A 72,089-nucleotide genomic window follows, 5' to 3' on the forward strand; every position below is an offset into this window, starting at 1 on the left:
GTTGAACTTATCTATCAGTAGTGCACATTGATCACAGGGGGATATTCATGTTCCTTGTGTCATGAGCTTCATGAGGACCCTGTGAGTATGGAGGGACTGTATTGCTATATCCACTTTACAGGGACACTACTGGGGCTCAGGTTATAGAAGGATACTAACTAAACTTCAGAGTCAGAACTCAAACCCATACACCCAGTTCCTTGTTCAAGACACACATGTGTACCCCTGACATGTGTGCCCACATTCAGATCACAGGCAAACAAAGACAAGCCTTCACCCACAGAAGTACACACAGACACACAAACCCCCAGACTAGAGGCTTTAGCAATTTATTTTATGTGGATCTTCCAAAACCCCATGTCTCTCAGGCTGTCAGACTGCATAAGCTGCTGGAGAAGGAAGGGGAAAAAAATCAAAGAATCTCCTTGACAGCTCCCATTAAGTGAAATATGAGGTGAAACAGAACGAAATAAAATTGGGAATGAGATGACAGGGTTTTTCTATCTGACGGAAACCGTTTGAAAGCCGTTGGCCTGATTGTTGCCCATTCATCACCCGCTGAAGCTGGTGCAGACCCTCTCTGAGGCTCCCTTCCTCACACTCACCAGGGAGATGATCTTTTTGGAAAGGAAATGCCCCTGCCAAGTCAACTCAGAAAAGCAGTGTGTGTCGTGGATCAAGGGGAGGGGCCCTGGGGACATTAGTTTCCCATCTCCTCACACTGAGTTTCTGGTCCCAGGTCTTTCCAGTTCTTACTTCCTACACAGTTTCCACATTCTCAGAGCAGCCCTGCCTGCCCAGCTTGTTCTTCCATTCTCAGCAAGTTCCTCCATTCTAGAACATTCAATACTTGACAGTACCCCACTTCCTTGGGTCTTGCATTTCCAAATCATCCCATATTCCAGACTCATTTTTCCTGTGGGGGACCAGTCCTCCATCCTCAGAATCTAATACGTAGTTCAAGGGACACTAGCACAGGTGTCCCATGTCACTCTCCCTATTTTCTGCCTTCCTTGAGCCCAGTCCTGGTTTAAGGGGACTTTTGTGGATTTCCTGGTCACTTCAGCCTCTCTCTCTCAAACCAGTCTCCTCTCTTTCCCATCATTCTCCACCCCTAGGTGAGTGAGAAACTTCGAGTTTGCAAGATTTAGGTGTGAGGAGCTGAGATCGTTGAGAATTAAGACAGGCCCAAGCAAATCAGCTCATGCCTCACAGAGGTTTCTTCAAGTTCTCTTTTGAAGCTTTATTTCAATCTGAGTCTCTGCCTTATCCACCCCTGACCACTATAGTAGGGACAGAAGACATTTTTACTTCCCAGTTAGCACTAGATACTGAAATAAACTTTCTGACCTTCAACTTCCCTCTCTAATCTGTGCTTCTCATATCAATTCAAATCATCCTTCCTAGGTGCCATTATTATTCTACTAATTATTAACTAAATCTGCACTCATTCATAATGCTCTCTCCTTTGGACCCTTCTCCATGTGTCATAAAGCATCCACTCTCTCCCCAGTGTAACTCTTCGGCACATGACATTGGAGGGATTACCTGTTAATCTCATCTCTGGTGCACTTGCACTGAACCTTGGGCAAGTATTCAAGCCTCTGTATTCTCTTCTAAATTAGGTGGGCAATAGTTCTTGACTTGGTGGGGTGTGATGAAGCTTGACTGAGAGAACAGTTGTGTGCTGTGCACATGGTGCCCACGAGGAGGTCTGTCTTCTTCTCACCCTCTGGGGCTCTGTTCTTCTGTGCCAGCCCTGACCAAGTCAGTCAACTTCCTGCCTCCAACACATGGCTTGCTCTTCCCTGGCTTCATAAAGAACCCTCTCAAAGTAGCTCAGGATGAAAATAAGGCTTATAAGAAGGATATGCAAGTATCTCCCCAGTCATGGAGTGTAAGACATGGTTGGGGGGCTGGAAGCCCAGCCTTGGAGACCCCTCTCTCCATCTGTCTGACCTATGTGGTGTGTTGCCTGCTGTCTCTACATCTGCTCTGCCACTCTCATACTCTGCCTGCAGACCTCCCTTCTTGGCACAGTGTGTATGCCAAGAGCTAGCCTTCAGCCCATAGCCCTAGTCTCCTGCAGAGCTGGTGCCTAAAACCAACTAACACTAATCCTGGTGTCTCAACTTCAAACCTGTAGCAGACTCTGATTGACCCTAGGTTCCTGGTCTTCCTCCATTCTCTCTCGCCTCTCCTTCCATCCTTTGAAGATTTATCCACTGTCACTCTCTTCTTGTTCTGTACTATCTCCCTGGGTGACCACATCCATTCCCTGGCTTCAGGGACCACACTGATGATTCCCAAATTTACAAACCATTCCAGCCCTCTTTATTGAACTCAAGATCCATAAATCCAGTGGCCTATTTGTTTTCTCCAGTTTTGGTCTCACAGACACTTCCAATTTTATATATAATTTCATATGTGCAAAATAGAGTTCAGGTCCTTTCCATTGGCCTCCACGCCTACTCCCACCCTGGCCTCTCTTCCTGTGAGTCACATATCACTGTTATCCAGGAGTGAGCTCTCTGTCATTGCCCTTGACACTCTCCCTCCTTCGTCCCCTATGTCTAGTCCATCATCAAACTTATACAGTTTAAAAAAAAATTTCTGAAATATCTCTTGAATTAGTCCTCTTCTCTTTTCCCCAATACCTTTCTAGTTAAAGCAACCATCATCTCCTGACTAGTTTATACCCTAGCTTCTTAATTAGCCTCCTTAGAGTCCCTTTGACCCTATATTCAATATTCTGGCTGTTCTCTATATTAGACCAGAAGAAGTTTTTAAAAAGAAACTGCAAACTTGATCAAGCCACTCCATTGACTAAAATCCCTGAATGGATCCCCCTTGAATTTACAATAGAATCTTAAATCCTTGACATTCTGCCTTTTCTGGCTGCCATTCTATCAACCTCACCTTTTTGATCTCTCTTTGCTCTTCCTATTTCTGTCACAATGGCTTTAACCAAGGTCATTCCAGAAAAAAATCAGCAGATAAAACCCCCAGGGCCAGAGCTTATGAAGGTGTGCTGCTAAATCAGGAGTGCTGGTGACTTGGACCGGCTTTCTTCCTTCCTTGCCTCTCGTTGGCCTCGTTTTTAATTTCTCCAAAGTAGTAAGCTCCCTGCAAAGTTGTGCCTCTAGAAAAGTAGAAAACTGGGGCTGGGGAGATAGCTCAGTTGGTAGAGTGCTTGCTTTGTAGGCACAAGGCCCTGAGTTCGATCCCCAGCACTCAAAAAAAAAAAAAAAGAAAAGTAGAAAACTACACCCTCTCATCCCGCCATTTTCAAATCCCACTCATCCTTCTGCTCTCAGCTAAATACCACTTCTTCAAGGGAAGAATTTCTCGAACCCCCAACTTTCTTAGGTCAATTACATCAAGCACTCTCAGCATCCTGCCCCGCAAGTGTCATCCAGAGCACTCAATTATCGCAGTTGAACTTTATCATTTTATTACAATTCAATTAATGTCATTCTCTGAATGTAGAATGTGGTTCTATTATTTCTTCTTTGCTGTATCCTCACTGCCTAGTAATATGGTCTGTATAACTCAGAGTTCAATAAAAATGAGTTGCATGCATGAATGGCCCAGCTTGGGTTGGATCCCTGCCTGGCCTTATCACCTGAAATCATGGAGATTGGAGACTAAAGGAAGGGAAATTAAGTCTACCAACTCACCAGAGGCAACAGTTATTGACGAGGGTTGTATATCACCCTACAAAGAGAACTCCGTGCATGTTGCCTGCTTGGGTGAGGGTCTTACATTTATGAGTCTGAGTCTCTTTCTATGTATTCAACATGCATAAAACAGCCAATATGAGAATAAAGAAAACATGATGAATATCACACTAGAAGAACCTGTTACTCTTTATCTCTACCAGTACAAGGAGGGTTCATTCACTCATTCAACAGATATTTATTGAGCACCTATTATATCCATGCATGCAGTAGAAATCTACAACAGGCAGGACCCACACAGTGTGTTCTTGGTGTTGTCCTGCTCTCATGTCAATTCTGGGTCTATCAGGATTTCCTAATTTGTCAACCTGAGAGTTAAGAATATCTTCTTGTGGGTATAAACCCATTTTCTTCTTGATTCTAAGGACCACCTGCCTTAGTCCAATAACACTGCAATAAATGAAGTCCTGCTGTACCTTAAAGCCCCTGTCTTTGGAGAAGCAGAGGCAAAGGAGAAGCTGCATCAAATCTCAGCCTGAAACCTCTTCATAAGCCATTGCCCAGGGATTCTCTAGAAGTCTGGATGGAGGGCATTTTCACTAGGGCCACCAAATGTGAATGTTCTTAGAGCGAAGGCAGGCAGGAAGGGAGGGAGACAGGGAAGCATCTTTCTTCCTGGCCCAGACCTCTCTCTAATTGTGATTCCCATAATAAGCCTTCCCGTGGAGTGAAGGTGCTCAGGACTCACAGCTTTTCTTTTCTACAGTGATGTCTCATTTGTCTTCCCTGTCTGAGGCGAACATCTGTTGAACCAAATCGATAACAATAGGGGAGCTGTTGTTGACATGGTGTAGGGTGTATCATCTATCCAGATGCTCAGGAGCTTAGTCCTGGGGATATTCCCTGGATGATGGGGAAGAAAGAGCCAAGTGGCCAGGTTGGGTGATGGGTTGGATGAAATTCTTAGTTCCTCGGCCCATTAGCTCTTGCCGCTCCCCTCTGTGCTTGTCACTTTCCATTTGTTTTCCCTTTGTCTTCAGTCAATTCACATTACTCTGCCTCCCCATCCAGGCGTGATGCTACCTGGTCCCATTCCAATTCCAGACCTGCCGGCATATTCATCTTGACAATACACCTGTGGTTTTACTCATTCTTATTTCCACCACGAATCCAAACCTTCCCATCTGTGCAACGTATAAGCTTAGATCAAAAGAAGATCTGGGGGCTAGGCACACTGATTCACACTTCCATTGACCACTGGCCAGGGTCAGCAGTGTTTGATATGCAAGTGAGGGAGACCATAAAATTGGTGCTATGTACCTTGAGAGTTGTACCTTTTGAGACTACGTGACTCCTTGGTTCCTCGTGTGTGTGTGTGTGTGTGTGTGTGTGTGTGTGTGTGTGTACATACAGGTGCATGCATTTGTGTATGTGCTCTTATTTGGAGATATTTTCCAAGTTCTTACCTTGTGCCATAAGTCTGTTCAGAACTGACAGGAACCTGGCATCTGCCTCTTTGTAGTTTTTCTCTTGGAAAGTGTTTCTCAGTGTGGTGCCTGTCTACCAGGGAATCTCCTGGGGTGGGGTAGGAGAGAGCTCCCGTGGACCCAGTGAACGTGAGTGTCTAGGGTTGGGGTTCAAGTATCTGATTTTAACAAGGTCCCCAAGTCATTCTGGTGCAACCCAAGTTTGACACCCACTTTTGCTGCAGCAGGAGTTGGAGCAGTCTCCGGGCTCAGCATTCTTGACGTTTTGGACTAGATAGCTCTATTGTGGAGGCTGCTGTGTGTATTGTAGGATGTTTGGCAGCATCCCTCTACCCACTAGTGGAGCAGCTCTTCCAGCAGCTGTAATAATCCTGTTCCAGGACACTGTCAAGTGTCCCCTGCAGGGCCAAATCACACCAAGTTGAGGACTGATCCAGATGACCGAACAGAGGAGCTACTGTCAGACAGCAAGATTCAAATCCAGGCTCTGCCACTGACCAGCTGAGAAACCCTGGGCATGTATCTGTGCTTCCATGAGCCTCAGTTTCCTCATCTGTAATTTGAGGAAAACAATAATGCTGAGTTTGTAGGAGTGCTGGGCTGACCCAGACAGTGTTCAGCAAAGACTCTCGGAGAGGACAGAGCTTGGGACAGTTGGATGATGGGGGCAGGTCAAGGGGCAGAAAACCTTTCCCTGCTGGGGTTGGGTGAATTGAAGAGCTAACCAAAGAATGAAGGCAGCTGTAGACTTGGGGACCAACAGTGGTGGCCAGAGTGGGGAGACAAAGCTAAAAAAGCCTCTGCGTCCCCAGGCACCACCTTTGCTCTCCCTTCCCACTGACTGTGGGAATGTCCATGAACATCTCCCTGCCTGCGTGTGCTCTGTGGCCTCAGCTTCTGTGACTGGCTTGGTGGCCTGCTGTGTGCTTCCCAAGTTACTAATAGCCCTGCTGGCATCTGGTGCCTGCCTGTGTGTCTTCCTCCCATCTTCCCCTGCTCAGCTGGAGCCATGCAGCTGTGGACCCCAGGGTTTCTGCAGCCCCTGCCCCTGCCAGCCTGCAGTCCATCAGGCACAGGAAGGCTACATTGTTACAAGATATTTTTAGCTCACCTCCTGCTCCTGAGCTGCCCTGATCTCCAGATGTCTATTTTTAGCATCCAGCAGAGGCTGGGCAGCTTTTCCATGCTCAATGGGAAGGTGGTGATTGGCTCCCAACTGGCAGGTCGCTTTGCCAACCAGCCAAGTTGGCACAGCTTCAGGCAGAATAATTACAATAGTAAATTCCAGATTTCACAGCTTTAGCTTTTCCGGGCTGTGGAGATCACCATTCAGGAGAGTTTATTTTTTTCTGCATTAGATTTGAAAACCCTTCAATACCATAATGCTCCAAGTCTAAGTAATGGAAAAAGAGGTTAGGTGCCCAGGAAATATTGGCTAGTCAAGGACAAAGAAGAGGAAAGGAAGACCCAAACAAACAGGGCCCAGAGAACCCAGAGGAGAAAGAGGGAACTAAAAGCTGAGACAACCTGAAGCAGAGGCAGATAGGGACAGGTTAGGTCATGGGTATGTGGGGACACTGGCTCAGATGAAAAGAGAACAGAGGAATAGAAAAGTAGAGAGATGAGAAGAAACTATACAGATCTAACAGCTGACACTTAAGGATATTTCCAGAGTGCCGGACAGGCCCCAATCTCTTTATGTACATTGTTTCTTTAAGTTTTTATACCCACAAGACCTGGATTGTCATTACAATTTTTAAATGGGAAAGGGAATGATTAACTTGCCCAGGATTACACTGGGCTTGTGTGGTGGAGCCTGGATTCAGTCCTGTCTGACCTCAGAGTCTGCACGCAATGGTGTGTTCCATGGTTGGAATAGCCAAATACAGAAAGCAGCAGAAGCAGGAGGGAGGATGGGGTGGTGGGGGGCTGGGGAGATGCACAACACAGCGCAGTCTGGTGGGCCATTTGAGGCTAATACCTTGTCTCTTTCCTTGGGAAGGACAGCTCAGAAATGGGCACCATTGATCGTGGTGTCAGTGCTGAATTATAGCACTTCCCCGAAATGTGTGTCATGCTGATAGGGTCCCTGTGCCACCTCAGAGGTTGCCTGACATGCTTCACGCCAGCAACCAGAGTGAGCACAGCTGAGCTGGTTTCAGTGTTTGGAAATACCATCTCACACCATGTCATTACACTAATTGAACAGGCCAACTTTTTTGACGAAGACGCTGGGGGCAGCAGAGCAGGCGATAATAGCTTTGGATTTGCCCAATGTCATTCACTTCCTGACCCAATCCTGCCCACTGCTCTTCTCTGGAACTACTAGATTCGCCAGCCCCCGCCCAGGGCACAGATGATAAATGCTATGCAGGGGGAGGACTTATTCTTGCTAATGATCTCCACCACAGAAAACCTCAGCCCCTGACGGAGACCCCCAGCTCATCTTTCTATGTGTGTTGAGGCTTCAGCCAACAGAGGCAACAAGAAAGCCTTTTCCAGCAACAAGGGCCTGCCTTTGTCGACAGCAATCATAAGTCATCCCTTCTGCTCCTGGCTCCTGCCCCTCCCATGCCCATGTAGCCATCCATCTCTGTAAATCTCCTGAGCAGCTGGAGATTTACACAGGAGTAGTGGCTTTGCCGTCTGTGGGTCCCTGATTACCTCTGACATCTTCAGGAAGGGGACTGTGGGATTCTATCATATTATATGGCATACCTACTCAGAAGATCTTAATGGACAGGTTGTTGCTCACCATGTTATGTCTGAGGGTAGGAAGAGAATGGAGACCAGACTCTCCTCCAGTCCAGGAATGCGTTGGGGTGGAGGAGTATGGGGCTCATTCTTGAGATCTGATGGGCTGGCAAAAATGTTGTCATTTATTGCTGTCTCAGGACCTTTTGCCTACTCTTTCTTTTTTGAAAGGGGCAGATAGATGCCTTCTATCTGTCTTTAGGGAGGTGACAGGGTACATGGGGAGACAGGATGTATGAATGCATTGGTATAGCCAACGAGTGGTTGGAATATGAAGTCACTTTCATACCAGTTGGGAAATAGTTTTAAGTGGTTGAGACCATAAGCCATCATTTGATGTTGCCCAGAGATGGCCATGATGGTGGATAATGAGGTCTGGGAACAGCAGGGAGCAGATATGGGGAAACCCCCAGGAGCTGCTGAGCTAACTGAAATGATGGTGGTAAGGTTTGCCACCTTCACCTTCTCCTCCAGAGGGGCCTGGTGTTGATGGGGTCTTGGAACACATGCAGGGTAGACAGGTTGGTGGCAGCATTGTCAGGGGTACTGAGAATAGGCCGTTGAATTTAGGCCATGTGGGAAGAGCTGGCATCAGGTGTACACCCAGCCATGGTGTGACTTAGGCACAAAGCTTCTGACCCTGGAGACCTCCTGGACTAGCAAGTGAATAGGAGACTTACAGAAGGGTTTGATACAGTTCCCCATGTCAGAGAGGCCATCATTTAGCTGATGACAGCTGCATCAAACAAAAGATCACATTGACGTTTTTAAAAAATCAACAAAGGAACAGGATGCTATTGGAATCGTTTGATGAATGACTTGCAGCCCAACTCGTATCACCTGGTAAGCAGCTTTAGTTAGGGCACAAAAAGAAACATTTTAAAAGTTCCTCATATTGACCTAGTGTCAATTAATATTATATTCTTAAATATTTTGAATGTTACCCTTGCCTCCATACATGCACCCCCGAGACTAGGAATAGTTTCAGGGTCAAAATAGCAGACAGAAGCCCAGTGCCCTCATCCAGTGGTAAAGGTCAACAGGCAGCAATATGACTGTAGAGTGGACAGGGATTATTGACGGTCTCTCTGAAGCCAGCCTTCCTGGGAAGGGGAGTTTCCAGTTTGACCTGGAAAGTCAGCAAGGACATTCTAGGGCAGAACACTGTGGGTGCGGGGCTCAGGGGAATAGGTGCTCAGCCCAGGACACCTGCCCTGCTCGCAGAGGGCAGAGCTCAAACGAGGGGACCCCAGGGGCCTGCCAGTGACTGCACCAAATGCTTGACCCCCAATGGCACTTTGAAACCTGGGAAAGAAAAGCTGCCTTTAAATCTTGAAAGCCTGGAACAATTAGAATGGTTACTGCCACGGTGAAGCAGGAAATGGGAAGAAGGAGATAGTGGGAGAGTCTTAATTAATCGTTTCTTGTGGCTTATTCTCGCTTTGATCACGAGGCTGATATTTCCGCAGTCTATTACAAACTTCATTAAGTTTATTTGCCTGCCAGGCGCCTGCCCTTTCTCCCGTCCTGTCCTGCCAAAGATAAATGACTCCAGTGGCTCAGCTGGTCCCCTCTGAGCCTCCCCTCCACGCGTGGGCTGCTGGAGGACACCTGAAGGGAAGCTGCAGCACAGCAGACCCAGTGAGACCAAGTCGGCTCTCGCCACCACGTTGCACCACGGTGTCCACTACTAGGCTCCCAATCAGAACTGAATTTGAAGTGCTCATACACATCCGTGCAGCTTTTCCAAACTTGGAAGTGAACCAGACAATGTGGACACGTGGCTGTGTCCAGACCAGTGCACTGGATGGAATGAGCGATTTATCATGAGAATTGTGGAATCTCTGCCTCAGAGGCATTGGAAAGGTCACATCCTCCAGGCACCCATCCGAAACCTGCAGAGTCCCTTCTGCACAAATGATTGCCAAGACTACGCTTGAACTCCTCTGGTGACAGGGAGCTCATTATTCCAGAGGCAGCTCATTTCATCCTCAGACAGCTTTGAATCTGAAATCTGTTCCCTCTAACTTCAAACTTATGATCCACATGCTCTCAATTGAGTCAAGTTAAAAAAGAGAAAAAGTAATTTATCTTCCACAAACCACACCACATATGTGAAGAGAGAAACTTTATTGTTGTAGTTTTCACTTAAGTCTGGCTACCATCTTCAAGTTCTTCACCAATTCTTGACAAGATATACTTTGTATCTTCTTAAATATGTCATTTCCAGAGTTGATGAACTATCCCAAATATGGCCAGACCAGTGGAAGGCAGAGCAGGAGAATCACCTCCTTTGTTTTACATATTATGCTTCAACTAATGCAGTCAAAATCACATCTGCTTTTGTATCAGTCACATTGCTCTATTAATGAGCCTTCTGAGATTTAAACATGGGCCAATAATAATAGTCCATAAAGTATGGTAGTTTATCAGAGCTAATTTAAATAGCTTGATGGAATGGGTCATGATAGTATTGTATATGATGGATAGATATATAGCAGATAAACAAGCTCCTGAAAGCCCTGCCAATTTAACTGGGGGATTGTGGCTTAAAAACTGATAGTTATTTTTTCAATGGTTTTAAATGGTATTAATTAATCCATTAGTTGATTATGTTTAAGAGAATAATTTTAAGAATTATCTGAATATGTTTAAACCAGCATTAACAGGTAATTTGTTTACCATGAAGACAATCATCCAAATAATAAGCTATTAAATGCACATTAACATATAATAATTGCATAAAGAATAACTAAGCAATTAATTAACATTTAATGTAATTCATAGTAAATTAGATAGCAAGACTTATTAAATGTCAATTAGCCATATTAGCAACTGACACCTAAGTGATTCAACATGCTAATGTTAATTAATTTCTTATTTCTTACAAGCTTAATAACTTAACAAAACATATTTACATATTTAAAGATTCTTAAAGTCACCAGACTGCCAGATACAAGAGTGGCTGTCTGTACGGTGGTTTGGGAAAAGAGATTAGGGGAAATTGATTACTCTTTTATACAGGGCCTCTTCTTAGCCTCTTTTCTTACTGAAAAGAAGATTTTAGAGGGAAGAGTCTGCGAAGAGTACATTGAGAGGCACAGCACCCCGAGGGAATGCAGAGTGAGTCAGAGAAGGAATGCCACCTTTAAAAGGTGCTCAGGGGGTAGTTTACTGCTGTGGGCAACCAGTCACTTCTGGGGACCCTCTGAGAAATGAGGGACCATGTGAAATGAGAGGCTACTGGGTGACAAGAAAGCAGTTGCTTTTGTGAACTTCTGTTTAGGAGATGGCTCCTTTATTTAGTTATTTTTCTTTCAGTGCTGGGGGTTGAACCCAGGACCTTGCATATGCTAGGCAAGTGCTCTGCTACTGAGCTACACCCCAGCCCAGGCTCTGACTGGATTAACTGAACTGACCCACTGCTGTTGTGCTAAGTTCAATGTGGACATTTTTTTGAGGGGGGGCAGATGGGGTAGCCATCAGTTTGGACATAGAATGTTTAAAGGCTGAGCCGCCAGGAAGATAAGGATGTGACTGAGCAACAGGAACACTCAGAACCAGGTCCCTGATGCTATTGCGACTCTTTATCTCTTTACTCTCATCGGTTCCACACTGGCTTTCTCTGAATGTCAGAAACATGACCTTGAAGGCCAACTTTTACTCTTTAGGCTCCAAGAAAAGATGGCTCTGAAATGCTCTGGGTCCCTGTCTGAAAGCCCAGGGAAAGGAGCTGCCAGGATGATCAGGCTGCTTTCCTTCTGCTCCAGATGCTCACAGCCCATGAGAGAGCAGCAGGCAATGAGGGAGCAGGGCAGTGAGAACAGATGTTCTCAGGGTGGTCACAAGGGCTCTCCAGACCTGGCAGGGACCCCAGTGAGTTCCATAAAGTCATGAGAGGGGTCTGAGCTGAATCTCTCAGGAGCTGGCAGAGAGAAAGGTGAGAGTGTGGTCTTTAGCCACCCTCAGTGAGTTCTGTGCTGGTAGCTCCTGGTGTCTTAGGGCAGGCGGCCTGTACCATCCATCTCCTTGGCCCAACTGACCATGAGAGTGTTGGATAGGTCACAGCAAGACCATCCCCTTGGACACTGTCCATACAGAGACATGGAGTCAAAAGCTTTAATTAATATTTTTATAAGTCTTGGCATTAAAAATGTTGCCTTCCAGAATAAGAAAACTGTTTAGTGAGAGGATCAGTTTGGAATCTACAAATATTATACTCTGTTGGTCTTGTCATTCTTAACCCTACATAAGTTGTGTGGGCCAGTTTCTTGGCTAATATGTTGAATTCTCATTATAATCCCTATGACATAGGTATTTTTTTCCCAATTAACAGACTAAGGACACTGAACCTCTAAAAAATTGCTTATAGTTTTAATCCAATCTGTGATTGGTAGAACCTGTCTTCAAAACCAGATCCAACAGACCCCAAAGCCCATATTCACTCATTCATTCATTCATTCATTCATTCAAAAGCACTATGTGCTAGGCCCTGTGCTGTACCCAAGAGACAAACAAACACGACACCCTCCCTGCTTTCCCAGGGTCACCGAATAGCTGCAACAGTGAGAGAAAAGTGCTAGGACACAGATAGACACAGGGCCATGCAGAAAAATGGGAGGGGTGCCAGTCAAGGGTGGGGGTCACTGAGGGGTGATACTACACCAGTTCCCATCTGAAGAGGGAGCAGATTTCAAGTTGGCGAAGGGTCTGCAGCATATGTAGCAGGCAAAGGGAAGAGCCCATACCAGGGTGTGGAAGGGAAAATGAATCAGTGATCTGATGGGAGAGTAGAGGGGTAGGGAGCAAGAGAGGAACTAGTGAGAGGGGAGAAAGTGAGGGTAAGCCGGGACTCCATTCTCAAGGACCTTGACGGTCTTTGGGAGGGGCTGCACCCCACCGTATGCCATCTTCCCAGGCCCTCATGCTTCTTGACTCAGTTCTGGATCTGGACAGAGGGCCCTGGATGGTTGGCAGTGCTATGGAAGTTGACACATGAGCAGAATTCTTCTGAATTTGTGAGTCCTCTTTTTCATGCAGGGCAAAGGTCTTCAAGATGCCCATCCATTGCTGCTGCCCTCTTTGACCAAATACCATTATAGGGGAATTATAGGAAAACAAGGACATGCTGCACAACAACAACCACAAATGTCAGGGTGAGTCTTGGCTCCACTCTTTGCAAACTAAGATGCTGGGCAAATTTCTTAGGCTGTCCTTATCTGCAGAGGACTTGGCAGGGCTACTGTAAGGATTAGAGTAGATGTATATGAAGTGCCTGACCTATGGCAATAAACCCAACCTCTCCGAAATTCAGAAATCACAATACATCAACACCAGTAATTGCCTATAGGCTTAACGGGAAAGCTATGCAATTGCATCTTCAAATATTTGAGTGTAATAATTGTTTGCCTATTAAGCCTTCTCCTCTCCAGGCTAAGTAGTGCCTTTCCTTCCAATTGTTCTTCATACGATATGTTTTCTAGGGCCTTATGATGCCAAATGTTCTCTTTTAAAAAATTCCTAGGTGGGGGCTGAAAGCACCGCCCGGCCTCGCGCTGCCGGTTCCGTGTTCTCTGCGCGCCTGTCTTCCTTTTGCCGGGCAGCTATGGTGGCTGTGAAGACGCTGAACCCCAAGGCTGAGGTGGCCCACGCGCAGGCAGCACTGCCGATGAGCATCAGCGCGGCCTGCAGGCTGCAGGATGTGCTGCGGACCAACCTGGGGCCCAAGGGCTCCATGAAGATGCTGGTGTCAGGCGCCAGGGACATCAAGCTCACCAAGGACCGCAAGGTGCTGCTGCATGATATGCAAATTCAGCACCCAACAGCCTCCTCGATAGCAAAAGTAGCAACAGCCCAGGATGACATCACTGGTGATGGCACTACTTCCAACGTCCTCATCATTGGAGAGCTGCTCAAACAGGCAGATCTCTACATTTCTGAGGGTCTTCATCCTAGAATAATCACTGAAGGTTTTGAAGCTGCAAAGGAAAAGGCCCTTCAGTTTTTGGAACAAATCAAAGTAAGTAGAGAGATGGACAGGGAGACCCTTATAGATGTGGCCAGAACATCTCTCCCAATGAAAATTCATGCTGAACTTGCAGACGTCCTGACAGAGGCTGTAGTGACTCCATTTTGGCCATAAAATAGAAGATGAGCCTATTGACCTATTCATGGTTGAGATCATGGAGTTGAAACATAAATCAGAAACAGACACAAGCTTAATCAGAGGGTTCGTTTTGGACCATGGGGCCCACCACCCTAACATGAAGAAGAGAGTGGAGAATGTTTACATTCTCAATGTGTCCTGGAGTATGAGAAAACAGAAGTGAATTCTAGCTTTTTTTTACAAGAGTGCAGAAGAGAGAGAGAAACTAGTAAAAGCTGAAAGAAAATTTATTGAAGATAGAGTGAAAAAAAATAGTAGAACTAAAAAAGAAAGTCTGTGATGATTCAGATAAAGGCTTTGTCATTATTAATCAGAAGGGAATTGACCCCTTTTCTTTGGAGGCACTTGCAAAAGAAGGCATGGTAGCCCTGTGCAGAGCAAAATGGAGAAATATGGAGAGGCTGACTCTTGCTTGTGGTGGGGTAGCTCTGACTTCTCTTGATGACCTAGATCCTGACTGCTTGGGACATGCAGGACTTGTCTATGAGTAGACATTGGGAGAAGAGACGTTCACCTTTATTGAGAAGTGTAACAATCCCCATTCCGTCACATTATTAGTCAAAGGACCAAATAAACACACACTCAATCAAATCAAAGATGCAATACGAGATGGCCTGAGGGCAATCAAAAATGCCATTGATGATGGCTGTGTGGTTCCAGGAGCTGGTGCAGTGGAAGTGGCCATGGCAGAAGCCCTGATTAAATATAAGCCCAGTACAGAGGGCAGGGCCCAACTTGGAGTCTAGGCGTTTGCTGATGCATTACTCATTCCAAGGTCTTGCTCAGAACTCTGGTTTTGACCTTCAAGAAACATTAGTTAAGATTCAAGCAGAACATTCAGAATCAGGTCAGCTTGTAGGCGTGGACTTGAACACAGGTGATTCGAGGGTTGCTGCAGAAGTGGGCGTAAGGGATAACTATTGTGTGAAGAAACAGCTTCTTCACTCCTGCACTGTGAGTGCCACCAACATTCTCCTAGTTGGTGAGATCATGCGAGCTGGAATGTCCTCTCTAAAAGGCTGAATTTAAGCCTCCCTGTGCCATCTGAATCTTGAAGACTATGGAATGACCCTGAGGGATATAGCTGTGGATTTTTGTTCAAGGCTCAAATGATTGTTCAAGGAATTTTCTTCTCACATATGAAAAAAAAAAAAAGATTAGGCATATATTAAAATTATGGTATGAAATTATAGTTACAGTATTTTTTAAATTGCACTGAGTGTACATGCATAAAGCAGGCCCTTTTTACCCAGTGAGCAGGATGTTTTGTTTTACTTAGTGACATAAAATTACATGTTAGATAAGCACGTTATCTGCCTTATTAAATATTCCTTGAAACACACACACACACACACATACTCAAACACACAAATTCCTAGATGGAAGTTATTCTTACCAAAAGTGTCTTGGCTGGAACAAGATCAGAAGTCTGGATGTCATCTGAGCATATAGGGACAGTCAGGTCATCACAGCCCTTGCTCTGGTTCATTATCCTGTCAAAGCTGCTCAACTGCCATCACCTTCTTCCACCTCCCCCCACATTTTTTTATTGTTGTACATAATTGTGGGATTTGTTGTTACATATTCATACATGTACACAATATAACAACATAATTTGACCAATATCACTCCCCAGCACTTTCCTCTTTCCCTTCCCTCCTCCCTCCAACTGGTTCCTTTCCTCTCCTCTAACTGTTCTCCTTTTGATTTTCATGAGATCTCCCCCACCTCTCTTTTCCTTTTTCCTCTCTAGCTTCCACATAGGAGAGAAAACACACAGCCCTTGACCTTCTGAGTTTGTCAGCTGCCATCACCTTCTGAGCAGCTGCAGCACACTGGAGGCACCTATGGAGTCAGTGACCAACACTAGTCTTCTCCTCCAGGTAAAATAAACCAACTAAGTGGTCAGGTCTTGAGGAGAGGCTCACTTGGCACAGGTCTTGAGACAATTCAACACCAAAGAATGTTATTGGGATTTTATGCAAGTGCAGATCCAGCATGATGTGGTGGAAAGAGAATCAACCTTGGAACCAGTTGGATCTGGGTTCAGTTGTCAACCTAGAAATCTACTAGCAAACAAACTCATAGGCAATTTAGTTAACATCTCTGAGTCTTAATTTTTCATCTATAAAATAAATGTAATAGGATTGCTGTAATAATTAAACAGATTATAAACACAAACTGCTGCATATGTAGGCATTCAAGAAGTCTGTCTTTCCCTGTACTTGGTCCAAGATTCCTGGAATACAAAGATGAGGCTTAGTTCCCTACTAGAAAACTTACAGTATAAGAAAGGAAGTGGACCTAGTTTTACTAAAATATACTATAGGTGGTGACAGAAGTAAGCACTGGGAGCTGTGAGCTTGTCATCTATCAGGTTCACAGCAAGAATTTGACAACTGGACAATTATTTCAGCTATCAGGACAGGTATCCCAAAGCTTGTAATTATACAACTGACTTAGAAGAAATCTTTTTTTTTTTTTTTTTTTTTTTTTGGTGCTGGCAATCGAACCCAGGGTGTTGTGCTTGCAAGGCAAGCACTCTACCAACTGAGCTATCTCCCCAACCCAACTTAGAAGAAATCTGAAAGCAGTGCTTAACATCTATGTAGTTACAATGACCTAGGTGTTTAACCATTGTTCTTTCCTGTCAGGATATTTTTAGAGTCTTTATTCCATCACACAGGATATTAGCTTTTGTATTTGACTTTGGGTCACCTGCAGGTCCACTGTGTCATTCAAGTTATTGACAAACATGTTGACCAGGATAATGCAGGAAAGAGACTTGTGGCAGCCTACTCAAGACATCCCTTCAGGATGTTTCTTTGTGCCTAGGATTTCTAAGGATCAAAGCAGCTGCTGGAAAAACACTCTGGATGTTTCCAGAAGCCCCTTCAGGAGTATCAGCCTAGGTGGGGCCAGATAACTGGAACTTCTAAGCAACAATAAGCACTTAATCAGTTGGACCATGGGTCAGAAGGGCTGGACAAGTAGCCTCCTATCTCCATCAGTTTGCAGAGCACTTTCTACTCTCTTTTATGATCCACTTGCCATGCTACTTTCAAGGGGATTCATAATCAAACTGACTCTATCATTCCCCTGCTTAAACCCTTCTGGGCTGGGCTGCTTGAAATAGGACTCCAAGCTCCTTAATTTAATACACGTGGCCCTCCATGGTTGAATGCCTGCATGTTTCCTCACACTCCATTCTTTATAATTTAGGCTCTAGACACCCTTAATTGGTCGTGTTTACCCATCTACATCTCAATATTCCGCTGCTATGCTTTTGCTCAAGTCATTCCTTCTTCTGATGCCATTCTCTCTTCCCATCTCCTTCGCGTAGTCTGTTCTTACACTTTTAGATCAGGGTCATCGCCTTTGCCTACATTGCATCAAAGACTGGGTTAGAGGCCCCCTGGGTGCTCGAGACTCCTGTGCATATCTACTATTGCTGCACTTAGCACATCCATGCTCATCATCTGCCCACTGGCCTCAAAGCATCTTTTAGTCAAGGACCACATTCCGGTCATCTGAGAATTTCCAGCTCTGTCTTAGGACTGGTAATGGTAACTGTGCACTAAATGACTATTGTGTGTGTGTGTTTTCTCTGAGCATTCCTATTAAATTTTAATGATTTCCCTGAAAGTTAGAATAGAGGCAGTTTTGGTGTGGAAATTGAGACCTAGAGTTGAGTGACTTGTGCCAGCTCTCAGCTGGGAGTAGAGTCTAAATCTAAGTCCCAGCCCATAGTTCCCACCTTTAGATAATACTACCTTCCATGACCTGTTTTTTTAACATCCAGAGCTGCCTGTACCTTTGGCCCTAGCTCACCTGGGAATGCTCAGTCAGTATTTTGGAGAGAAGAGGTGAACTGCACTGGGATGTGTGTGACAGGTCAGTGAGTTTATTTCTGGCAAGGGTTTTTTCACTGAGTGAAGGACTCTGGAGGTACGGTCCTCCATTGGAATGAATCTTTACTGGTAAGATTCCAGACACTCTGGCAACTGGTATAGGAAGTACTATCTAGAAATGGATGTTTTCATGACTGTAAAATCTCATAGTATAGAGATTTTTTTCTCCAGCTACCTATGTGGCCAATTCAGCCTTAGAGAAATTCTAAGTAGTCCTGAGGATCTAGCCACATTCTAGGTCTAAGGGTTAGAAAACATATTGGGGGATGGGCGGGGAGGAAAATGGGTGAGCTGGGGAGGGGAGAACCCTGGAAAAATGATCTTTTAGAGTAGAAGTCAAAGGTTACACCTATCTTCTAATAGGTTTGCCAAAAATATGGGCTACTGACAAAAACCTCACACCTGTCTAATCTAGGTTGCATGCAGACCTTTTAAGGATCTGAGCATAAATAAACAGGCCCCCTATGAAACAATGATGCCAAAAGTCTCTCATACAGACAGAATACTTATGAGGTGGTCCCTTGGATCTTCAAGGCAGGCTTTAAGCTCAGTTCTTTCCCATGGCAGAACTTTTTATTATAGCCTGGGGCTGCTTCCAGTTTTGTCACTGGAAGGGCTTTAGTCCTGTTTGACCCATAGTTGGGATGTTAACAAAGAACAGGAACTACCCTGGGGCGGCTAGCTATCACCTTCATGTAGAAAATCAGGGTTCAGAGCCCATGGACCCCAGACCAGAGTGTGCAAACACTCAACCCTATTTGGAGGGCATCTGGCAAAATGGAGTCTGAAAATGAGGTGAAAAGAGCACAGGACAGGGCCTTTATTGATCATTCAAAACCAAGGGAATTATATGGGACATTACCCTTGTATTTGCAGGTTGGCAAAGGCACCACAGAGACTCGACTGGAAGATTAAGACAGATTGCTTGAGAATGGCTTCCCCTGTGGTCCCCGCCCCACGCCCTCACAAACCTCAATGACTTCCTGAGAAGCGAGTCACCTTCATGACATAATTCAAGTGTTAATCTCTGTATCATGTATGCTGAATTTCTCCCAGCAGGAGGCATTTCTGGTGATTTAGAAGTCATGCTGGTGAAACACAGAGGTGGCTGGAGAGGGTGAGCTCACCGGTACTCAGCTTTCAGCTTGTTCCCCACTTTCTCTGCTGACTGCCACAGACTATGCCCTGTCTACCCTCATTTCTCTCCCAATTAAGCTCAGCCCTTTGTGGTGACTGCCTTACTCTTGCCCATTCCACTCCTCACCATCACCTCCTGAAAATATGGACATTGCAAGGGTCTCCTGGTCAGGACCTTGGAGAGCTCTGAACCCATCCAGCCTCCTTGGAAATGCAACCACTTCTAGGAGTGGCATTCTTGCTTGATGGGGCCTCCTAGGTCTGGAAATTTCCTTACCCTTCACTCCGAACTCCTGTCTTTGGACATGACCCAGGGGACCCAGGAAATAATGTGATTTTATAATTAAGAAACTTCCATCCTGTTTGGGGTTTTTATTTCCTCTCCTCTCCTATTTGCTCTATACTATTCACCTGCCTCAGTTTCTTGGGTAAGTGTGCTGACCTGCTTCTCGTGGACCTTAATTCTTTGGTTGGGTATGCAATGCATTCATTATTGTTTTGGAAGGAGTGGGATAGTATAGAAGGTAGAAAGCACGTTCATGACTTGAGATGAGAAAACAGTTCACAGGGACAACAGGGACAAGATAAATGACTGATGGACTGATTTCTTTTTAAGGATTCCTTCTGTCCTACCTATGGGCAGAGAGTGTTCACACAATCTAAATGCAAAATGTGTGGCACCTCTTAAGTTGGGAAAGCATGCATAGAGATGGAAAGATGTTAGGGAGGGGGAGGAGAAATTAGAAGCATGAGTAACCAGTTTCTAGGGCTGGAACTGGTCAGCTTGCAAATGCCTGTAGGCTGCAGGATGAATGAAAAAGAACTGTGGGAGGACAAGGGGTAGTGTGGGTCTGAGCCCATGGAACCTGATTACTGGTGTTGCCTGATGTTTAGTAACCAAGCACTTTATATATGCTCTACACATACCATCTCCCTTACTCCTCACAAAGACAATTTGAGAAAGATATCATTATGCCCATTTTACTGATAATAGGAGGGAGTGAGAGGTGATTTTAAGATGCATCAGCCTAGTGACAATAAGTCTTTCACCTTTGTATACATTGCATTTACAAAACACTTTCATATCTTCTTTTTTCATACAACAACTCTGTGAATCAAGAAGCAATAGCCATTTCCATTTTACAGGATAAATTATGCATTTCTGGAATGCACACTTTACTGACTACAGAGGAGTACTTCTCCACTCAGGAGTCTGTGATTTAGGTATTTTCTCCACAGAACAGGTGGGGTAAATCCCAATGAACACAGATTCATTGAACACAATGTCTGAGACCTCAGACCACTGCTGGGGCATCATATCCCCCAAGACAGGTCAGAAAATCGAAGTTAAATATTAAAATTGAGTCCTGGGAATATAGCTCAGTTTGTAGAGTGCTTGCCTGTCAAGCACAAGGCCCTGGGTTCAATCCCCAGAACCGTAAAATCTCTCCCTCTCTCTCTCTCTCTCTCTCTCTCTATCTATCTATCTATATATATATACACACACATATTTCTATAAAATACATATATACACATTTTATATTATATATTTTATATACATATATACATTTTATATATGTATACTAAAAGTAAATATATATACTAAAATTGAGACTCAGAAAATTGATGTCTCATATTTTTCTGATCCATCTCAACTATGGCTTCCTGTAATGCTTGCCACAACCCTTGATTGATATAGCATATAAGCTCAGAAAGATAAAGAGATTCACCAAAGATACACAGAGTAAATAGTATGAGACCTGAATGCAGGTCTTTTAGACCTTGGTGCAGGCCACTGGGCCATGTTGTTTCCTGAACAGCCAGAGGCCATATAATGGCCACAGTTGAATATCCTGAAAATAATGATTTTTGCTCTGGTGGGGCCAGCTTTAGTTATTGTGCTCATCCTTTTATTCCTTTTTCCTTTTCCCCTCTGCAACTGCCTCCATGGATATCCAGGGTTCTTGTGATGCCGGGTTTTCCTTGAGCCCTTTCTAAGCTGCCCTAGCAGGCCTGCCTCTCAGGCCACTCAGAGGATGCACAGATGCTGGCAACTGTGATCCAGGGCATAGCTGACTGGCAGTCACAGTCAATCCTGCAATTGAGTCTGGGTCTTAAAAAGGGGTGCACTTCTGCCTAGCCTGCCTCTCCCTCCACTGTTATTAGGTCTGGGGACTGGAACTTTCAAGACCATCAGATGCATACCATCTACAGCCAGAAATTTCTAAAGGATTTGTATTTTGTTTTGTGTTTGTTTCTGCTTATCATTACTGGGTTTTAAGACTCCAGATGTCTTTGGGGGCTCAACCCTTGATTGCAAGTAGGAGCAAAGTAAATGAGGCAGACGTTAGGGGAAGACAGGTGGCAATTAAGGATTTAAGATGAGTAAATGGGAAGACAGACATCTTACCCTCTTGCCAGGACTAAATTAAACATCTGCCTTGCCTAATAGTCCCTGTAGCATCCTAGAGAAGATTGAGAGGGGTGGGATGGAGGGTGTTTTGTTAATAGTAGAACTTTATTTATTTATTTATTTTTTACCATCAACATTTATTGTTAAGTGCTCCTAAACAGACCAGTCCTGGGTCAAGGACTTGTGCCTCCAAGAGGAATAGCCTGGGGGCCTGGGGTGGCTGCCTTAATGTGTTCCAGTGGCCCTGGGGTCTTCAGGTTTTCCCAAGACTTTCCAGGTCCAGATGTCCTTATGGGGTTTGGGCTGTGTCCAACTCAGAAGAGCTGCCTTCAGGGTGCAGCAGTACTTATGGGGACACATCGAGAGGCCATGTGCTTCCTCAGACCCTGCTAAGTCCATTATTGTCAGCATGTCACTGGAGGGAAACTGAGGCAAGAAGGTGGAACCCAGAGGAAAAAGTGACAGTGAGTCTGACAGTGAGATGGGCAGGACCAGCACTGTTCAGGCCCTGAGCCAGAAGGGGATAAAAGGGAAGCTTCCAGGTCTTTCTCCCTCCTGGGTGTCTGGAAGAATGAGCAGAGAGGAGGGGACTTTGGTCTGTCAGGGGTGAGTCCTGAGTAGCTCCTTCCCGGAAGAGGGCTGCACAGCAGGCAGGTTAGAGAGGGTGCCTGGACTGTCCTACAGGTTGACCCTTGGTCCCTGCCCTGGAGGGGACAAAGAGGAGGTGCCAGATGCCTCATCCCTGTTGGGTCTTCACTGAGCCTTCTTGATCACCCTCTGATTCTTCAGCATAATATAGGTGATGAATAATCCCACACACAGGAGCAGCAAGAGGCCTGCGGCCAGGGGTATGGCCGCACACTTGAGGCAGGAAGAACTTGTGGATGACATGCTCACTGTCTATGAATGGCAAGAAGATTACCCAGGCAGTATAGTAGGTGAAGATGATCAGGTTAACAGCGACGAGGCCGAGTCCCACCACCTGGTCTGTCCCTGTGGCCATTTCCCCCAAGCTCCTCCACCTGCACAGCTGGCCACATCCGGTTCCGGATCCAGCCCCGGATCGGGCCCCTTCCCCAATAGTAGAACTTTTGAAATAGATTTGCTAGCTAAATCTCAGGCTTTCTAGGAAGGTAAGCATGACACCTACAAATTTTGATATTTGTGTTCTTGCTTTTCAACATTTTTTACCGACCTTGACAAGTTGTTTAACCATTCAGTGATCTATTTCCTTATCTGTAAAATGGGCATAATAATGATATCAACCCATTAAGTTCACACATTAATTGTGTGAATTAAGTGAAAACTGAAAAGTTCTTAGAGCAGTGCTTGGAATATATTAAGCATACAATGATATTTTAACCATATTTATTACTATTTGAACATCTTTATTTAATTAACTGGGACTTTTAGAATAATGGTAAATAATACTGATGACCTCAGGCACCCTTCCATTGTTTCTGAAACTCATGGAGCTATGTCTAAGAAATTATCACCAAGTATGATGTTGGAGATTAGTGTGAGACCAAAATTCATTTATTACGTAAGCATTTTTCTCTACATAATTTTCTAAGACTTTTTAAAAAATACAAACACAGTCAAAAATAGATCTTGAATTTTACCTGATTTCTGGGTATCAAGAAAATCAGTTTCTCTCCTTTGATCTTTCAATGATTTGTTCACAGTGTAAATTATATGAATACATTTTCCAGTATTAAACTCTCTTTACATTTCTGAAATAAGCTTTACTTAATCATAGTGTATTTAAATATATAATATGGTTTCAATTTTTGTTGGTTTGTATCAGGATTTTTACTATTATAGATGATATTTGGTCAAGGTCTTCTTTGTACTTCAGTTTATGACTTAGTTTTGGGATATGTTGGTGCTACAGTTTGGATCTGAAATATCCCCAAAGGCCCATGTGTTAAAAGCTTAGTCCCCAGGGTGGCACTACTGGGTGGTGGTAAAGCCTTTAGGGGTGGGGCTTAGGGGAGGACAATAACTCATTGCAGGCATGCCCTCAAAGGGGATTGTGGGACCCTCCTCTTCCTCTCTGTGGTTTCTGGTGATGAGGTGGAAAGGTTTTCTCTGCTGCTCACTGGGGCCCTGATGCACAGCTTTGCCATGGGCCCAAAGCAACAGGACCAATCCATCATGGACTAAAAACTGCAGAGCCATGAGCCCAAATATTTTCTCTTTATAAACTAATGATCTCAGTTATAATTGACTAACACAGTTGGATTTATAAGATGAGTTTAGAAGGTTTAAATATTTTTGTAGTTTCTGAAAGAAGTTGACTAACATGGAAACCTCACTTTCTCTGAATGTTTGAAAGATATTAAAGTCTTTAATACCTTTAGGAGAAAAATTTACAATTTCTGCCATAGTTATTGTCTAGTTGAGTTTTTTACTTTGTAAGACAATATCAAACATCTATATTTTATAAACATTATTTATTTTGCTTAAATTCTCAGCTTTATTAGCAATCTCTCTTCTCAGTTTCCTTTTGGCCTGTGGTCAAGTTCATGTTCACACTTTTCCTATCTGCTTCTCTATCTTCTAACTAATTGCATTTGTCACAGACTTGTCTCATTCTGAATATTTCCAAAAAATGACTTGTTGGAGTTACTTTATAATTTGTTCAGTTTTCATCATTGTCTGCTTTTGCCTTTAATTTTTTTGTTCCCATTTTATTTATGTTTGCTTCTTTGCTACCTTCTTGAGTTGAATGCTAACTTGGATTTTTTTTCTTGTTTTATAATGAAAGCATTTAATTCCAGGATTTTTCCTTTGAGCAAAACTTGGGCTATATTCCATAAATGCTGGCATGTGATATTCATATTGTTATTTTCTAAATTATTGGCAATTGTGACTTTGGTTTCACCAAAGTTATTTAGAGATTTTTTTCATTTCAAAGTGGTTAAGGGCTTTTTGTATATGTTCAATTATTTTGTTCTTGATTTAAGTTTTATTATACTATGATCAAAGATGGTGTCCTATACAAGTTTTGCTTTTTAAAATACAGTGTACTTTCTTTAGGTCCTAACACATTGATGGTTTTACTAAGCATCCCATAAGACCAAGATTATGGGCACATTATGGTGAACACAATATTACTTGACTATTATGTTCAGATCGTTAAATTCCTTTTATTTGTTTATCCTTATTAAATTGAACATATGTTTCTCCTTATAATTATAGCATTTATTTTGGTTTATATTTCAGTGAAATATTACTTGGCACATAAAAGTTCTTGAGTATTATATCTTCATTGTCAATAATATTTTACCAATAAAATGATCCAAGAATATAAATTAATATAGTTTTTTGGGAGGAAGGTAAATTGGCAGTTATAAATTAAAATTTTTAAATGGGAACATCTTTTGATTCAATAGTTTTATTTCTAAGTATCTGTACATCAACAACATTTGAACATGTACACAAAGAAAAGATGTTTGTTACATCACTGTTCATAAGAGCAAAGACTTAAATCAACCTAGAGCAAAGTTTTGCTTAAGGGAAAACTTGTAAAATTAAGTACCTGAATTATCAAAGAAGAATAATAAAAATAATTAAAGTTAGAATTTAAATAAAGAAGTAAGAAAAGGAGAAGCAAAACAAAGTAAGTAAATAAGAAAAATGTAATAAAACCAAGAGCGTGTAGAGGAAGAATTGTACAATAGTGATTGTGGATAATACCCAGGTAACCTAAAGGAGAGAAGAGGCAGGAGCAGACAGATTTCAGACCACAGTGTAGATGTGCCCCATGGAAGGAGCAGGGAAGGAAGGAGGATTAGGTAGGAAGGACCTCGGACAGATGTGTAGCCCAGAGGAGTGTTGGCCACCAGTCCAACAGGGGGCAAAGATTACCCATAGAACAATTCTGCATTGGGTAGGAAGGTTCAGGTAATAGGATCCTTTGTATGTTAGCCAGTGGCTAAGTGTGACTTGGCTTGAATGATGCTGCTGGATCTGCGGACTAACTATACTCCTCATAGAAAGTTTTGTTGAAGGAAGACCTGAACAGCTCATATCCATAGTTGCCATAGGCCATGCTTTGAACTGCTGAGATCCATTTCTCCGAACAAGTTGGGATAGTAGATTTTCCGTGTTTCTCATGAGCCTCTTTTCCTAAGAATAAGAAGGTTATTAGCCCCTCCATAGTGCAGTTAGTTTTCACCATCCACCTCTGACACTACCCATTCTGTTACTCTGCCTATCACATCAGCACTTTGGTGGCTCACCTTGGCATGTGATCCTTACTCCTGAGAATCCTGAACCCTAGGAACTGTATCTTCTTTGATTGGTGTTGCTTTGTTTGTCCTTTCATAGTCACAATCAGTCATTAGACACTGAAGTGAAACACCTGAGTTGCTCCGTTATTCTCCCTGTCACCATGTGTATCAACTACCCTATCGTTGCCAACCATACCTATCAAGGTGATGATTCTTTTCCTCAGCTTCCAGTATCTGTAAGTAAAGGGTTCAAAGTGACCAGGAAAAAGCAATAACTTGTAGTTCAGTAGGAACTTTACCATGTCTCCTAACAAGAATTGCCTCCTTTGGAGACTAGGGCCTCTAGTCCTGCAAAGCCAAGAATTGTAGGGATGGTAAGCCCCCAAATCTCCCATTGGACCAGGGATCATGGTAGTGAATTCATTCCTGCTTCTACCCTTTGGTACAGACTCAGAATTCTTCCCTTTTTGTGATAGAGTGATATAGTAGTCTCTGATTTGGTGCATATACAGCATCCTGGAAGGTAGCACTCTATCTTTGAAGAATATTGCTTCCAAGCTTCAACTATGTTTTCCTTCAGCAGGCCAACCCAACATTCTCTCTTCTGAATAGTATGATATATATCATGAGATAGTGAATCTCATGGATATGACTCCCTCTTCTCCAGGGACAATGATAGGTGCTTTCTGGGGGACAATGATAGGTGGTGCAAAATAAATCTCAGTAGTGTCCACTTCCATATACCCCCCATAGGCCTATATCCTGGGTCTTTTTCAAGTGTTTTTCCTTGATTAGCCTTTGATACCAGCCAGGCCATTTATCACTTTCCATGTACATGTAATTTACAATATTCTATGGGATGAGCAGATATTCCAGACCTCCTTAGCCTATATTATGACAAAGGGTAGGAGAATAACAGTCTAGGGGAAAAAACTGAAATTGAGTATGGTCTGTTCCACGTGAGTGTGAACTGTTTCTGTTCTCTTTCTTGGTCAGTGCAGACAGATGTACTTGTCAAATCATGAGAGAATATTAAATTCCTAGGACCTTATTACTCTGCTCTAGGAACAATGTCACATTTGACACAGCATTTGTGACAGGGACCACCACTTGGTTGATCCTGTGGGAGTTTACACTCATTCCTCAGGGTCCATCTAATTTCTTTTGGGGTCAGGCTGGTGAATCAGGTAGAGATACAAAGGGACCATCACTCCTGCATCCTTTAAAGATAGCATTATTCTTTGTCGTTTCTCCCAGATTGCCATCTTTCCTTTATCCTGGGGACATGGCCATCTCATCAGATCATTTCCAAATTTGGAGATTGGTTTTGCAAGAAATTGACTTTTTATTCAGGCAACTGATCTCCCTCTCCTGGTCACACATTTTTACTCTTTTGGTTGTATGTATTCAGCAGAGCTTTATTGGCTGCCCATCCGTTTTGCCCCCAGGGACACTGTGTTCTGTTAACCATCTCCATAATTCTCTATAGGTCAGACTCCCTTGGCTGTCACTCTGACTTTGCCAGTCATTATGGAAATTGAAACTTTTTGGCTTCTGGTGGGTAAATGTTGTCACTTGACTTCTATCACTTGGTGTAGGGGTATTTGAAGGGCATTCTCCCTATTGCCATGCAGCCAGGCTCTGTGACCCCGTCTACCAGCATCCCTGGCCTGTAGAGGGGAGCCACAGCTGAACTTTACAGTGTTTCAGGTACCCATCTCACCAGGTCACTCCTAATGGCCTGTGCCTGCCCAACTCACATAATCCTTAAGTGGTTTCTGGCCTTACTTTTCTGAGCCTTTTTAATCCCTGCCTCCATCTGTCATAGCAATTTAGAAATTTCAACTTTGCTCAGCATAAGCCATCACTCTCTCCAGGCTTCTATGAGCCACTCTAGTAGGTAGTCTGCCTCCCAAACCCTTGATGGAGTCCTTACCAGGGCATTAAATCTAATTTCCTGAGAGAACACCCCTAAGTCGATGAACCCTTGTTTATCCAGTCTTACGTCCCTCGAGCATGCAGCCTAAGAATTCAATCCCATGAGCACTTTGGCTCCTGCCTGAATGCATTAGCTAATTCTTATTAGAGTATAATATAATCTCTTTCCTCCCTTATTAGGCCCAGCATTTTCCTTGCCAGTTAGACTGGGACTTACCTCTAGTTATGAGATCTGGCATCCAGGAGGAGGTAGGGAAGGCCTCTGCAGGGTGGTTTTTTCTTTTTACCTTGTATGAGAGAAGCCTCTGCAGTACTGTTGCATAGTTCCAACTCTTAATAGGGAAGGGGGGCTATTCTGCAGCCTCTGAAGGTTTAGAGGAATCTACAGAGACCCACTCCTCTGAGATATTCACCCAGTTCTCCTGAACCACTTTTAAGGGACCTAGGTTTCCCCAGTATAGGCCCTGACTTTCACATATAAAACTGCCTTGATTGAGTCACAAAATCACCTTTGAACCTTCCTGGTCCAAACTGTGATCTTGAGTTGTATCCATCCTCCCCACTGCTGAAGATGAGATCCTTTATCAAAGAGGCCCTGTGTTCTCAACTTAGTTTTTTATTGCTAACATGCTTAGGATGTCTGTAGGGCATCCATAGCAACTTTGTAATCATCAGCTGACCCCACCGGCCTTGTGTGCCTTGCTTTCCAGGTCACCTTGCAAGATGCCAGGATGCTCCCCTGCCCTGCGGTATTCTTTTAAGTCACCTCTGGTGAAAATTTTAGAAAAGTTTACCACTACTTTGTCCCACAGACTACCCATGGTCCCACATAACACTCAACAGAGTCCTCCTTTTCTGCCAAACAGTGAGTGGTCCAGCCTTAACAACCCATGTCTACCTTTGTTTTCTTGGATGATTTCTGATACCAATAATGTCATTTGGGTGCCAAGATGAGGTTAGAAATGCAAGAAATTAATTGGAGTTATGCTCATGAAAGATAAAGGGAAGAGAGATCTGCAGTAGGCGGCAAAAGTTTTACCCATGATAAAGAGTGGTTTTGTGAATGAAGAGGAGGAAGGAAGACTGGACAGAAAGAGCCACTGAGGCTGACCGCCAGTACCACAGAGAGATTTGGTACAAAGATTGCCCACAGAGGAGTTCTGCATTGGTAACTGTACTGCAGCAATGGCTTCTGTGCTTAGTGATTGACTGGTTGCTGCCTAGGGAACATGAACTTGACTCTCAGAACCGCACCTCAGCTGCTACAACTGACACACCACATGGTCACAACTATGATTTAACAAAGCCTTCAAAGTCTTATATTTGTCTGTGAATCTGTGAGTATATACATGCATAAAGGTCTAGAAATATATGCACCAAATACTTCTTAGGGATTAGTTAGAGATTACTTCTTAGGGATGGAGTAGTAGAAGAATGGAAGAAAACATTTTCATGTTTTATTCCATATATTTCTACGTTCATTTAATTTTTAAAATAATCTGTTCTCATAATAATTTTGTCTGATTAAAAATAAGTAAAAATGTAAAATTAACCTCTGCCTCCAATTTGATTGTTTTTCTTAAATTCTGTTTTAACTTGTATTAACATCCCCCCTTTGCTTCTTTTATTTGCATTTAACAGATGCCAATCTTTTTACTTTAAACCTTTCTGCACTATTTTGTTTTAGGTGTCTCTCTTCTAATAATACATTATTAAAAATTTAAAACTCAACCCTGAGATTCCTTTTTGGTTTTTGAAAGGAATTTTTAATTCATTTGCTTTTATTGTTACAGGTAATATATTTAGGTTTACTGCTATTGTCTGGTTTTATGCTGTAGCCAATGGGTTCTTGTTTGCACACAACAGAAGCAAAGTCTAACATAAGCAGAAGAGGAAAGTCTCAGAGGAATATCTGGAAAGAGGAAAACAGGTTCTCAAAATCAGCAGGAACTGTGGAAGGTAAGACACAGCCAAGATCTTGACATAGATCATGACAGGACATGTAGCTACACTCCTGCTACTGCTACTCCTGAATTTCACTGTTGTTTTGGATTTTGGGTACTATGCTCCTGGACTCTTGATGTCATAGTAGCCACCCCTAAATAATCTCTGCCTGCACTTACACATGTACCACTTCTTCAACTTTCAAAGTCTCGTGCTAAGCATCTGACTGGCTGAACCAAGATGGAAGCCTGGGCTAGGAAAATGAAATGACCCTCAGCTTCTAGGAGTCAGGAGCAGACCTGCCAGATGCTGAGCAGCCAGGAAAAATAAATATCCACCATGTACACTGAAAGCACCCAGAAACCACTCCAGACGGGGGAACTCACGCAAGAGATTTTATTAAGTGGACAGGCAGAGTGTCTCCCTGCAGGGAGAAGGAAAAGGAAAGGGAGGGAGGAAGGGAGGGAGAGAGAGAGAGAGAGAGAGAGAGAGAGAGAGAAAGAGAGAAAGAATGAGGAGGAGAGAGAGAGAGAAAATGGCAGGGGAGCTATTCTTAAGTAGTGGAATTTCACGGGCTAATAACAATGGACCAGTGGCTGGCGAGGAGGTTCGCAGGCTAACAATCTGGACCAATTACTGACTAGGAAGTTGGCAGCCTAGCAATCTGGGTTGTAAAGTGGTGTGGGGGAGGGAGAATAATGGCAGCAGTAAAATAGCAGATCTGATGCCAATATACACATTTATTGTTCATGACCTCCTTTTCCATCCTTTGGTGTTTGGACTAATATTTTGCTCTTTGCTTATCATTTTCATTGTTTGAAAGCAGAGAGACCATATTAAATTCTCTTAAAGTTTAAAAATGTACTTGTTAGTTTTCAAAATGACAAAAATATGAAAACATTTCACTGAATGTTTTAAGTCAACAGTGAAACATTATCTTTCATTACCCTCTATTTAAGACTAAAATTTTATCAATTCCTTATTCTTTTCCCTCTTCTAACTAGTTTAAACATGTGTGTGGTCATTTTTCCCCCTAACTTTCAGTTTTGTCCTTTGCCTCTATGTTCAAGGAAGATTTTTCAAAATTATCTTTCAGGTTATGATTTCACTTCCCACAATAAAGTTTCTCCTTACTAACTCCAAAATAGACTCTAATCTCTAATTCTTCTAATACATACATGTATGTACATCTATGTGGGTGTATATATACACAAGTATGTATGTACGTGCATGTATATGTATGTATATATGTATATATTTCTTTCAAATTCTTCCATATATCACACATCTCTCTTAGTCAAGTTATTTTGATTTCTTAAATTAATTTCTGAGTTTTGTTTATGTCTCTTAAAGGTGTTGTATTTTTGTATTCTATAAAAAGTCTCAGATAACTTCTGGAAATTTCCTTCTGAATCCAGTAGTATATCATTTTCAGAGGTATAGAAGTAGAATGATGAAAATGGTTATTGCATAAGTTATTTGGAAATAGATGTGGTAGAATTTAATTTTTTGTCTTGAAGTACTTTCAATAGTTTCATTGTATTTCTAATAGAAAAAGATTGATCTGCTCACCTCTTGGCCCTGCCCATCCCCTCACCTGGGCTTCTTGCCTCTGGCCGAGTCTTCTAGATAATATTGGCCCCATACTTCAGGTTTCTTATCAGACATTTTCTCTTGCTCACCTTTAGTGAAGCAAGATCTTGCAGGCTTGGTGTTTTAGGGTGTGCGCATCACATCCCACTGGAGCAAGTCAGTGAACACAATGATATACATGATTTCTGGTCTAATTCTTAGCAACACAAGCTCTTGGGCTCCATATACTGGTTCTCAAATGTGCTGTACTATTAAACACACTAGATCTCACTTCCTTGTTTTATGTGTGAGACCACTCTGTGCTCCAAGTTGGTCTATAATGTCTAGTAATTAGTTGTTATATACTGCTAGATTTTGAGCTATAATAGAGCAGGGTTTATTTCTATTTCATTTATTGCTCCAATACTTAGCACAGACTTAGCACATAGTAGGTACAAAATGAACATTTGTTGACATGAATAAATGGGAAGTTATGATTAGCAGTATATTCAGCTATCAAGGTTTTTCCTGTTGCTGACTCCAGATACAACCTTTTTCTTAAGTGTACTAATAGAATCTATTGGGAGCTAGAGAATGACAGGTATATCATGTTTTCTGAACTTTTCATATCATTTCTGTTTTGTGAATACATCAGAGTCGACTATATTCTGTAACAAAAGAACTTCAAAATCTCATTGTGGTAACACAGTGAAAGGTCATTTCTCATATCACAGTACAGTGTGTGCTGGGGTTGAGGAGTGAGATCAGGGCTAGTTCTGAACCACTTACTCATAGAGAGATCTGGTTCCTTCCATCTGGGTCTCCATTCTCTTTGGAACTGACTCCATTCAGTCTGAGGATAGAGGACCATGCTCAGGAGGTTTTTATGGACCAGTTGAGGGTTGCCCATTGTGTACATGTTCCATCAACCAGAACTCAGGCACACAGATATACCTGAATGAAAAAGAAGCCTATAAAATATAGTCTCTTTGAGGATCCAGGAAGCAGAAGAAAACACAGATGTTGAGAAGCAGCAGGCTCTGCCACAGTGAGGCAAAACCTCCATGTGATGTGAGGTTAAGCCTAGGAAGGTTCTTAAAATTCCAATTCTGATTGCCACTTAGGAAGCAGAGATTCCCTCTAGATTTTGTCATTAAGTTGTCCATCAGTCTTAGTTTTCAGTGTTGTGAATTTTTATCCTTATCTATGTTTCCATGGGTATTTTAATAGGAAAGTTGATAAAGGCTTCACCAGGGAATGCAAGCCAGATACAATTTTTAAAAAGCAAGGTCTTCTTGAATCCTTCTTGGTAGTTGTCTTATTTTATGTTACTTCCTCTAGGACCTAATTGAAGGATTGCACATTTATTTCCAGTAAGGTTCATTTTATTAGAGTCAGACCATCATTTTAGCCTGTCAAGAATTTTTGTATCCTGATACTATATCCTCTGATTAGGAGGGTCTGGAATTCCCAGGGTAAATGTTGGCATTTCTCTAGGCTACTACCCGTACAACCCAGAGCATTCTTTTTGGATATGTGGACATGAGGGGAAGTGGGAAGGGCCAGTCACTTTTTAAAGACTTGGTAACTGACTGACCAAAGCATTCATATTAACTCTTCAATCTTGTAATTCAGCTGCCCACCACCATCTCCTGCCTTGGTTGGTTTGTTTGGTGATGTTGTTAAAGAGTTGCAGAGAGAAAATGAGCCCTAGGCAAGGAAAGGGATATGAAATACCAATTGTTGTGTGTGCCTCTAAGGCCAACCTGTGTACCCTTCCTTCTTTGTTCTGGTTGCACTATGGTCAGATTTCTGGGGCTATTTATCATCTTTTCTTAGATGGAGAAGACTGTGGACCTTGCCCTGCAGGCTCTGGTTGGATAGTGAACACATTTGAATTGGAAAGCCAGTGCTGAGAATGATCTCTAATTTAATGCATCAACTAGGCCACAGTATCCAGATATTTGTCCAAACACTAGTCTAGATGCTTCTGTGGTGGTATTTTTAAAGATGAGATTAACCTTTAAATCAGTAGACTTTGAGTAAAGCAGATTACATTAGTAATTCATAATATGAATGGAACTCATCTAATCAGTTGAAGACCTTAAGAAAAAATACTGATTTTTTTTTTCCCCAAGGAAGATAAAATCCCGCCAGCAGCTGCCTTTGTAAATGAAGGCAATCCGGAATAAGAAGCAGCATATGGAGTTGATCAGATGTGGGGTAAAGTTCTGGGTCTTTCTGTCTGTATGAACTTGGATTAATTTCTTAACCTCTGTTTATCTCAATTTTCTCATTGGCAAAATGGAAATACTATTACTTATCCTTCAATTTGTTAAGGATTTTGAAATAAAATATTCAAAAAGACAAGTCTTTAGTAATTAATAATTGCCTTTCAACAAACAAAAGCAGTATTTCCTCTTCCTCCTCATCCTTCTTCTAAAGATAATTGAAGAAAAATTCAGTGACCAGGAGTGCAATGTCCATGGGAACTCTGCCCTTCTGCTTTGGAGGTTCAGAGTGGGTAACTCAGTTACTTACTGCAGAGCACACAAAGGAGAGTGTGTGCAGAGCCTAGGTAGGCACCAAGGCAAGAGATAGGTGGCAGTAGTCAGACTAGGCTACTGTGACCCTTTCAGCATTCTTGTGCTTAAAGTTAAGGTTTTTGTTGCTGTGACCAAAATACCTGGCAAAAACAACTTAGAAGAGGAAAGATTTATTTTGGGTTCATGGTCTAAGAGGTTCAGTCCATAGTCAGCTACTCCAAGGCAGAAACATCATGGCAGAAAGGTGTGGTGGAGGAAAACTGCTCAGCTTATGGCAGCTGGGGAAAGAGATGGAGAGAGGGAAGGGGAGAGAGAGAGAGAGAGAGAGAGGGAGAAAGAGAGAGAGAGAGAGAGAGAGAGAGAGAGAGAGAGAGAGAGAGAGAGAGAGAGAGAGGAGAGAAGAAAAGAGGAGAAAGGAGAGAGGAAATCCAGGGACAAGATAGAGTCTCTAAGAGCAAGCCTCCAGTGACGACCTTCCAACCATGCTCCACCTGCCTACAGTTACTAAATAGTAATACATTCAGCTTTCAATGGATTAATCCAGCAAATGGATTAATCAACTGATGAGATCAGAGCCCTAATCATTGCCTTAAATTTCCTCCTTTGAACCTTTCTGCACTGGGGACCATGCTTTCATCATGAACATTTGATGGAATATTTCAGATCCAAACCATAACAATTCTTGATACTATATTGATTGCTACTTTGTCCTAGATTCCTAAATCACATGCTAGATAACCCTCTCCTATCCCATGTGTTATGGATTTGACCCTAGATTGAATGATAGGAGGAAAATTGTTTTGAAAATTCAAGATTTACCTCTGTTCCTGCAAATATTTGGGAAGATCTACAAGGAAGACAGCAGGAGGATGGATGGATGACCCCTAAAGGACCTGGTTGCCCTTCTTTTGGTCTGATGAAAGGAGATAATGTTTATTGGCCCCAATGAAAGATTCTAAATAATTCATTAAAATCTCACCACCTGAGGGTGGGGATGCTAATGAAGGGGAAGAGTCATTTGCAAATCAGATCCAATGTGAATTCCTCTGGTTCCCATTGGAGAAGATACAAGTATCTTGTGTGAGCTGAGTGGCCTTATGGAAAACCCAGTCTCATAATCAAAGTCTCTGTAATTTAGTCTCAATTACTTCATTGTGTCCCACTGAACCAGCCAGATGCAAAAATTGCCCTGCATTTGGTAAATTACTCACCCCCCCTGAAAGAACCTCACTAAAGGAATTTCACTCCATTTTCCATATGCTGCCTCTTTTTATTTTTCCCTGAGAGATGATTTCCTAATTGGACCACTGTTTTCTCCTGCAACCTTGAGGACCCAGACAGAGCTCAAGGAGGGAAGCACTGGCAGAACGTTTCCTGCTGTAGATCAAGATCTTTGCACCCAAATGAGTGTCACAGTGACTGGGATGTGGTTAGAGTGGGTATGCTTACCTTAATGCTGGACCTTCGAACAACCTAAATGTCAGGAGACTTTGAACTTTGGCTCTCTTTAAGTTGACTTTCTTTCTGAAAGGACAGAAACATAATTTTAGCTTCAATAGGTGTTGACATTGAACACCTATTGACAGACATCAAATAGGTTACTTCTTGTTTTGTCAAAGATATTAGGTAGCCCCTAAGCTGGGTATTAGGCTCTTAGGGAAAACATGAGAAAACCTTTCTTCTCAATCTAGTTCTCCAAAGGGTTAGCAGGCTATAAGATCTGTAGCCAGATGCAGGATTTTATAAAAGGATGAAGGATAAATTAGGCCAAGTTTAGCACAGCAAATGTTAATGAGAAATCATGCAATCAGTACCAAGAGGTGCCTAGGAAGTTCCTGACTATTCTTGTGCTGTGAGTAAACTCTTGTATACTCAGTTTCTTTATCTGTGAAATGGGGGAACCATACTTGCCTCACAGAGCTGTGAAAATCAAATGAGACGCACTTTGTGAAATGTACTTTGTAAATGCTAACAAGCTTTACAAATATAAGTTATTTTGGGTTAAAATGAAATATTAGACCAAAGCTTTGTTTGCTACATTCCTCTCACTTCTCCTGATCCCAGCTACTTAGAGCAAATCTCTTGGCCCTGAAGTCAAATGTCAGAAAAGGTCCCCACTGTGCTTTGTGAGTTGCAAAACAAATCCTTCTTCAAGGGAAAGAGGCCTGTTCTTTTTTTTTTTTCCTCCCTCTGCATGGAGAGCAGTGATAACTCCAATTGATAGGTGGGCAGTTTTGCAGTTTAAAAATCTGCTTTTATGATGGTGGTGATGGTTCCACAACTCTGTGAACAAACTGGAAACCACAGAGTTATGCACTTTAAATGAGTAAAATGTATGGTATATGAATTATATCCAGGTAAAGCTGTTCCAGCAATAAGTGAATAAATAAAAATGAAAAATCCACATTCAATATGCTTCCTCACATGTATCTTAGCAATGATTCTTAAGGCATACTTCTATATAGATATATGTCCCTATGTCTATATATTCTATATAGATATCTTTGATACACAAAGATACTGTATTAATCAGGGTTCTCCAGAGAAATAGAACCAATAGGAAAGATATATTTTAATAGCACACACACATGTATATATAAATAATCTGGATATATTTATTATATAATATATTGCTATAGGTAATGCATACTACATAATATATACCATATAATAGTATAAATAATATACGTATATTTTACATAATATACATTTTCTCATATAGCTATATTTTTAATAAAAGATATACATTATATAATATTGCATAATATGCTATATATAATATGTAATACACACATATATATTTTATATTATATATTAATGATATAAATTAAAGCCAGTAGATTTATCTATATCTATACATGATATGTAATCTGTATAAGATATATTTTACATATTATTCTTTATATTGTATACTGTGTATACTTTTTTACATATATTCTGTTGGTCTATAGATACATTCACATATAAATATAAATACACATACAGATTATAAGGAATTGGCTCTTGCAGTTATGGAGGCTGAAAAGTCTGGGATCTGCAGCTGGACACCTAGGAGAGCTGGTGATACAGTCTAGTTCAAATCTGAAGAAATGAGAATCAGGAGAGCTGATAGTATAAGATCTAGTCTGAGTTTGAGTCTGAAGGTGGGAAAAAACTAATGACTCAGTTCAAAGATAGTGAATTCTCTTACTCCATATTTTGTGAATTCTCTCTTATGTAGACCTTTGTTTTATTCAGGCCTTAAATGTATTGGATAAGTTCTATCCACACTGGTAGGGCAATCTTCTTTACTCAGTCTACTGATTCAAGTGTTAAAATCATCCAGTCACATCCTCATAGACACTCTCAGAATAATGTTAAATATTTGGTCACTACATGGTCCAGTCTAGTTGACACATAAAATTAACCATCACAGATGCTGAAGTTCAGAATTATACAGCATTTAAATGATAGACCCAGGATCTGAATGTGAATTTTCTTAGATTCCACTCTTTCCAGTAGTGTCAACCGTACTGCTCTGCCTCTCTGTGCTCACACTTAGTTCGATGATCAAAGGGGAACTCAGATGCAGAACAGTTTGCACAAATCAGTCCTACTGTTTTAGGAAAATCTGACATCCTGAAGAAGAATCAACTACACAGCCCAGAAATTAATGGTTTAGCTGCACTTGAGCCGCATTAAAGGGTGAACACAGATTGTCTCAGGAAACTCATCTACAATATACAAGATCAAGTTCTAGTCAACAAAGGTCTCCATAAATCTGTGGTCTGAGATTGCTGTTGGTGGTTGTCATGACAGGGTTGTATAAAGATCAATTCAGGAATCTTCTTGGAGGAGTTGGCCCTTGAAATTTAAGAATGGGAGAAGGTGGAGTACCAAGGATTCCATAATTTAGGATGATGATGATTCAAAGAAAAGAATTGAGAGTGGGGTGAAAGCTTGTGTTACCTGCTCTACTGCCGATGAATATTCCACTATGCAAGTAATATAAACTTGAAATTTATGTTATACTGCTCAGCTTTGGTGAGTGAGAGTCCATTATCTCTATCTTTGCTACCATATTTACCTTGTTAATGGGCTCATTGTGCCAGGACTGGAGTGGCTAAAGAGCTGCTTGGGGACAATCACAGGATAAGGCATTTGGTTACTTGATTATTGAAAGTCTCCTCTGTGGTAAGTACATGCTGGAGGGTGGGTTGTAACTTGAACACAAAGGTCTACATTCTTTGTTCCCACTCCCTAGTACTTAGTCCCCTAATTTTCTGATCTTATTCCTTCTTGACTCAAACTAACCAGTTAAGTCATTTACCAATGAGAAGGAGTCTCTGTGTTTGCATGTATACACATATACACAAAGATACACATATACACACATACACAAAGATCTCTCTCTATATATATATAGTATTATATGTACACACACACACACACACACATATATATATAAAACATCTTTTTTTTGTCATTTCTCCCTCCTTCAAATAAATGAGCAAGTATATGAAAATGAAAGTTCATTTTTAGTTAGTGCCAGTATGTTGTTTTCAGTCATCTGTAAACCTGGTCTGAATTTTTTTCTCCTTCATCAGTTGGTCATGAGAACCCATGAGACCATAGGTCCATTATAGGAGAGACATCAGTGCATTATAGAAGACATGGGACTCTGGGCCACATGTTCATATGATTTATTTATGTATTTTGAGCCCACTTGGATCTGATTCCAAAAATATAATTTCTATTAGATAGGTAATTGCTGCTGTGATCACCCAACCTTATGACTTGGTGAAACTGGTAATTTCAGCTCATGACTAGGTTGGTATCTCCTAGTCAGACATCTAGTTTCAAAGACTTGAAAAATGTAAGGGCGAAGGTCTCATCATATCTTCATTTAATTTTCTTGGTATTACTTCGTAGCTCCTGGTCAGGCATCTAGTTTCTGTTAGGGAGTGCAGTAGTAGCACACAAGAAGCTATTTTCAAATGGAAATTAGTTTTCTGTTATAGAAGTTATTGCCTTTTCACAGAACTATAGAGTACTTTAACTTTCCAATTAGGGCTTGGCAATAGGAGCAACCTTACCTAGTATGGATAACTCAAACACCATTGGCTATACTGAATCATATATCCCCAGTAGGGTTATTGTGCCAATGGGGCTCCTGCAGAATTCTCTCTCATTTTTGGCCTTATTTGAAACTGGCAGACTTCTGAGTCATTTGAAATTTTGGTCAGTGTGGTATAGTCTACCCCCAAATCCAAGGTCCACTAACACTATGACTTTTTTCTTTTCTTTCTTAACCAGTGAGCCACATCCCCAACCCTTTTTATTTTATTTTTATTTTGAGAGTCTCACTAAGTTGCTTTTGGCTTTGCCAAGTTGCTGAGGCTGGTCTTGAACTCGTGATACTCCTGCCTTGGCCTCCTGAGTCACTGGGATTATAGGTGTGCACCACTGCACTCGGCATTATGCCTTTTTCTTAATAGTAGGAGGTACAAATCACTGCAATTTGTCCTTTGCATTAGCAGTAATATCCTGATGTGCTCCAAACCACTGTGCTCCTAAAACTTCACCAATATGTCAGGTCTCTCAATCTTCCTATGTTTCATTTCTTACCCTTTAATATGCATATATTTTACTAGGGCATGTAGAATACTTGTCAGTTCTTGCTCACGAAGTCCATTGAGCAAGATACCATATTGAGGAATATAACATTATTCTACAAAATTCTAAGATGATAGAGATTCACATGGGCTTATTGTGATGGAGAGAAAGAAAGTTAATATAGTTCTGGAGAAAGACAACAAATGCATATTGCTTTCTCTGCCATAGGCAAGTTACTACATTTCATCTTCTTATTGATGGGGCTTGAGAAGTATGCACTTGCAATTCAGTAGTTACATACCTAGTGCTATTAGATTTTCTCAATGAAGATATTAAATCCACCACAAAAACTATGATTGGAACTACCACTTCCTTAAATTTATGGTAGTTCAGGAAAACATTGCCTTAATTCATTAGGATTGGCTTTTCCCCCTCTTTGTTTTATTTATTTATTTATTTATTCATTTATTTATGCAGGGACCACATAGGTAAGCAAAATAAATGAAGATATGACAAGACCCACACCATTATATCTTTTAAGCCTTTGATAGTAGTGCTAAATCTGTGATTTCTTCTGGACTGAGCTTCTGTTTACTACTTTGGTAAGAGTAGAAAGTGAAAAGTTAGTCAATTTCAGGGACTTCTACTTGGCCATTATTACCATAGTGACCCTTATTTCACAGGTCAGAGAATGGAGGTGAGGACTCAACTGCATCTATCCTTATTGTACACTTGGAGACCAGAGATATAACCCTAGAAATATGTCTGCAGATTCAGTGAACTTGTGAGATGGACTAAGGACAGGATTCTATTTATCACCTGGCATTCCCTAATTTACTTCTCTAGCTTTAGGACTGTGATGACATTTTAGGTCCCTTGGTCAGAACTAATATCAAACAGTATCAGAACCCATACTGAACTGTTCTTGAAAAGTCAGGGTAGTCTCCTGATTATGCACTGGCAAAGGACTACATGTTCCTATTGAGAATGATCAGAGAAATATTTAGCATGCATGCTTGCAGTGTCATTGCAGAGTCCTTCCTAGAGCAAACTCAGTCTTCTCTTGAATCTGGTCTTTGAGGATATGTACTACCTTAGATCAAGAGAGTAAATAAGGGACCATGTGTTTTCATTTTGATGGTTGAATGATTTTTTATAGACACAAGTTGAGAATCATCCCAGCTGGTTCTAGAAGCATTGTTGCCTGTTGGTAGGGTGAAGTCAGTTCATATCAGTTCACAAGGACTTATTGTACATATCTCTTTCCAACTCAGGGTTCAGTGAAGTCAGATTTGTAGCTTGAAAATGGTCATGGTGGGAGTATTTATACTATGGAATTTGGAAAATGCTACAAGTAAAGGTTGTCTATTTTTTGAAGTCAGGGTAGTCTCCTGATTATGCACTGGCAAAGGACTACATGTTCCTATTGAGAATGATCAGAGAAATATTTAGCATGCATGCTTGCAGTGTCATTGCAGAGTCCTTCCTAGAGCAAACTCAGTCTTCTCTTGAATCTGGTCTTTGAGGATAAGTACTACTTTAGATCAAGAGAGTAAATAAGGGACCATGTGTTTTCATTTTGATGGTTGAATGATTTTTTATAGACACAAGTTGAGAATCATCCCAGCTGGTTCTAGAAGCATTGTTGCCTGTTGGTAGGGTGAAGTCAGTTCATATCAGTTCACAAGGACTTATTGTACATATCTCTTTCCAACTCAGGTTTCAGTGAAGTCATATTTCCACATATTTACCAGCATATCATCACCAATGCCACAGATTCCTTCACATTCAAGACACTGATTTCTGCTCTGACCTTGCTGTACAATACAGAAATAATATCCACTGTGCTCTGATAGTCAAGTGCAGCTACCAGTCTCTAATATCCCTCAATCCTGTGCAACTTGTTGACACTAGGAATCCCTGTTCCATAGCAGCATCTTCTACCAGCAATTTCAGTTTATAGAGGAAAACTGCCATTAAATTTCTCAATGATGCTAATGCCTCCCCCATCCAAATATTCCTATTCCTGGTGAAGAGGTTGTGCTCAAGGCAAACTTGGAAGATATTGTTAGATTGTGGATCCTCAGATCGCATATAGTATATTCATTTTAACATTCCTACTTTCTTGAACCTTGGGATCTCTTCAATACCACACCAAAGAAGTTCCAAAATCTCCACTAATTTACTGTGAATCATCATGCTCAAATTTTAAAGAAGCATCCCAAAAGACTGTGATAAAAAGTCATAGGTGTCTTTGCCAGAATATAAGTTAGATTTTCTCATGTCAAAAAATATTTCTTGTTTAGATTTCTCTTTGACTCCCATTCCCTCAAAGGTCCATTTCCTGGTTGCTGCTGTTACATATTGGCAAAGTTCTATACTTCTTTCAGAATATAACTATTTTTCCCAGACCAAGGACTGTAATTCTGTGCTTGAGCTATGCTGAGATCTTATCCTGTCCCTGACTCTCTGTCCCTGGAGGCATCAAGGAATGGCAGAAGATTTTGAAGAGGACCATCATTACCTTGCAAGATATAGGTGAAGTCATTAAATGAACTCCAGGCAAGAGGATGATGTTTTTCCTGGCAAGGGAGAAGGAAACAATCTGTCCAACTTGCAAAGTTCAAGAAAATCTGAGTTCAAGATTCTTGGACTTATTTTATCCAGATGACACCTATTCTAGGTTTAATAATCCCTCTCATTTCCTATCTGAGCCTTGATTCAAGTGTAAGGAACCAGAACTTGTGTATACATTCTTTTTGGCATTGCAGCACCCTTATAATTAGATCCTGGGTTTAATTTTCAGCATTGTGTGTCCTGTAGCTAGAGGAAATAAGTCTCCTTAAAGCTTCCATAGAGGGCCTCTTGTATTCACATTGTATCCTAATTTGATAGTTTTTCTAAACCTATCATTATTTTTAGTCAAGGCTTTCAAGGTAGTTAACAAAATCTAACTCATTGCATATAATTATCAATGCTATCATATTTTTCAAGTATCACAACCATCACATATTTCAGCACCTCATCTTGTACTTCATTCCAATTAACAAGAGGTAAAAGTTAAGTATTTTTATGCCAGTGTATGCTACTGATGGTATTGCTACCCTTCTGACTAAGAGCATCTTCAGAGTTTACCTTTCAGGTTACTCCTGATGCAAACTTAGCATGGATTGCTCAGAACACAGAGACTGATGAAGAGATTTGTCTTATTTTAATAGGGAGTGACATTCCCAGGAGCAAGAACTGTCAAGGGTGTGAAGCAAGGAAGAATGGAGAGTTACTGTGAGGATGCATTTTCAACTGACAGGTGATAAAGTGTGACTGATGACTTGACTTCACAGGCTAGTTTTCCAAGAAGCCATGCAAACTGCAGCTTAGTGAAATTCTTCCAGGCTAAGAACTGGGGAAGAATTTATGCATTTCATTATCTAGTGGTCAAAGTTTTATTCCAAGGAGTATTAACGCCCCTACATTTCCAGGTTGTATCTGTGTGTGTACCAAGCAGGGTCTAGAGAGATTCTATGCTTCAATATCAAAGGAAAACTCTCAAGACAGGAGGCAAGAATTGTGCATCAGGATTATGAGAGAAGGCACTGTCAGGTAGTGCCTATGTGAAGTCAGTTGGAGTCTACATAAAGATGGAAACTCTACTGGCAGATGAGATGAGAAGTAGGTGTGGTCAAAAATAACTGCAGTGCTACTTAAGAATATTTGATAAAAGTAGACAGACTGGACTATAAGCTCCTCAAGGGTAGGGACCATGTCTTATTCATCCTAGAATCCCTAACATGATTCTTGGCACATAGTTATATTAATCAATAAATCTGTAAATATCAATTGAGTGGTATTATTTTCTCTATGTTGTAGATACAGAAACCAAGGTCCAGATGAGGTCACTGACTTCCAAATTCAAACACACTTGATGAGTAAAAGAGTAGAGACTAGGTCTGGGGTCTCTTCTTAGCCATGCTGAAAGTAATCAGCTTTCACTTAACCTCTCAGTAGATATTCCTTAGGAATATCCAGAAAGCCCTTGGCTGACTGTGTTCATGTGACCTTCAAACAGGATAGTCTGCAGGGATTAGTTCCTACAGGGCTGACTTTGCCCCTCTCGCTACCCTTCAGATGCCCATTTGACCTCGTTTTCCTCTCTGTGTGGTGACCAAAACACAGGTTCCTCCCTTTTTCTTCTTCCTGGCCCCAGGAGCATTAATCAACTTCAACCTTCCCCAAGAACTGGCAGGGGAGATGCAGCGCCTACTTCTTAATAAACTCAAACTGTCATTGAAGATGAAAGATGAGTCTGCAAAAACCTGGAGCATCACAACTTCCCAGCTTGCCAAGTGCAGGGAAAGAAACAGGGCAAGGAATTGGGAGGTAAGTGCCCTCCAGGACAGGTCCCTATGGATGGAGCAGGAAAGTCAGCTGCCTTTGCCTCCTCTTCTCTTTCCCCTAAATGCTTCCTCATTGACATCACTGTGTCTGCAGCAGAGTGAGACTTTTCAGCTGTCTTTCTTCTAGCAAGACAATTTGGTGTGTGGTCTGTGATGCTAACACATTCTTCTTAGCAGTGAGTGGTGGGTGAACAGTGTTTTCCAAGTTGGATGTTACAGTACTATAAGTAGAAACAGATCTCCCAAAGCCCCAACTACTTTTTTCTGCCTGAGCTGGGAGGATCGAGGCTCCTATGCAGATGCTCAGCAGATTCCTTGGAAGCAGATTTGTAGCATTTTGCCCACTCACTGGCCCTCCCCATTTATAAGAAAAACTCATTAGGGTGATGGGCTTCCACTTTTGTAACTGCCAGGTATTGCATTAGATTTTCATGCAGCATAAGATGATATTCCAAATATCTTGAGATATTTGGAATTTGTATATGTAACTATTTAAAGGCTCAGTGCTTGGGATGCTAATTGCTCTTTACACATTCCCCCAGTCCCCCTGACCCCAATTCCCAAAGCCCTTTCACCAAGCAACTGGTAATAATAACTATAGTTCACAGAGACTTTTCAAAAGGCAAGATAATATAATAGGCATTTCATAGGTATTATTTCATTTCACCTTCACAACAATCCTACTGATAGATTGTTTTTATGAGTCACAATGTGGGTAAATTTGAATCTGAGAGGGGCTGAATGATTTGTAAGAAGTCATGCAGTTAGTGATAGCAAGCAGCAAAGTCATACTTGAATTTGGGTCTGCAGATTATAAATCCCATTCTCTTTTCATTACTACAGCCCTACATTTTAAGTGAAATAATAAATTAGCAAGCATTTATTGAGCACCTACTATGTACCATGCTCTGTGCTAAAAACTTTCATATCCACCTAACAATGATCTTGTTTTATAGGGAGGAAAACTGATGTCCTGGCTTGTTAGCAATGAGCAAACCTGGGATTTGAACACTGACAATAAGACGTTTCCTTCTTACCTCCTTCCTCCCCTGCTTCAATCTGTCTCTGTCTCTCTTTTTTTCTTTCCCAATTAATTATGTATTGATTCAGCTAGGTTGCAATGATATCTTAGCATTCTTCAGAAGTAATTATGCATTGTGCCTACCTCAGTACTTGGCACATTCTAGGCTTTTTTTTTTTTTTTTTTTGGTACCAGGGATTGAACCCAAGGAAGCTTAACCACTGAGCCACATCCTCAACCCTTTTTAAAATATTTTATTTAAAGGCAGGGTCTCTGAGTTGCTCAGGGCCTTGCTAAGTTGCTGAGGCTGGCTTTGAACTCGTGATCCTCCTGCCTCAGCCTTCCAAACTGCTGGGATTACAGGCGTGCGCCACCACTCCTGGCTTACTCTAGGTATTTGAATCATGTTACTCTCCATCTCACTTCATCTATAAACCACCTAGAGATATTTTCTTTTTAATCACTACTTCTCTAATAGTAGATAGTAAATAGAAAATGGCCAACTCTTTTCCAGCCACATGGTGGGGAGAGATGCTGTGTCTTGAACTTGGTTGCGTCTCTCTTGCTTGGGGAGCTGTCCCTGAAGATGGCTTAGCCCAGTCCTTCCGGGGACACTTCCAAGAGCCAATGGCCTCAGGTCAGCATTGGTAGCTCCTTTCTGGTAGAATTAATGTAAGGAGAAACTTTGCAGGACTTCCACATACAGGCTTTGTTTTTCCCTTCCTTCTTGTTTTGCAAAGAAAGGCCCCTGCTGGCCTTTTAAGCCCAAGGAAAACTTAACAAACACTTGCTGCAAACCACCTTGTTTTTACCCCGCATCAAATAACCTCCCCCAACTCTGGAGATTTGCGTTCCAATCCCTGCAAAGGAGCAGCTAGAGGAAGCAGGATATTGAGTCTCATTAAGTTTCTTTGCTGTGTCAGTCGTGTTTCCCAGAGGGGGATGTAATACTCTTTCCATAATGCTCAGCCCCTCTCACATGTTGGCAGCTCCTTTCTCTCAACTTATATTCTTGGCTAAGAATGTGTTCACAGGGATTTTTTAAAAGCCTCCCCAAATACCTGTTTACTGACTTTCTCGAGCATTTCTGAGATGGCACAAGTTTGGTGGGGGGGTTCTGAAGTCAGCCTCTTCTTGCTAATGAGGCTGCAGCTCAGAGTCTTTTCCAAACACCCTGCAGAGGGTGGACCCCCAGCTCTGCTCTACTCCTTTCCCCTGATTCACCCTCATTATTTGTATTGATCTTGTCCCCACTGGAACTGGTGGTATCTGCCTTAGCCTTGGTCCAAGTACTTCTCTGGGGCTCCTGCCAAGGTCAGGCCTTACTGTGGGTCCCCACACTTGGCTGTGGACTCTCAAGAGTTCCTTCACCAGTCCTAAGACCAGCTATGACTTTGCCATTCCCTGGGGTCTCCTGCTGTTCTCTATATGCAAATGTATATGTAAAGAGGTCTTTTCTGGTGTAGGTCTCCTGAATTCCAATATTTATCTGTTTTGATGAATTGTATGATGCAAAGTGTGGGCCCTGGTCTTAAGGTTTCTCCTGGAATAGTAAAATAATTAATTTGGGTAACTCAAGCACTGTTCTAATTGCTTTGCTTATTTAATGCTATCACAATCCTATAAAGAAAATGCTAGTATTGTCCCTATTTTAAAGATGAGAAAACGGAAACATGGAGAGGTTAGATTACTTTCCCAGCACCATAAAATGTAGGGAGTGGTAGAGCTAGGATTGTAATCTAGAAACTCTCACACCTTGACATTCAGTTTCTCTGGGATTAAGCTAAGCAGAAGCCCCTGGAGAAGGAAGCCCCTACTTTGCTTTAACTGGCCTTTGGGGGCCCTGTGTGAACTCCCACCCACTCCATCTAAACATCCTCATTTTCTCTCACTTCCCAGTGTGGAGAGTCTTCCCCCTGCCCCTGTCAAAATCACACCACTCCCTCTGCCCTCCCACTTTCATTCATCTGCTACTTCTTTCCTTGAAGGCTGCTCCTTGCTCTTCCACCCCAATTGAAATATCACCTCGCTTTCCTTCCAAAATCATTCCTAATTCATTCACCCCAGAAAGTTGTGCTGGTCTTACCCAGTCCTGCTCATCTCCTGACTCCAATCTATCTGTGGTTCTCCTGGGGGATGGGGGCCAGGCAGGTGAAGGACCAAATGAACTTCTAGGTGAGTGACCTTGAAGTCATGGAGACTACACTTCAGAGAGCATCTTACTCCAAGGTGGGACATCCCCCATAAAGTATGCCCCAGAAAACTTTTTTTTTTTCTCTATTACCTCATTCATTCTATGATTGAGTCTTCTATGATCATGGCACTGTCTTCAAATGATAGGAATGCTAATGAGGTAAGGTGCAGCATTTTCTCTCAGCATACTTGCTGTTTAGGGGTGATAGTGTGTACATGACAGTGCAAGGACGCAAGTCTCCAGGGTTTCAATGAACATGATATTAGTCGCTCAAGGTCCTAATATGGGAGAGATCACCTAGGTTAAGGGCAGGAAATGGAGGTCAATTGGGATAGTGGGCTTTTGAGTTTGACTTTGAAGGATGTGTTCATTGTGAAGATAAAGATTTCAAAGTTAAAAGATAAAATGGAAATAGAAATGCAGAAGGATTTTTAGAATTGTATGAAGCAATGGGGAGGGCGGTAAACCTGTGAAATAATGTTGGAAATGTAAATTGTGCTCCAACCTTAAATATTAGAGAGCACTCTTAAGAATGAATCTTGAGAGCTGGGGATGTACCTCAGTGGTAGAGGGCTGACCTTGCATGCTCAAGGTCCTGGGTTTGATCCCCTGTACTGTGTGCACCCAAACAAAAAGAATCATAAGTGTTAGAGAAAGAAACCTGGATTTTATAGTGTATGCAATGTAGAGGCCTTGAAGGTTTTTAAGATGCAGAGGGAAAATAATAAGAAATAACTCCAATAGCCAGGAAGAGGAGTTGAGGTGTTAGGTAGCTATTGTACAGATAAATAGGCCTTTTTAGAAATCTAAGCAAAGGAAAGGATGAATGTGAGGGACATTTTATTGGGAGATTAAATGAGATTTGCCATCTGTTATGGTTTGGATATGAGGTGTCCCTTGAAAGCCCATGTGTGAGACAATGCAAGAATGTTTAGAGGTGACATGATTAGATTATGAGATCCTGTAACCTAATCAGTGGATTAATCCATTTAATGGATTAATAATTTGAAAAAAAATCTACTGTTCTGTGTGGCAACTGTAGGCAGGTAGTGTGTGGCTAGAGGAAGTATTTCACTGGAGGCTTGCCTTTGGGGTTCATATTTTGTCCCTGGCTCTTCACTTCCTTTCTCTCTGCTTCCTGGCTGCTGTGAACTGAACAGCTTTCCTCTGCCATGCCCATCTGCCATGATGTTCTGCCTCACCTTAGGTTCAGAGTAATGGAGTCAGCCAACCACGGACTGAACTTCTGAAACTGTGAGTCAAAATAAACCTTTCCTCCTTTAAGTTGCTCTTGTCAGTTATTTTGATCAAGGTGATAGAAAACTAACACACCATCTGATTGTATGTAGAGAGGAAAGGAGGGTTTATCTCATTGGTAGAGTGCTTGCCTAGCATGTAAGAGACCCTGGGTTCAACCCCAATACAATTAAAAAAAATTCAGAGTGGGAAGGAGTAAAAATGAGTCCGAGACAAAATAAATGGGAAAATAAGAAGAAATAGAGATTTTGATAGAAGGGAGTGTGATAGAAAGGACTGATAATAAGAGTTATTGGTATCTGTTGTGTATGAGTGTCAAAAGAACCTCCAGTAGAATCTTTATCACATAGTTTGGCATAGTGGCAGAAGATGGAGCAGCATAGGTCTAGTGGTCCCTAATTGACAGGGGTCCATTCAGCATTTGGGTTTACCTCTGATTCAAGGCAAGGATGAATATTTTCTGATCTGGTTTTCATCACATAAAAGCCCATTTGGTTCACAAGCATCACTGTCTTGGGTTTTTGCTTCAGCTTAAAGATTTATTTTTTCTTCTCATGATCCTTCTGATCTCTCTGCTAGGATTCTGAACCACAGGGGAAGAAGAACCTGGATAGAGATACTGATACCTGGCTTTTCCTCCAGCTCTCATCCACACTGTTCTCCCTCCTTCCCCAACCTTTCTTTTCTTTCTCTTTCTTTTTTTCCCTTCTTTCTTTCTTTTTTTTTTTCTTTTGAGGTGTGGGGATCAAATCCTGGACCTCTCACATGCTAGGCAAGTGTTCTACCACTGAGCTACATCCCCAGCCCACTGTTTTTCTTAATGTTACTCACAGAGTGATTTTTCCAATGTACTAGAAAAAAAATTCCTCAGATGCTCTTTACTTCTTTATTAATTAAATCCAGAGCCTCTGCCCTTTCATCAGAGAAGTTCAGAACTAGGAACATCTGTTTGCCTCTCTGCTGACACTGATGACCTTGATTCTGACTGGATGAGAGACAGCCTTCCTCACTGAGCTGTTGTCCCATAATAAAGTCAAGATGCTATTGATTTTCCAGGCATGCTCAGTTGGGACTAAATCTTTAACAAGCATGTACCTTCCTGAGCATTACTCACTCATCTATCTTCCTACAAGTCTTTCTGTGTTCTTGGCACTTCTGAAATCGTTCAATGATTTGTCCAGGAGAACCAAGAGGGGAAAGTAAGAGGAAGAAGAGGAGGGGAAAAAAACCTACTGAATTTTCCTTTTCAATAATTATAAGCATTTTACAGATATTCATCATTCATAAAGAATACTCAAGAGATATTAGTTCTTTTGATCTTCAGTCCATAAGGGAAAAGTTGGTTCAGTCCAAAAGCATTTGCTAAGCATCTAGTAGAAGTTAGACAAAGGTTCAGGAAATATGATGAGTAATAAGATATGGGCCTATCCCATAATGAGCCCAAAGCCTGGAGAGGAAAGACAAAAATGTCATTAAAAAGTAGGACCCCATGAGACATATAAAATTGTCCAAATATGTACAAAACTTAGAACCTGAACACAGATTCATCTCTTTGCTATAAAAGACTCCTCAGAGAATGGGCTACTCCTCAGAGGATTTTGAAAATAGAAATGAGATAGAGGACATTCCAGGCAAAGAATACACAGGTGCAAAGAAAGGCATGTAACAGCATGGTGCACTTGTAGGACTATGAGTAGTCCTACCTTGCTGAGGCATGCATAGACGATTTTCTCCAGAGAAGGTAGGCAAGAGCTAACCTTATAAGCCACACTAAGGAGCTTGTTCTTTATCCTGAAGTCAAAGGAAGACAATGAGAGATTCTAAATATGAACCTAACTTTTTACATTTGTAGGTTCTGGGAGAAAGATATAAACTCCACTTTAGATATGTTGAATTTGAAGTTACTATCTAAGCTGATTAAATGTAGATATACCCAAGTTAAGCTATTGATAAAGATATATGGAGTTGGGGAAGGTTTGGGGAGGAGATAGGGAGAGGGAAAGTCATTCCATGAGTGGTAGTTGAATCATCATAAAGGACAAGCCCTTCCAAGGAGAGCGTGTGGAGGGAGTCAAGGACAGAGCTCTGGACAGCACCCCAGGAAGCATCAGCATTCAAAAGATGAACAGAGAAAGAGAAGCTCCAGTGAGAGATCAAGAAGGTGTGTCCAGAGCATGGGAAGATGGTAAAGATTGAAAAGGATGGAAAAGTCAAGGTGCATTTCAAAAAGAGGTGTGGCTCATCCATTGCTGATGGGACTGCAAATTAGTGCAACCACTCTGGAAAGCTGTATAGAGATTCCTCAGAAAACTTGGAATGGAACCACCATTTGACTCAGTCATCCCACTCTGTTTATACCCAAAGGACTTAAAATCAGCATACTATATTGGCACAGCCATGTCAGTGTTTGTAGCAGCTCAATTCACAATAGTTAAGCAATGGAACCAACCTAGGTACCCTTCAATAGATCAATAAATAGATAAAGAAAATGTGGTATATAAACACAATGGTATATTACCCATCCATAAAGAAGAATGAGATTATGGCATTTGCCAGTAAATGTATAGAACTGGAGATTGTCATTCTAAGTGAAATAAGCCAAACCCTAAAAATCAAAGACCAAATATTCTCTCTGATATGCAGATGTTAACACAAAATAAGTGCTGGTGGAGGGATGGAGGGAATAAACAAAGAGGAATGAAGGGAAGGGAGGGAGGATAGGAATAGGAAAGACAGAGTGAATCAAACATAACTTTCCTGTTCATATATGAATATATGACCAGTGTAACTCCATATCAGGTACAACCACAAGAATGGAAAGTTATACTCCTTGTATGTATAATATGTCCAAACACACTATTGTCATGTATAACTAAAAAGAACAAATAAAAATTTTTAAAAAGAGGTGTGGTCATTAAAGTTGAAGATAGAGAATTCACACAAATTCATGGCCTGGAAAGGGTTCCCTGAACTTGGCAAATGTGATAATCTAGTGATGGGAATAGTCTCAGTGGAGGACTGGTAGGTAGGAGCCAGAATGGCATGCTGAGAAGTGACTGAGATAGGAAAATGGAAGAGGTATCAATTACAGTCTTCTCTTTTAAAAAACTGTTCAGAGACATGGGGAACATTGAACCAAGGAGTTTTTCTTTCTTTCTTTCTTTCTTTTTTTTTTTTGTGGTGCTGAGGATTGAACTCAGGACCTTGTGCATGCGAGATAAGCATTCTACCTGCTGAGTTACATCCCCAACCCAAGGAGTTTTTCTTATTTTATTTTAAAGTCTGACAGATTTGAGCATGTACGTGATTGTGGGAAGGAAAAAAACTTTAAAATCAAAGGTGAAGATACAAGAAAGAGAGTGGACAATTGAAGGAATAAAGTTCCTGGTCCCTGAGGAGGAAAGAGGGTGTATGTTTGGATAAGATTCAGACCCCGGGAGCAGGGGGAGGGGGAGGGGGGTGTGCAGCTGTTTCTCCAAGGGATGTGGGAAAGGCTAAGGCCATTGACAAGATAATAGTTGTGAGAGTGAAGGAAGAAGGGGGAAAGGAAATGAAATCGATCTTCTGAGGCTAACAGGACTAATTGGGTGAAATCACATTACAACTTTTTGACCCTGCATTATTGTGATGGAAATCGCTATACAACAAAAGCTTCACAAGCTCTGGCTATTGGCCCACGAATGATGAAGCCAAATGCTATTCAAAGAATGTTAATAATTCTTGGAAATGGTGTCAATGAGACATTGCCAATAAAATGGAAAAGTTCTTCAAAAGGAAGGCACGAATGATTTCCAAATGGAAGCTGGTGTCATAATTATTATACAGATAGATACCCTTAACCCAACATCTTCTGATTCTTCCCCAAACCCCTGCATGCCTCATTTAAAAATTAGCCATAGTTAAACATGTTATCAAAAAGGCCAACTGGGCAGTCTGATATTTCACGGATGTGCAATGGAAAGCATCCCCTGTACACACTGCAGCCGTTCCCTGGCCTTAATGGTTCTTAGTCAGAGTCTGGGATTGAATACTGAGAAATGAATTCCAAACTACCGGAGGACTTCTAAATTTATATTGGTTTCCCTCCCAAAGAGTTAGAGTTTCTGTATCCTGAAAACTGCATCAATTCTAGGCCAGAGGGTGAGGTTAGATTGTCTTTACCACCCTCAGATGTTCTCCTTCATTCTTTTTCCTTTCACCACAACTAGCATCTCTTTTTCTTCTTCAGGCATGCCTCCTCCTGATCTCTATCCTTCACCTGGCATGAAAACTCAACTTCAGCACAGGATCTGAAATTACATTAGTCACTTACACCTTTAAGAAACTGTGTTTATTCTCCAAGGGATATTGTTACACAAAGTCTTCCCTTTCAGTCATGTTAAAGGCTTTGATCCCTGTTAGAAGGGCTTAGGTATTCAGAAGCAGGAAATGGTTTGGGAGACAATTTTTTCTTAGTACATGAGAATCTCCTCTAATAATTGTTATGACTGTTTCTGCCTGGAACTACTGTGAGGAGGCAAATGGGGTCATCCTCACCCAGGTGAAAACCAAGAAGACTCAGCATCTGTGAACACTGGTCCTTCTTCATATAGTCCTTTTCTAACCTCCCCAATCTTCCAAAAGCAGGGCAGGGTACCTAAGTACTTTTCTGGAATAACAACCCAGAACTGACCAGAATTTTTGAAGATATCTTTTTCTAGCACTCTGCTAGTTTTACTTCTTTATAGTTCTTCAGTGATGTAAATGGATAAATTCCAAGGAGATAAAATTATGTTGGAAATTCATGCTTATTTTATTGACTTCTCCTAAACCCTGATGATCATACTTTTCTCCTGTCCTCTTGTTGAAATCAGTGACTGTTTGTTGGTCCTGTCTCTTTAATTGCACCTAAGCGCCTTTGGATGCCTGTAATCAGGTGTTGATGTAGTAGTGGCTTTGTGTAGACCATTCAAGCTTAGTCTTCAGACAACAACTGTGTCTTAGAAAAGTTCTATTTCTCTAACCTTGTTCCATGCATACTTCTATGTCAAGGAATGAAAAATTAGAGCTGACACTGTGTGGATTATTTATATGGATAAAATCCCACCAGGCTTCTCATGATGTACTACAAGCACTTGCTATTCTGCTCCTCTGGTTCTAGGAAAACCAATTGCAGTTGATGTGGTAATCAGTTGCCCTGGAGAACATGGTTCCTTTAATATTTTTTTCAGAGACTCTAGTGGAAACACCATGGAGATCCAGTCCCTGAAATGCCAGGACTCTGTATCCCTAGGACAAACACTAAAATCAACATCCAAAGTGGAGTCTTAGTTTGATTGAAGCTTTAGTTCACTCCCAAATAGGACTTTTTCTCTTTCAAGGGATGTTAGCACTAGAACAGCCAAAAATGATGAAGAGACTGCCCCCCAAAGTGAGGGCCTTAGGGAAAGAAACTCACAGAAAAGTTCTTTAAACATCTTTTCCTGATTATAAAAGTGATATACAGCCAGGTGCAGTGGCATACACCTGTTGTCCCAGCAACTTGGGAAGCTGAGGCAGGAGGATTATGAGTTCAAAGCCAGGCTCAGCAGATGAGAAAGGCACTTAGTAAATCAGTGAGACCTCATCTCTAAATAAAATGTAAAAAAAGGACCGGGGATGTGGTTCAGTGGTTAAGCATTCCCTGGGTTCAATCTCCTGGGTTCAATCCCCTGTACCAAAATAATAATAATAATAATAATAATAATAATAATAATAATAATATATCCACTGAGGAAATTTGGGAAATAAAGATCTAAAGAGGAAAATTAAAATTTCTCATCATTTTCTCTACCAATATCATTCTGATGTATTTTCTTTGAGTCTTTTTTATATTTTACAAAATGGAAACCTATCCCATATACAGTTTTATGTCTTGATTTTTTTTCATTATATCATGAATGTAACAAAATTGATGATAACATCTCAAACTCATTGGGGCATAAACCTGGAATGCTTCCACTTTTCTAAGACTTATCTACTACTGTGCTATGTCAAATCCCCCCTCTTGCTGAGGAAAAGACGCCCCTGACAACAGCTCAGTCCAATTCTGTAACTTTTCAGTGACATTCAGTTATTAAAATGGTCTCATTTTCTTTATAAGTCTAAGGTTTCACATTAGAAAAAATTCAATTTTATATTCAATTGATTCAAAGGTATCCTCAGATCTCCTACACCCAAGGGGTGGGCTGGACTTGCAGCTTATACTAGAAAGTAGAGGTGGGGCGGAGGCCTGTTCTTTCTCATACATTCCCTGTCTCTTAACCATCTGTATTCCCTGTTATAGAGGGATATGCAGAGGACATAAAGGGAATAACAAACAACAACATCAAACCTGCTTACATGACTGCCTTGGCAAGTTGCTGTCCTTCCTATTGGGCATTACTACTACTCTAGTCATTGGGTCCATATGGATGGGCAGGGGACTCAACAACTCACACTGATGAGGACCCCGTGTTTCTATCTCCTTAGTAAAAAACTACCAAATCTGTTCAAGTTTTGTCAACTCTGTCAGTATGGAGAGTCTCAAGATTGAAAGTCAGATCTCTTTTAAGCCTAGCCTCTGAAATGTTTAATTACTTTGTTTTCAACAGTTCTCTGCTTCTGCTGTAAACTGCACTAATTTCCAAGGGTAAAAATCTCAAATTGGTACCATCCAATTACAAAGGCATTTTAAAAATATCTTTTCATAGCTGTTTTGTTCTATCATGTGTATTACCATATTGTTAAACATTTAGGTTATTTCTGTTTTTTTTTTTATTATAACAATGCTGGGCTAAACATCTTTGTTCACATTTGGGTAGTTTTCTTAGGATTATAGCTATTAGTTTTTAAGCACATCTTATCTTTTGGCATCTTGTTAAATGCTTTACAAGCATTATCTTATTTATTCCTTAAAGGTTATAGGTATAATTATTGATGATACAAACACAGAATTGATTCTTTTATTAAATAATATTGAATTCCGAGTATATGAGATCAGTGTTCTCATTCATTTCTACCTTGCTTGATCACAGTGGTGCACTGTACAAATTCTGCAATTTGTACAACCATAGCAAATGGTTGAAAGTAGGGAAGGACAGCTCCCCAGTCAAACTGAGCAAGTCCCTTGGATGCTAACATCCTAGTCTCAGTCTGTTGCTGCTCCTTTCTTTCCAGGAAGAGAGTGTAAAGCTCAGGTTATGCAAAAAGTCATAAGGAAAAGCCCCAGGAACTCATTGTATTATCTTAAAACCTTTGAACAGAAGCAGCCCAGGCCCTCTCCAAGGTGCTGAAACAGCAGCGCTCACTATGTATGCACCATCACTGGCACTGTTTTTGGTCATCACTTGATCCTCTGAAGGATCAGCGAGACAGATGCCTTATCTTCTAATCACTGCTTAATTAAAGAAGAGAAATGAGCTTCTGAATTTCCCTCCTTTCTCCTGCCCCCAGGGTAAAGTGGCATTTTGCTGTAGAAGCATCATTCATGCCATCTGGGGAGTGACCCATCCTTTCTGAGGGTGGGGAGTGGGAAAGGCCTCTAACATATCTGGATATCTGGATATTATTATTAAGCCTCCCTCTGTGGTTGTTGCAGTATTGCCTGCTTGTTTCTTAGTTCACTGACCTAAAACCAAACATATCCCATCACTGCTGACCGAGATCTGACCTGATGGTCAATGCCAGAGTCATGGAAGCTCCCACCTACATGTGCATTTTCTTTAAACTAGTCAATTCACAAACTTCATGGGAAAACCTAAAGGATAATGCCACAGATCTTAATAAAGAATCCACATTGTCCCATAGGTTATCTCTCTCTCTCTCTCTCTCTCTCTCTCTCTCTCTCTCTCTGTCTTCCAATTCTCACCTGCTGGTTGAAGTCCCTAACAATATTTTACTTTTTAATATAGTAAGGAAGGCCAAGGAAAAGTCAGTTGTTGTAGATGTCTCATTATCTATGCAACCTTGGTTATGTTACTTGACTTATATAAACACTCCTATTCATGCATCTATAAAATGGGGATGTTATACACCTTGTAGAGCTGTTTCAAAAATTAATTGAGATAATGTGTCATAAATCCTTGTCACAGTGTCTGTCATGTCATAAACTCTCTATAAGATTTTTTTATCATCATGTTAGACCAATGTTCATAGACCATGAAGAGAGAGAAATATTTAATTTAGAAGAGAGTCAGAGACTCTCACTCTAGTACTTCTCACTTAGTTGGAAGTTCAGCTAAATTCTGAGAACTTACATTTCTAATCTCCATTCTTTGATGGCAGATGGCAGGAATCAAGAAACTACCAACAATCTCGATCCCCTCTGTAGTGGTAGGTATTACACACAAAATATTTGAGAATGCACCCTAATTTGGCATGATGTTTGTGATGATCTGTCTCACTGTCACAAATGTGTTTCTGAATAGCTGTGAGTAAAAGAGAAATTTGGTTAATGTCTGTGAATGTGGAGTTGGTGGCTTTAGATGTATAACCTCATTCTGTCATTTACCATCAATGTGACCTCAGTGTAAACCTCTTTGAACTTCAGTTTACTCATTTACAAGTTGGATATAATAACTCTTCTCCATCTCACAAGGTTTTGAATATCAAATGAGGGAGTGATAGGTATGTGCAACAAAGAAGGTAGAGGTTTGGTTACCTTCATCTTTTTAGTTATCTTTTTCTCTGTTAATACATTCACCCAAAGAGACCCCTCTTCCATCTCCTCTAGATCTGGGGACATGAGCCCAGATTCTAAGTGGGCAGCTGTCATTATCCCTTCCTCTCATTCTGTGAATATCTCACAGGCGCTCCAGAACACTTGTGTTCCAACTCTGTAGCACAGGACTCAGCTCCTGTGTGTTCCACAGAGGACAGGAATTACTGCAGGTGCAGGCAAGAGAACAGTAATTCGTTGAGTCCTAATATGTGCAGGGTTCAGTGCTCAGCATACAGTATACATTTTTTATTTAAAATATGCTTTCCAGATATGTTTTATACATACATGTACATATATACATATATATATATATATATATATATATATATAATTTTAAAGTAAAAAAAATGAGGCAAAAATGTTAAGCACCTTGAGCATGGATATCAGCTAGTGATTGGCTAGAGTGGGATTGAAGTCAAGCTCTTCAGCCAGACAGCTCATACGCTATCAATTAGATGATGATTTGTCTAAGGTTGTCATTTTGTGGATGGCAATTCTAAGGGTTAGAGCACCGATGTGACTTGCTCAATACCATGTGCTAATATTAGCCAGGCTAGGACTGGATTCTGAGTCTCTGAATGGTCAAACTAATAATTTTCCTACTGTGTGACCGTGCCATCCTGATGGTAGCACCTCAGGCACTGGCGGGGTTGGCAGTGGATTTCCATGGCCACAGGGCCCCTGACCCGCCACAAACACTGGGAAGTCTTGCAGCAGGTGGGTATGGTAGTTCTTATTGGGCTGAATATTGACAGACTCTTCCGCTCCCTTTGAAAATATAGCTCCTCAGAGAGGCCCTGCCAAGCCTTACTGGAGCTTCCAGTGAGGATCTGAGGGGAGGAGGTAGAGAGAGGGGAGAATAGACGAGAAATGAGAAGCAAGAGAGAGCAAAAACATGGCAAGAAGAAAATCAATGCTCATTGCGAGCAGGTGGGAGCTGCGGTTGTGATGAATATTTACCGTGCAGTGGTCTAATGATTTTAGAAATGTTTTTTCCAACTGTACTGAGCGCTTGTGGGATTGTTTTTCAAGAAATAAAATACATTAAAGCTTAGTCATTAAGAGCTTAAAGGAGGAGGGAGTGCAGGCTCCAAGCCCATTAGCACACCCTGTAGTTAAGTAAGGGCCTCATTCCTAATGCATTTTTAATTTATTCTGTTTTGTAAAATAAAACTTTAAACGGCTTCTTGTACCATCAAATTTGTAGGCAGCTCCCAAGCCTGTCCCCAGCCACAGAGCACTGTTGAGCTGCAAGGTGGTCCCAGCCCAGTTGTGGGTCCAAGAGCTCTACTGCCCTGGCTTCCAGGTTGCTCTGCCAGGCTCACCTCTTCGCAGAAGGCCTGCCCAGTTTCTGCTTGGTGAGGAAGTGTCCAGTGCTGCTGGGGTTGTTCCTGGAGATGGGAGGAAGGCTGAAGGTGATTTAACCCCTTAGAAAACCTGTGGGTGGATAAAGGAAATGAGGCTCTGGGACCAGGGATCTGTAACAAGGAATTTGTCCTCCCTAAGGACACTGGAGACCCCAGGAAAGCATTCCTGCCTGAGAAGTGGAAAGGGGCAGTGTGAGCTCTGTAAATCTGTGGAGGCAGCACTTATTTTTGAAAAAAAAAAGTATTATAATACAAATGATAGAATTATGTAGAAAGGCTAAGTCCCTCAATGAAGTCCAGGTTGATATTAAATGAGGATTCACCTTCGGAGCCAGGGCAGTCCGACTCCAGAGCCAGGTGCTGGAGAAGGCAGCAAAAGGGTTGCTAAGATGGTCATTTGAGGCTTCTTTTCAAATACTGTTTCTACAGTGAATTTTGAACGAGGCTTAAAACTTGCATTGCCTCCTAAAAAGACAGCAAAGCTGCTTGTCTGAGCTACAGCTTACTAAGAGGATTTGGACTTTTCTATTTTTCTTCCCTATCTAATTTCTTCCTATAAATTCACCCCTTTCTTCTTTCAGGTCTCTGCTCAAATATCACTTTAACAGAGAGGTCTTGCCATACCACCCCCACCTCAAAGAGTCTTAACACCACCCAGGACGCCAGGTCAAGGGGGGATACTTTCACTCTCCCTTTGTTTTCTCTGTAGCAGTTTTCTTACCACATCTGCCATATTTACTTATGTATTTGTTTACTTTTAATCTCCCCTATTAGACTGTAAGCTCTGCATGGACAAGAATTTTACCTCTTCTGTTACGTCTAGAGGAGTGTCTAGCATACAGGAGATGCTCAAAGAATAACTGTTGAATGAACGAGTAAGCTTCTGAACTCTGGGGCCCATCTGTCACTATAGTTAACTGGTGGCAATTTGTGGGTGAGAGTAACTGATCATTCCCAACTTGAGAAGATTATACAAGTTAATATTTTCAAGAACAAACACCCTCAAAGTAGAGTCATAGGTTCTCTGCATCCACAAGATGCTCCAAGATTAGGCAAACCATTTCTAATTTTAGAGATGAGGAAATAGTCCCAAGAGGTAAAGTGATTTTCCTAAAGTCCCAGAGTTTATCAATGCAAGGCTTCTTAGACAGTCTGATTCTCTTTCCATATACCAGGCAAGCCACCACCAGGGGTTGGGACCCTATCATCTCTGATGGCATGTGGGGCATTTTCAGAGATCTACACATCTTCCTATCTTTAAGGGAAGGAAGCCTGGGTCCCTTTGACAGTTGAGTAATGTTTTCAGGTGAGAAAAGGTGAGGGGCTGAGATCCTTATCGAACCAGGCAGAGACATACAGGCTCTAAGCCCCTTCTCCATCCCTGCTTGCTAAACGACCTACCAGAACCCACACTTCCAGCTGGCTGTGATCACGAGTTCAGTAGGAAGCTGCTTTCTTGATATGATTTCTGAGGCTCAGGTGAGGACCCCTAATTCCATGTTTGTGTTTTCAGAAAGACTGAAGGTTCTCTCACAGAATACAAAATCTGCCACAACCACTTTCTGGGAGAAGGAAAAACACTAACCTGAAGTCCACTCAAAGGGATAAGTGACTAGCAGAAGATCACTCAGAAGTGACAGTTGAGCACATTCATGGTAGAGGTGGGAAGAACTTTTTCTCACAGAAAACCTTAGTGAATGCCAGTTCCCCAGTACTGCTTCTCCTGCCTTTCCATAGAGTTTGTTGCTGTGTCTGCCATTGTCACACTTGGGCGCTCAGGAGATGTCTGGCTCCCTGAGCAGAGCCACTTCCCTGGGAAGAGACTCCTAGATTCACAATTAACTATGAGGAATAAATACACATTTGTTAAGCACTTATGTATCCAACAGTATGTCGGGGGCTTTCATGTAGTTCTTCAACTATAGAAGACAAATTAGATTATTCCAATTAAAATATGATAAATCCTAGGCTCAGAGAGGTTCATAAACTTGAGCTAGTGTACAGACTTGGCCCTCAGGCATCAGATGGGGCCTCTTCTTGGACCCAACTGACTGTGGCAGCTGGGTGGTGTGGGGCTGGCCTGAGCTTCCCTTCAGAGACTTTCCCTACAAGGGCAAGGCTCCACCTGGAGAGTCTCTCTGGGAGTCACCACAGGGCACATTCTTCAAGGAGCCTGTCTGTGAGCCTTAAGGAGGAGCACTGCCAAGAAAATGCTCTGAAGCAAAGCCATTCCTGTCCCTAGCTTGTAGCTGTCCTGGTGATCCATGAGGCCAGCTCAGGACAATATACCTGCCCCTGATCTGGAAAGATGCATGGTAATGGGTTAGGTTCTTAGGCCTAACTTAATTACTGTTTTTAATCTTCATTACAGGGAAAGCAGTAGGTAGACCCTCAGAGTTTCTTTCCCTGACACTAGCTTGTGAATGTCAGCCTCAAGTACCACCTAGTGGGTTTTTCCCCTCTTTTCAGGGACACCTGGAGATTATGCAGGAAGCTTTCTCCTTCACCTTTCAAGCACACACAAATAATAATAATAATCTTTTCTATCTATCTTGACAGCCCTCCCTCTCCCCATCCCTGGTATTTTTCAGTTTGGCTCACAGTTTGTTTTCAGGATACCGATACCAACAAATCACTTTTTGATTTCCATGGTAACTTGCTGCACACAAGTTTGTTGATAAAATAGCCCACAAGTGTCTGATGTTGCTGGTAGTTGGGTCGGGGAAATGGTCTCTGCTAGAGTCAGCTCTGGAACCAGTGCTGGCCTGCTGGAGAGGGAGCACAGGCACTAGAGAGACCTTTTGGCTCAGGAGTCCAGCCTTATGGGTTCAATTGCTTTCTAAGATGTAGAAAACCATAAATTTGGAGAAATGCAGCTTAGAGTACAGACAACTAGGGCAGAGTAAGTAAAAGACATTGTGTGTCACTGAGTGAGTGGTGGCTGAGATGTGGTAGGAAGTGGATATGAGAGGATAAAGGACTCAATGAAACCAAAGAGAAAGTCCTTGATAATCCAACTCAAACTGGCAAGCAGCAGCAGAATATCATATCAGGGGAGTCCATCTGTAAATTAGCTTATCTATTTCTCTGCCTCTGGGGAGTCTTACCTGTAACTCAGCTCAGGTAGTCAGGATTCCCCTCTATCCTGGGAGGGTACCAAGAAGCAAGATACCCGGGACCACGGGAAACCATCTGGTCTAATTACTTAGCTGTTCAAGTGGGGAAATAAAGACCCACAGACATGGAGAGATCTGTATGACATCTGTGGCAAAGAAGGAGCTGGAGTCTGGGCTTTTGAATCTTCAATTCAATGTTCTTTCATTCAAAAATTCTATTTATCTACCCATCCATCCATCCAACCTCCTTTTCCTAAACTTAAAGAACTAGAGTTCTAATGTACTCTGATTCAGGATTTCTAATTGGATGGTTGCTATTTTATGCTGGGAACAAGTTGTTTTCATAATCTCCTGGCCACTTATCTAACCACAGGTCCAGGGTACCTCCCAAAAGTCTTTCTTTCCATCAACAGATAAATAAGTATTCATATATATGAATATCATTAAAACATAAAAAGAAATGAAATATACATGCCACAATGTGAGTGAACCTTGAAAACACTAGATCAAGTAAAAGAAATCAGACACAATAGGTCACATATTGGTATGATTCCATTAATATGAAATATGCAGGACAGGTAAATCCATAGAGATGGAAAGTAGATCGGTGGTTGCCAGGGGCTGGCGGCTGAGAGGAATTGGAAATGACTATTTAATGGGTACAGGATTTACTTTTGGGGTGATAAAAATATTTTTGGAACTTGATATAGATGGTGGTTGTATAACATTCACATGTTTTTTCTTTTCTTTCTTCTTTTTTTAATAGAAACTTCCATTCCCTTCAGATCCTGGGGCTGGGCTCAGCAGGGGAAGAAAATACATCCTCTGCACTACAACCCAGAAGCTCCATCTGATGAATCCCAGGTCTCATGAGTAGGGTGACTTTCCTAGAGAAAGCACATTCTGCAATCAAGAGGTCCTAACTCCTGTGGGTCCTGGCAGGGGGATGTAGTGAGCTTTCCTCCCATGGGTTCAGAGCTTCCTGAATAGTCTCACCAGAGGCAAGACTGAAGTAAACCAAGTGAGGAGAAGCTCCAGACCTTGAATTCAAACAGAAATCTGAATTTTAAAGCTCTCAACAGCTTTAGCTGCTGTCACTATTTTTAATAGATTTTTATCCTTTATGCATTCAATTATTATCATTCTCACCAGTACATGGGGGAAATTTCAACGTGCCTGTTAAAAATGTCAAGTTTATTAGACACTCACTCAAAGCTAAGTTAATTTTGTTGTTTTATTCTTCATCCCCCGCCCCACACACAATTATATTTTATTTATTTATCTTTTAGTTGTGTATGCATGGCCAGTCTAAACATATGGGCTAATTTTATGCCCCCGGTTTTAAAATACTTTAATGAATTCTGCAGAGTCTCATAGCTGGAATGAGTTCAAGAGGGGGAAATGCACCCCTGAAGTTGGAGGGAAGGGAGTGTCTGCTGGTTCTGCCCAGGCTCCTGTTTGCTGGGTCTGCCCCAGGGGGAATACTTCTCTTCTCTCCAATCAATATAAACTGCAGGGCTCCAGGTCTTGGAATTTAGGTTTCCATTTTCTTTGTGTTTGGTAGGAATCACTTGTCCCTTCCTGACAAATGGTGTCCTCAGAAAGTTCATATGAGTCATTATCAACCTTGGTCCTCCCAAGAGGCTCCAAGTTTGACATCATACTCACCCACTTAGTGTGGTGACTTCTTCATTGTCCTTGCCTTTCCTGGTACAGAATATTTTGTTGTTTGTTTTTTAAGCCTATTAAGAGTGAAAAAACTCAAGAGATGCTGTTCTTTTCTTGCTTTGGCCCAACAAGCCAAAGGGTACATGAAATACTCCTGAGTAATTCAATGATCAGGTACTTATACCAAGGGCCAAGGGTTGTATAAGAAAGATGTCACAGATGTCACAGATGCAATTGTATCACCAGTCAGGTGAGGGAGGGGTGTGCACCAGATGTCCTTCTCAGTAGGCTCTCCAAGTACCAAAACCTGCCCATTGTAGAGTCAGTAGCTTTATTATCTGCTGAGGGCTGCCTGATCCTTTGTGCATCAGTATAGAATAGTGAACTCTCAAAATCAACTCTTGGAGAGGAAATTGGTGACATTGGGATGATTCATCAGATACCAATTCTCTATTTTAAGTGCCCCTGGAAATCATGGCTTTTCTGTGTGTGTGTGTGTGTGTGTGTGTATTAGAGGGCAGCTAGTCCAATTTTTTTTTTTTTGCTTATATCTTAAATTGGAGGCAAGTTAATCTAATCAACATCAACACTTTTTTTTTCTAATATAAGTTCCAATGCTATGAACTTCACTCTACTTACTAAATTAGCTGCATCCCACATGTTCTGGCATGTAATATTTTTGTTATCAATCATTTCTAAATTTTAATTTTCATTATGATTATTTGATCTGTCAATTGTTGGGAAATGTGTTTTCATTTTCCCAGTGTTTAGTATTTTACTATTTCCCTTTTTGTTCCTGATTTCTAACTCAATTGCATAATTGTCAGGTAATGTGATCTCATAGAATTAATATTTCTTAAGACTTGCTTTTTGGTCTAGCAGCTAGTCAATTTTTTGTAAATACTCCATGGGTTTTGGAAAAAGTGTATTCACCATTTAACAGGTACAATATTCTACATGCATATGTGCCCATTAGATCAATCTTTTCATTGTGTCGTTCAGGTCTTCCTAAACATTCTGTTTCCTGGATCTATAGGTGTGTCAAAATCTCACATTTTATGAAAAGTTTGTCAATATCTAGCAATTCCACAAAACTTTGCTTATATTTTTTGAGTCTGTGTTATTAAATGTATACAAGTTTAGAATTATTATATCTTTCTGGTAATCTGAAGCTCTTATCATTGTATAGTAATCCTCTATATTAGTTAACGCTTTACCTGATAATGCATTTAATCTACTGTTAATACAGCCTTACCAGCTTTTAATTGTTAATATTTACTTATATCTTTTTCATATTTTCATGTTTTTTATTTTAAATTTTTATCTCCTTGCATCATAAAAACCATTGAGTTGAATTAAAAACTCTGGCCTGGCAATCATTTCTTTTAAATTAGGGAGTTTATCAATTTACTTATTGTGATTGGTGATATTTTTAGACTTATTTCTACCATTTTATTTTATACTTCCTACTTGTCCTATCTCTCTCTCTCTCTCTCTCTCTCTCTGTATGTGTGTGTGTGTGTGCGTGTGTGTGTGTGTGTGCGTGTGTGTGTGTGTGTGTTTGGGTTGCTGGGGATTGAACCATGGGTCTCATGCATGCTAGGCAAGCACTCTTCCACTGAACCACATCCCCACCCCGCTTTATTTCTTATTTTTCTACTTTTGCTGTCTTTGGCATTAATTGAAGTGCTATTAATATTATTATTGTTACAGTTTTTCCCTTACTAGTTTGAAAATTGCTTTATGATTCTTTTATTGTTTACTCTACTTTAATCTACAGGCGTAATTTAATGTCTAAAATTAATGTCTTTATCTTCCAAATAATTTGAGAACCTTAGAATGCTTTAACTTTTGTTGCCTCTCTTCTAGCTAATACACAATTTGCCTAGAATTTTGAGTTATAGCTGTTTGTAACCTTATAATTTAGATGTGATTATTCTTGCTTTATACAGTCAACGTTTATTTAGATTTGCCTCCGTATTTCTAACCTCATATCTCATCATCTCTTCTTTATTTTAGACTTTCCAGCTGAGATCTTTCTGCCTAATGTACATTCTTCAGACTCTTAGTGAGAGTCATTTATCTGGAAATGTACTTTTTTTATCCTCATTCTCAAAAGATGATTTCACAAGGAATGGGATTCAAGTCATTCTCTTTGCACGTTGAAGATATTATTCGACTGTTCTTTGGCTTCTACTACTGCTGTTGAAAAGCCAGCCATTGATCTAATTACCTTTGAATGTGATCTGTCTTTCTCTTTGATATTTAAAAAAATTAAAGTATAAATATTCCTTACTTTAAAGTACATGAATCATAAATGTGCAGTCTGCTGGATTTTTACAAAGTGAATACACCCATGTAGTCATCACTATGATTTTAATGCTCAATCATTACCCATCTCTCCAAAGATAAGTACTGTTTTCATATCTGATTTCATAAATGAATTTTGCCTATTTCTGATCTAACTTTTTTGTCTTTTGTGTTTTTCAGATTCAGTTACATTTTTCGAGGTGAGAATTTCATTGTACATTCTTGCTCAGCATTTTTTGGAACTCCTGGAACTGAGTTTTTATGTCCTTTAACAATTCTGGAAAATTCCTTCTTATCAACCCTTTCTCCATTGCCTCTTCCTCATTTTTTTTTTTTAATTTTTCCTGTCGAGCAAGGAAACCTCATGATTTCTTACCTTGTCCTTGTTGTCTCCTCCTTTACTTCATACTCTTTATCTTTTCTTTGTGTCCCTGGGCTACATTCTGAATCTATTTTTCAATTCATCAAGTCCTCCTTCAGCTCTGTTGAAGCTATTATTTAACTGTCCATTAAGTTAGCATCAATTATATTTCTCATTAAATTTCTCTTTGCTCTTTTTTCAAACATGGTCATTTGTGACAGTTACTTTTTCTTTTTCTTTTTTTTTTTAGTTTCATTTTCTTTTAAAAAAATTTTTATTGGTACATATAATTTTTTATTTGCTTAGTATTTTCAAGTTTCTTTTTATATGTGGAAGCACCTTAAGCACATTTTTATTCTATTTCTGATAGTACAAATATCTGAAATATTTAGGATTCTTATTCTATTATGTATTATTTCTGGCAGACTTCACTTATAGCATTTTGTTTCCTTATGTGTCTTGTAATTTTTTATGATAATTTCATGTTGCTTGAACTTCATCTGGGGAAATTATTTGAGACCTCCAGTGAAATTGCATTCTTCCAGAAAAAAAAAATGTGCATTAGTATTTGTCAGTTGTACCAACCCAATGCCATTTGAAATCTTTTTTTTTTTTTTTTTTGCTTGAGGATTTGGACTATACATGGTTATACCTATCAGAGAAGAATTTTTCCCTCCTCCCAACATCAAGTTAAGACATGTTCCCTTGTTTTTCCCCTCTGTAGAGTGGGTTTTTTATTTCCAATATAATTTTCGAAAAGTTTTAGATTTACAGAAAAGTTTCAGAGAGAGAGAGAGAGAGAGATCCACATATTTTGCATCTAGTTCCCTCTCTTGTTAATAGCTTACATTTGTATGGTATGTTTGTCATAAGTAATGAACCAATATTGATAGATTATTATTAACTAACTTTAATCAGATTCTTTTTTTTGTTTTGTCTTGTTTTTACCTAATGTTCTTTTTCTGTCCCAGAATTCTATTTCGGATACCACATTACAGTACATCATGACTATGTAGTCTCCTTTTGGCTGTGATAGTTTTAGACTTTCTGTGTTTTTTGATGATCTCAGGTATTTTATAGATTGTCCCTTTTTTGGGATTTGTCTGATATTTCTCTCATGATTAGATTGGAGTGGGTTTGGGTGAGGAAGGCCATAGAGTGGCTTTATTTCTATTTGCTCTTTCATGAAGGATATAACCCTTTGTTGTTTCAGCTTTATGCAATCTATATTATTAGCTTGCATACCATGAGTGAGCTTAAGGTTTTATCTCCTGGTTTCTGAGCCCGCTGCAGTCACCAAGATAGAAGGTTAGAGTCCCCAGGGTTTGGCAGATATGCCAAGGACAGAAGTTGGCTGAGGCTCTTTCTTACCTCCCAGGGTCTTGGCTTTCACTCAGCTTCTGGCCTCTGCACATCCTTACTTTCTTACTAGTTCAGCAATTCACATAAGAAAATGTTCTTAGGTAATTCATCCAGCTTTTTGTATTGTTTTCATTGGGACAGTTATTCAGGGGACCACAATGCAGGAAGGGAATGCTCCCAGAAGCACCTCTGACCATACTTAAAGCTTCAGCCTCATGTCTCACCACATTTGTTCAATGAATGTGTATTGAGCACTTTTTTGGAGCTGAGCATTTTGTTAGTCACTGAAAAAACAAGGGCTCAGCTTCTGTATTTTTGTCTTTAGACTACTGGGACTTTTGGGGAAATAGCGTGTGCTAGAACGACACAGTGAGGAAGCTAAGAGGATGGTGTGGTTGGAGCCCAGAGAGTGAAGAGGAGAATGCTGGGCAATGAGGGCTGGGGAGATAGCTCAGTTGGTAGAGTGCTTGCCTTGCAAGCACGAGACCCTGGGTTTGATCCCCAACACCGCAAAAAGAAAAAAAAAAAAAAAAATGCTGGGCAATGATGCCAGAGCTCCAGGCAGGGATCAAGCCAGGGAAGCCTAAGACTAAACATGTTAGACCTTACCCTACGAGCAACGTAAAGTCCCTGAAGGGACTTTGATTCAAAACTGAGATGGTGACTTAAGGGAATTTTGAAAAAAAAAAAAAAAAAAACTCCCCAGTACTGGAAAAAAATTATTGGAATTTGGATTGAAGGACTTGTGAGGAGGCTGTTACCACAATCCAGATGATTCATGGGAAAGGAAGCAGAAGAATCTGGAAGGTATTTAGGAGGTAGAATGGACAGGACATGGTGATGATTTGGATGTGAGGAATAAGGGATGAAGTGGTCAAAGATAATGCCCAGGTCTCTGAAGAGGCAACTGAAGGGATGGTAGGGCCATTACTTGAGAACTGAACCCTGGAACAGAGGGCACAATTTTGTGGAGAAAGGCAGTGAGTTCAGCTTAAGATATTTACCTGAAGGTGCCTTCAAGGCACCCAGAAGGAGCTGTCGTGTAGGTTGAAATGGAGTTGAGAGCTCAAAGATGAGGGCTGAGCTGGAGGCATAAATATGTAGATCCTGCTGGAAGTTCTAAGACAGAGAGAAGAAAGGGAGAGAGGCTGGTGGTGGCATGAGTCTAAGAAAAAGGCAGAGGAGGGACCAGGTCATTACTCACCCAGGAGAGGCTCTGGGAAACCTGGACTCATGGTACTCCCCCTGTGGTCTCCCAAATGCTGATAGAGGCTGTGTTTTGGCCTGGAAGTATACAAACCAAAATGACTCGCAAAGTCCTCTCTGGGATCTGACCCTAATGGAAGCTGCCTTTCTCCTCCTTCTCAGTACCACTCCCACCTGTCTGTCCTCTCTGCTCTAGTCACTGCATTCTTTGTTCATCCAATGTACTATAAACCCTCTTGCCTCAAGACCTGTGCCTTAGAATTCAAGTCCACAACAATTTACAAGAATTTCTCATGTCACCTGGATCTGATGTCAAAACTTATAGTCTTTCTATCACACCTCAGAGCACCTTCAGCCCTCTTTGCTTTTAGCAAAGGTGAACTGATTGATTGCTGCATTTAGACAGCTGAGAACTACTGGGGGTAGAATGGCACCTGCGTTAAGTGGGAGGGCTGGTAGGAGGCTCTGGGATGACCTGGGAGGAAGGTTTGAATCTTCCCGTGTCAGGGAGTTGAGGGAACAGTCGAGAGGATGCAGGGCACACACCCAAGGATCTCCAAAGACAAGTTCTGCTTCATTGATCCATTTACATGGGCAGGCTGTGGGTCAGCAGGCACAAGTGACATGAGATGGGTCCAGAAATCAGAGGAGCAGCCTCCACACTGTGAGGTGGAGCTCTTGACAGCACAGAGCCCAGGCTGGGTGAAGCTTTGGAAAGGATTCTCAACTTTGAGTTCCAGCCCCAAAACCACATCATCTACGGGAGCACTTACTTGTATAAAAACTGACAATAAGCCTTCAGAGCAGTTGTGTCAGGAGGGTGTGTATTCCCCAGGTAGTATCCCTACAGCACACAGGAAGTGAGGGCAAGTAGTGGGCTATGCAGGCATGGGGCAAAATGCTTGACCCCATCCTCCCCGCCCTCGTGCAACCCACCATCTTGACTCACCTCAGAGTCCGGGTGAGCCCGTATACTCAACAGAAATTTACTGGGCTCCTGTCTCATGCTGGGCACTGTGGGCTACAGAGAGAGTTCAAACAGGAGTCTTTTCTTCTACAAAGCTAGAGGAGGAGATAAGACAAATGCCCGCATGGAGGTCACAGAACAGGACATGACAGGTGCCATTATAAAGGCATAGAATTTCAAAGAAGTTTAAGGTGACTATAGACCACCTCACCCCGCCTCTTCCTTTTTTTGTTAAGTTTTTTTGTTTATTGAGTTCAAGTGTGCAGAGATCAGAAGTGTGGGCTTAGACCAGACTGCCTGTGATTCAATCCCAGCATCTTCCTCCCCTAGCTGAGTCACAACAGGGAAGTTACTTCATGTCTCTATGCCTCAGTTCTCTCATTTGAAAATTGAGGGCAGTATTGACAGCATGCAATTTATAAGTTAACACATGTAAAGTGCTCAGAATATTTCCTGGGACAGAGCCAAATGTTACTGATGATGACGATGATGGCAAGTATGATGCTGGTGATGGGGCAGGCACTAGGGATACAGCCATGATATGCTGGACAGGCAAGGTCCAGAGTCTCCTGTTGCTTCCAGAATTGGGCAAAGGGAGGAGAGAGGAGTAGAATGTTTCATGGAGAATCTTGCCAGGTTTGGGAGGTGAACTGGGCAGGTTTGGGAGTTGTGTGGCAGAATTCCAGCAGTTTCAAGCCAGAGCAAATGGTGGGAGGTGGGAAGAGGGGAGTAACCTGCAGAGAATGGTGACGGGGGTCCTGTCAGAAACAAGCCAAGGTGTTAGGACCTGACTGCTATCCAAAACTGTGTCCTCTCCAGCCCCTTTTCTTGCAGTGGGAAAAGACAATTAATGATGCAGTTGAGAACCAATTCTTCATCTGGGCCAACTGGTTGAGGACTCATTCACCCTTGTCCAAAGCAGCAAGCATCCACTTACCATGGAAGTAACATATTATGAAAACCACTGACCCCCACATCCCACCCTGCCAATTCCAACATAACATGAGACACGGAACCCAGTTATCAACCCTCCCCCGCAGGCACTACCTTACCTGTGGGCTGCCTGAGATGGAGGGTCCTTTGCCCTATATGGACTCTCCGACTTTACCCCTGGGAGAAGGCTTGGTTTTCCCATCCTCTGACGTCCTCCCTTTCAGATGCAGCCCAAGTTTGGGTGACAGCAGAGACTTTGAACTCAGATTGGCCTACATTTGCACCCTGACTTCAATGTCTGGTCTAAGCAAATCTCTGAGTATCTATAGATTCATAGGAAAATAAGGATAATAATAGCACTGCACAGGCTAGCTCTGAATGTCAAGTGCATAAACACATATGGAGAACGTGATGTAGAATAGATGTTCACTCTATGCCAGTTTCCTTTCTCTTCCTCAGGGCTCTGAGCCTCCTGGGCTTCATCTGTGTTCTGCCAGCTAAATCACCCTTAGACTTACTGTCAGTGAGGAGCGAGGTCCTCTAGGTTCTCAGAAACAAAGGAAACCATCAGCCTTTATGTTATCTCTCCTTCTTGCCCCAGGAGTCCTGCCAGTCCCTGGCAACCTGTGCCCCATGTCAGGGTAGAGGCACCAGAAGTAGGAGTGGCCACATAAGCCTTCTGAGGGGCAAGATTTACCAGGGGGAAAGTGGCAAAACAGGGATAATTGTGCCTCACCTTTCCCTTTTGTTTTCCATGAAAAGGTTTTCTTGTTCTCCTCTTCCTTGGAATCTGGAAATGATCTAGATGGTTTTTAAATCTTGAGGACTAACCTGATTGAAAAGGTTTGATTCATTATTCCTCCCAAGGGCAATCCCACTCAATAGAGCCAATGATCCTAAAGAAAAATACTAGGTGCATTCTGAAGGTGTTCATGCTGGAAGACCCTGAGGAACAGGACCATCTGGGTCTCCTGAGAGTACCCTGGGTTGAGGATGTTTCCTATACCTGAAAGGGAGCTGTGGGGGGTCCTGCCCTCTGATCAGTAGCTCCTCCTTCAGGCATAATTCCCACCTGGTGGATACCATGGAACAGGCCTTGCATGCCTTCTGCCACTGAGCAAGTAGTCTCTGCACTCTGAGATCTACAGCCCTGTTTGTATGAAGGTGGTGTTTTCTGTAGGCCACTGCTACTCCATGATGGACACAGCAGGGTTACCCAGGTGTACCCAGTCCTGTAGGCTGGTGACTTCTTTACCAGCTAACTTTGACTGAAAGACTCCCTGGTGGCTTTGCCCAAATTTTCTTAGACTTTTTGAGTCTAGGATGCTTCCACTCAATCTTCTCTCCTTGCTCCTTCCCAAGGGCAGAACTACATAATTGTCTGACAGATCCCCAAGCCACCCCAACTCTTACCTCCACCATTGCTACTGTTTTCTTTCACGTAAGCACTTTTTCTAATCAAACCTTGCACCTTCAACCTTAAAGGACATGGACTAGCAAACACCTCCACACCCCTTTGTGGGGAATGCCTTATTACAGCTCTATGTCTAAACCTACTCACTTTTATTTTAAAAGATTTTTAATTGTTTTCTTTTCTTTTCTTTTCTTTTCTTTTCTTTTCTTTTCTTTTCTTTCTTTCTTTCTTTCTTTCTTTCTTTCTTTCTTTCTTTCTTTCTTTCTTTCTTTCTTTCTTTCTTTCTTTCTTTCTCTGTGTTAGGGGTGGATGACAATACTGGGGATTGAAGCTAGGGATGCTCTGTCACAGAGCTACATTCCCAGCCCTTTTTATTTTTTATTTTGAGACTGGCCTCAAACCTGAACTTAAGATTCTCC

The 72,089-nt window shown here is 41.5% G+C and overlaps 1 protein-coding gene and 1 pseudogene across 1 annotated transcript; one reads left to right on the forward strand and one right to left on the reverse strand.

The window, feature by feature from the left end:
- The first annotated feature begins 13,526 nt into the window (after positions 1 to 13,526).
- Positions 13,527 to 15,110, forward strand: LOC124961751 (T-complex protein 1 subunit zeta-like; annotated as a pseudogene).
- A 7,111-nt stretch (positions 15,111 to 22,221) lies between these two features.
- On the reverse strand, positions 22,222 to 22,551 carry LOC124988879 (dolichol phosphate-mannose biosynthesis regulatory protein-like). Its single transcript, XM_047558731.1, is given in 2 exon segments — positions 22,222 to 22,410; positions 22,412 to 22,551. Coding segments are annotated over 2 exon segments (249 nt in total). The 3' UTR covers positions 22,222 to 22,301.
- Positions 22,552 to 72,089: the final 49,538 nt, after the last annotated feature.

Source organism: Sciurus carolinensis, chromosome 1 (assembly GCF_902686445.1).
Source record: "Sciurus carolinensis chromosome 1, mSciCar1.2, whole genome shotgun sequence".
Taxonomy (NCBI): Eukaryota; Metazoa; Chordata; class Mammalia; order Rodentia; family Sciuridae; genus Sciurus; species Sciurus carolinensis.